The sequence below is a fragment of the Anas acuta genome, chromosome 9, assembly GCF_963932015.1.
Source record: "Anas acuta chromosome 9, bAnaAcu1.1, whole genome shotgun sequence".
In the NCBI taxonomy this organism is placed as follows: domain Eukaryota; kingdom Metazoa; phylum Chordata; class Aves; order Anseriformes; family Anatidae; genus Anas; species Anas acuta.
The window spans coordinates 21391083-21458966 of record NC_088987.1 but is presented as its reverse complement, the minus strand read 5'-3'; the positions used below and the strand labels follow the sequence as shown (position 1 = coordinate 21458966).

The 67884-nt window shown below is 41.9% G+C and overlaps 1 protein-coding gene across 4 annotated transcripts; it reads right to left on the bottom strand.

Annotated features, from left to right (window-relative positions):
- Positions 1-22630: 22630 nt before the first annotated feature.
- Positions 22631-67641, bottom strand: ACSL3 (acyl-CoA synthetase long chain family member 3). 4 transcript variants are annotated; one of them, XM_068692435.1, is made up of 16 exons: positions 67499-67639; positions 56806-56907; positions 52839-53260; positions 46650-46827; positions 40897-41006; positions 39028-39166; positions 37171-37321; positions 36458-36581; positions 36122-36193; positions 35155-35294; positions 34351-34523; positions 33251-33325; positions 32011-32202; positions 30642-30756; positions 26039-26196; positions 22631-24196 (listed from the first exon to the last, which is right to left on the bottom strand). In XM_068692435.1, exons 3-16 carry the CDS (start codon positions 53187-53189, stop codon positions 24033-24035), a joined length of 2142 nt encoding a protein of 713 aa, XP_068548536.1. In that variant the 5' UTR covers positions 53190-53260; positions 56806-56907; positions 67499-67639; the 3' UTR covers positions 22631-24032. The 4 variants fall into 4 exon arrangements, 3 of the variants coding, with proteins under 3 accessions (XP_068548536.1, XP_068548537.1, XP_068548538.1); XR_011099495.1 differs by lacking the exon at positions 22631-24196 and adding an exon at positions 26395-26588 and having other exon boundaries at positions 26059-26196; positions 67499-67641; XM_068692436.1 differs by lacking the exon at positions 56806-56907 and having other exon boundaries at positions 67499-67522.
- Positions 67642-67884: the final 243 nt, after the last annotated feature.

Sequence of the window (67884 nt, the reverse complement as noted above, 5' to 3'; positions counted from 1 at the left end):
TCTTCCTTTCAGATTATTTTTTTTCGACCAAACCTCACACAACTTCTGAAATTTCATTTTCAGGTCTCTTACACTTTCAGTAATTGCTTCTCACGTGTTCCTCTTCACCATCTTTGAGTCGCTCCTAACCTAGGCTCTAACTTTTGAGGATAAGCCTCACGCTTTTGCTCCCACCTTCCCAGATACCTTTGAAAATCAATAATACTAATAAAGACAAGGAACAGATGGGCACTCCAACGATGAAAAGGTCACAATATTGTTGCTCAAGCCAAATCTTTTTTCTCAAGGTCCCTGTCTCCTAGAGAGCCTTTTGTGGCAGCAACCTCCGTCACCAAAGGACGCAAAAGTTGAAGCTCAAAGCATCCCATGGGGCAGAAATTCTTCACAACATGGCTTAAGGGACAGCATAATGTGAATCCTTTCTCCAAATAAAAAATTGAGGATGGACAGAAAATGGAACAAAGACAGAATCCATTATCAAGACAAGATGAAGTGTCCTTAGAGATTTGGATAACTCTCTGCAGGCTACCATGGAAAATACGAGCCTAACCCTTCATTACGGTCATAATCCATGGTCTGATGCTGCATTTATATTTCTTTTTCCACTTACTGACTTAATAGGAGTAAAGATACAAGATACAACCATTAAAGGGCTCGTTCCTACGGGAAGCTGAGCCCATTTGGTAAGTATATGCCAAGAGTGTGACTCTGAAGAGGTTTTGAGCACGTGCATTCTTGGAAATAATCAAAGTTCAATAGGATGGAAAGAAATTATACATGGGAAAGTCAGAGGGATTGGGTTTTTCTTCCTGAATGTGGACTTTTACTGGAAGTAATGGTTGGGAATTTACCACTAGGGAGAAAAAGGGGGAAGAGCTCTGTCCTGCAAATATTGACCAAGTTATAGGTTAGACCTTTCAGGCACTGTAGGGGAGGGAAAGACAGGAAAGATGATCAATATTTTCCACTCTCATATATGATTTCAGTTAAAGTAAAATTAGAGATCAAGAGCTGGGTTTGACACGATAAAGGAAGACACAAGAAGGGATGTTTGTGCCCCTGATTTTGTTTTGCATTTGAAGACCTGCCATGCTGTGATTTGTGTGCTGCCTTCTGGCCCTGCTGCGAAACACATGCCTCACTCAAGATCTGATCCAAAGTTTCTTGAAGTCAAAGCCCATTAAAGTTAACAGTAGTACCCCACGAAAAGCAAACGTTGAATCAGGAATAGAATCTGCTTCTTTCAAATTCTGTGCAACTCAATTTTCTGTGAACCTCATGAGTGTGTTGGAATAAAAGAACTCATTCAAAACCAGCAAGTAAGTCATACACTTATTCCCAGCGTAGGACACAGCAGCCTGACACGAGCCACGTGTGTCCTCTATAACAAGCCCACTTACAGCATGAAGTTTATAAGTTTGTTATATGCTCTTAACACTCCTATGCCTCCGTTCACCCACTTGTGAAATGGACCTAATGATACCTACAAATTACACGTGCTGTGAGGGTACAGCGCTGTGATGCATTTGCAGATCACTACCTGGAAAGGTAATAACTGTTGTGTGCGTAAGTGCAACAGCATTACCCCATGGCTGGCTTGGCATCTGAGCAATTCTCACGCAGCTCTAGGTTCATTGTCATTTTCCATGACTCTTCCCTGTATTTCATGCTGCAGAAATAGATGACACTTTGATATACTTCGTGCAAGCAATTTCTGGAGAAAGGTGGCAATTTTCTTAGTATCATCCACAATACACTGTGTTACCACCTGGGTAGCAAATGGAAGCAACACTACCCAGCTATTAACTGTGTAAAACTTAGCAAAATGCTACAGCTCTGCCTTGGTACTGCGCAGTCTTCGCTGATGGCAACGTGCAGGTATAAGTCCAAAAGATGCATGAATCAGCCTTCTTGTAAACTTCATTGTTTATTTGGCTTTAATTCAGGTTTTATCCACATTTCAGAGCAGACCCCCATATCATAAAACTTAAGTTTCTCAGGCATTCCCTGTACCCAGAGCAGCAGAAGCTCTCAGTTTTTAATCAATAACCACAAATATGTCTTTAGACACACCCCGCAGCCAAGGTGGCCATTTGCCCTAGTGCTCACAACCCTACCAGAGGCAAGAGATTACCCCTCTAATGCCTGGAGTATTGCAATTGCCTTCCAAGCACACAACAGAGATCTCTACAGCAAAATTGGCTTCTGATCCTGAGAGATGACAAGCAACAGAAAATTGCAGTGATGTCTGGAATAACAGCGTGCACTAAGTTTAACGCTGACTATAAGGCATCAGTTATGGGAGCTGCAGTGTTTGGGGACAGACATTTCTTTTCAACCCATAAACTGAATTTAGAAAGCTGTGAGTGACTGGAAACAGACAGAGCAGAGACAGGTAACTCTCATGATAGCAATAACAAAAAAGTTACACTAAAAAAAATACAGACTTTTCAGTGTCTTGATACAAGAGTCTGAGTCCACAGCCATCACAACCTCAATTTTCTTTCCTGTAGCTGACATATTTTACAAAGTTATTTTATCAGTATGTATTTCTATACAATAAAATGAAATATATGCTTCATGTTACCTTACATTTTACCTTTGATGTGACACACAAGAAGCAGGTACGTTTGACTTGAAAATGCTTTCTCTTTTCTTTCTCCTTTTTATTTTTAAACACCATTATTGTTTGGATGCACTGCAATGAAGAACAAAATAAATGAAAAGCTTTCTTTGCTTGGGATTTCAAATGCTAGATTCAGTTGCACCGTATATGATTAATTGCATTGGATGCATTTGCTTCTATTTGGATTTAAAGCAGTTAGCAGCATTCCAAATTTTGGATGCCATTAAAAATAATTCAAGCTAATCTACATTTGATTAGCGGTATTTAGAAGAAATCCACTTGACAAATCCAAACACATTTCTGTTTCATCCATGAATAGGCAGTGCTTACTCTTCCAGCTGTGGAAAGGTGCTTCATGAACGACCGTTCACCCTTTCTGAATTGTTTCTGACTCTAGGCAGCTCAGAGTTTGTGCCTTCACTGACATTAAAGGCTTCTAAAAAAAAAAAAAAATAGATGAAGGGGATGAAGGCGTAAGAATAAAATAAATAAATAAATATTTATGTTCTGGGCTCACAACATGAAGATCTCTCCTCAATTCTATATTTTTGGTTGTTGTTGTTCATTTTAAGTTTCTTCACGTTCTGAAAAATTCAGCCTATGTCATTAACTGAGAAGCATAAAAAATAGAGGCGAGAAAAACACTGGAAACTTTCACGTGCTTGCCTTGAGCAGTCACCTGCCCACAGAAATTAAAGAAAGGAATTTGGGAAAAGCTGGGATGATGAACAGGGAACACTTGTAGAGACACTGACAAACATCTAGGTTCCTAGCTGTACATCACCGAAGTTCAAGGAGGAAAGCATGCATTCCCTCATGCTGGGAACAGTTTTAAGTAGCACTCACTTCAGCAGGGAGCTCGCTGTCTTCTTCCCTGGTAGCAGCCACCTGCTATCTATTGCCTTTCTCCCTGGCCTCATCCAGCCACTCCTGCTCTTGCTCTTTCCCAGTTCTGCTGGCCACACAGAGCCCAGCGTGGCTCCGACACTTTGCTTTGGGCCTTTTTGACAAGCATAGGCAGAAACCAAGAAGGAAGGGGAGTGGAAGGCCCCCTCGTGAAATGAGCAGGGCAAGGTTCACATACCAGTAACTTTCACGTGCACTGGCACGGAGATGTAATGTGTAACTGTAATGTGTAACAGCTCTCAACACCCACCACATGTGGAAGGAATGGAGAAGAAAACAGCAGACAAAAAATTAATCATTGGGGAAATCACTGACTCTGAAGCCAAAAAGACCAGTTCCTCCTTAGTCTGACCAAAACACGACATTTCACTTTTAATTGTCATATGTCAAGAAATAGTAAAGACTATTACTATCCTAAATAGTATTTAGGTAAATGAGCCCTGCCTAAGATAAGTACCCACATCTCCCACTGAATCCACCGGGATTTGGTGAGTGTGACAAGCAACTGCTAAGAGAGTGCAAGGCAGCACTCTGGCCTCCTGCACAGACTCTGTCTCATTTTCTACCTAGAGATTGACGTACCTGCCAGTATATACGAGAAATTTCGTATTAATGTCTATTAATACTGCTCTTGAGGGCAGGTTTGAATTCAGTGTATTCAAAAAAAGGTTGAAAAAAGTGAGGGAGAGCATCATGACATTTACGACAAAAGCAATCCTGCACCTTTAGGAACTCACAACCACACACAGTAAAGAATAAAGCACAAGTGTCACAGTGATCTTCCATCTCTCCTGAAGAGGAAAAAAGCCCGCAGAGGTAAGTTCACTCTCTCCTCCCATAAATAAGCACAGAGCAGAAATGAAAGGGATGGTTAGTGACTTCTCAGTAGCACGCACCCGGTCCAGCTGATGTGAAAGTGCTTGTAAGGTCTTAGAGGAACAAGGCACATTTCTATTCAGTATTATTTTTTCCAGTCCTGGAAAATTTGTTCACAAAGTAAGACTTCACAGCCATGTCAGCGTAGCATCCCAGGTCACCGTGACCTTCAGCACGCACCGGATTTTTCACTTTCACATGGATACCAGATGTTGAGCACTCTCCCTCTCATGTCCCAGGCCCCCAGGCTTTTGTACAACATCAGGCACCGACCATCATCAGTGTTTCTAATGCTGCCTTCGAGTTTTTGTTGTGAAACCTCCGCGTTTGCTGTAGCTGCTGAGGCAAATGTCACACCCCATTAATTTTTGCTCTCCACCCTGTTGATCTGAATCTTCATGGGACTGCAAATGCAGTTCAGATTTCATCACTGCCGTTTTCTGCAGCAGCCCCTTTCAAGCTGAAGCAACTAAGACAGCACTTCAGTTTGATTTATTACATCTTGGCATCTGTTGACTGTACTTACTTTTAGAGCATAAAGTACTCAGAACAGTTATTTGCATTATTATTCCAAAAGTCTGCTTTGGAAACCACAACAAAAGGCACCAAATAGCAATGCGGGATGCAAATAGCAGCAGCTGGATGAAACTCAGGTGTATAGCAAAGAGGAAAGAAAGCGAACAAAGGAGGCAGCAATAACACACGTGTCTTCTCAAATAGGAGGAATTCTTCATGGCAAGGGAGGGATGGCACAAAACTGCAAGTTCTGAAGCCCACCGCTGAACTCTCAGCCCCTAATAGCGAACCCATCTGGAGCCTGCCTTTGGTCCTGTAAGGGTTGGTTTTCCCCTTTAGTGTCCAGATAAAACACAGTAACAAAAGATGATTGCTGAAAGCGGGCTGAGGTCTGTTCTGAAGGATGACCTTGCAAAGCCCCACGAAGCCTTGGAGTCAGTGTGGTTTCACAGCATTAGTCACTGGGGCCACAGATGTGAGTGCAGACAGCTCGTCTCTAAACGCATAATGCAAAGAACTGTGTGCAGTGCAGGGTCGTGCCAGCTCTAACAGAACGGGATTTCTTCCTCCCTCGCTGGTAGAAAAGACTCATTTCTTTCTGTTAACACCAGCAGAGGTAATCCAGCCTCATGGGGACAACTGATGGAGCTCCAGTGATGTAATCTTCCATTAGACCCTGACTGATGCAAACCCCCAAGTCCAGCACTACCACCACCACCTTACTTTGCCTCCTGCATGAAAGAAGTTTCAAAAGAGCTCCAAGGCACAAGGAAAGCCCAAGGAAAAGCCCATCAGAAGTCCTCTCCTGATATGTCCATCATCAGCACAGTGGGTTCATACCGTGCAGATTAGGTACACCCTATGGGCAAAAAATGGACATCAAAACTGGACAGAAAATGAGCAGCCCCCTGGGAAACACTGCTGTGCTCCCCATGAGGCACAGCCACACCATCCACGGAAAGCTGTCCCCACGTCATACGCTGAACAGAGAAAGAAGAGCGACTTTGACAATGCAACAAAGAGATTGATTAAAGGAATCAAAATGAAGTCCCCAAATTTATTTTTAAAAAATGACACCAAAGAAAAGAAATTTAATAACGCATAGCTGCCTACTGTTACCAGGGGCAGCTTACTTGCAGTGACAGAAGAAACCAGAGGAGATATATTTTGCATGTGCCGGCATTTATATCTCAGTGGGGAGATATCACCCCGTCCTGATTCTATTTGCTTTGCTAAAGCAAAGACAGCCATTAGTTTGATGGAATTATGCTTTTAGAGCTAGGGGAAAACAGTCTCCTTTCTTGGCTGCTTGTAACATGTGAATAATCAGCCCAAAGTAAACAATGTGTGGTCTTGTGTGGTCTTTTTGCTCTTCATATTGAGCTGGTATTTCACTCAAATCTAGGAAGCGACAGGAAGTTGAGAATTCTGCACAGATACTGATGATCCTGCATTTTCCTAGCAAGCTCTAGAAAAGCAACATGTTTTGGAAAAAAAAAAAAAAAAAAAACTGCTATTCCAGAGGGGAAACACAATAAAAACATCTCTAGACACACAGAGTTAATTAATACTCCTCTGAGTTACATAACTAAAGAATCCTGCTGTGGCCATAGTCACAGAATTTCCTGACTTTCACGAACACACACTTGAATATTCACCTATCAGTGGAATACTAATCAATCCTGAAACTGAAACGTTAGAAGAGTTCCTGAAGGCACCGTAACTGTGTATGGTGTGTAGTAAACCCAGTTCGTGGCATGCAGTGGTTGCTCAGGCTGGGAAGCAGCAGCAGCATGCAGCAGAAGGGCGCAGCACAGTGCGCTTTGTTCCTTTTGCTGCTGTGCTGCAGACAAGGGGTCTGTTTGCAGCAAGGATCCTGAATGATGACAACTTTTTGATATGCTGCTACCCATTCCCAGATGAATACAGAGAGGGAAAAGGCCACGTTGCTTGTCTTGCCCATCATGTGCTCGCTCAGCCCCCACGTTCCCTGCCAGCCTCCCCCATGGTTGGGGATGCGCACAAGCCATGTACTTTGCAGGCTCCTTCTGCCCCATGGGCTCACCCTCAGGCTCCGTGCATTGTACAGGCAAGGGGACACAGCCCATTCTCATCCCAAGTCCTTTAACCACCAACTGAAATTGCAAACTAGATGCCACTGCTTTGAAAACCAGCACTCATGCAGTCTGTACGTACGTGGTGGGGTCACAGCTACTCCTGCGTCTCACCACCTTCTGCATCTGCACCTCTGGTCCCTCTCCTTTGATTTCTCCCACGTTATCCCATTTTCAACATTGATGTCCTTCACAAACCAGCCTGCCAAAGTTACTTCTTCAAAGCCCTCTAAAAACCACCTGCTTGCCTGTAGTTGTAGGGAGAAGGGATGTGGGAAAGATTTTAAGGACAGTCTAAATAACACCACAAGACAATAAATACCCAGCCACACGCAGATACGTTCCTCAGCACCACGCATTCGCATTGCTTGCCCATGTCCCCTGTAGCTTTTCTGTGGCATTTCTGCTCATCAGCATACTTACTGCGCCACATCCGATCACAGTGAAGCTGCTGTGGGATGGGGCTGGCTCTGCCGTGAGCGAGACACCTCGCGTCCTCTGAGCCCCAGAACAGCACCGAGCATCTGCCAAGCGCATTCAGCTGGGGCAGCCTAGCAAAGCTCTGAGCGCTCTCTGAATATCGCCCTCTATGAGAAAACTGCCAGAAAAGGCTCCCTCCTGCTCCCAAAAGATAAACTTTGGTTGCCACATGTCCCTGGGGGGCCAGCCCCACTCCTTACCCCCGCCGGCAGCGGCGCTGGCGCAAGGTACATTCCAGGAATGCTTCCAGCTGGAGTGCCCACGTCTTGCTCTCCCCTGTCTCTCCCAAAGGCTGGGACATGGTTTGGCCAGGCCTTTTTAAAAAAAATTCTTTAAATGGTTGCTCATTCTTGAGCAGAAATGGGTATATCTATCTGGAAGGTTCCAGTCCTTGCTGCCTGGTACATGGTACTGGGACTGGAAACCAGACATAGAGAACATGCAACCCAAATCAATTGTTTGTAAGCAACAGCTTCAAATGAAAAAAATGTCTGCAGATTTAGTTGCTGTGGACATATCTTGGCATTAGGACTAGCTACCAGCATAAGCGAGGAAAGAAGAAAACAAGAAAAACATCAGCTTTCTGGGATTAAGGAGCCTTGGTGATTAAGCTTTTTGATTTTCTGCTGAACCAACCAATGCATCTCAAATAAAAATGGCCCTTTGTTATTTTCCAAAACCCAAGAATTAACAAGATAAGCCCAAATTCCCATCAAAGTTTTGGTCTATCAGAAAGTCTTCTTTTAAATACCAAGCTAGCTCTCTGGGAAGAACATGCAAAAGTGAACAAAAGAGCAGAAAGCATACGGTCACTGAGGCACTGGATGATGAGCTGTGCTAGGATGCAGGCTGGAGGCAGCGAGGGGAGAAAAACCTTATTCTCCTCTCCTGGGGGACACAGTCGCAAAGAACCAGACCAGAATAAAACAAAACTCTTATCTTTCAACTATGAGAAGGATAAAAAGCAACGGCAAAATCATTCACAACCAGGAGCCCCGTCCCTGTGGCACTCAGCAGACTGCGTATCATGGGATGCTGAGCCCCTGTAGGAAGCCCACGGCCCCAGGAGTGCTCTCTCTCCAGCTCCCACTGAGCTCCATTTCTAGGGACAGAAAATATCTGCTATATTACAGGCGGTCAAGAAGCACAGGCTTAGCCTGTGAACTTCTCATTTCCGTTAGATACGGCAAATCCTCCCAGGGGTCGTTTCCACTGAAGTTGCTGGGTTTGTTTGTTTGTTTTATAAGGTGAATCATATTCTGCCCTTTAGGCTTAATACCTAAATCCCTTCGTAGATAAAATTCCTACCAACCCTACTAGCTCTGCAAGTTGCCAGCCTAATAACATCATATCCCATTGATGTCTATAGGCATGACGATCGATCAGCTCTACATAGCGCTCCAAAACAACACGCCTGTCTGACTACAAATCTGTCATCTATCTCACTGCAAACGCTGTAGCACCTCCAGGTCTCAGGGTGTACTGCTACTGCCCGTTTCTGGTATAGCCCTGTCGTTCCCTCCATCTCACGCACAGCCCACCTTCTGTCTGCAATACCTCCTACAGGTAGTAGAGCCTCCTTGGGGGCTGCCCCCTGGGGGAAGCCTAGGTCATTACCAAAATACCAAATTGTCCATGTAGTTTTGGGGTAACTTTTTTCTAATGAATGGTTTCAGGGTATGATGAATCTCAAAAGGGAAAAAAATAAAATAAGATAGAGGCATTGACTCAGTTATCCAGCTCTCAGAAACATCAAATAAATTGCCTAGCTCCTCTCAATAATCATCTGCTTTCCTGAGCCAAATTAACTAAATTAAATTTCCAGAAGTCTTGTTAGTACAGTGAACCGAGGCTTTTCCCCCTGATTTATTAGGACGTTCATTTCATTTCCGTTATCTGACTCAGCCCTTCATTTCAGAACTGGTCAATTTTAAAGCAAGTAGGTTCAGTAGCACATGGAAAAAGCCATGTGCTGGACTGCAACGGAGCCCGAAAAGCAGCAATTGCTGCGGGAGCAGCCACCCTGTCCCCGGGCTGCCTGGCATGGTGTCACCCATCCCGGTGTGGTGTCACCCATCCATGAATGTTGCCGTGGCTACGAGTGAGGCTCGGCAGCAAAGGCTGCTGCGGAAATGACATTGCCATGGCACTGAGGCAAGCGGGATGCCGTGCTGGGCAGGTAACGCGCTCCGAATGCTGGACAGCATTTTAATTAATCAGGGAACCAATCAAGGTCTCTTACAGGCAGGCGATGCGCCACTTTGGTAGCATCCGCTAACATCGTTAAACTGGGGGGGATTCATCTGTCTTTAAAAAATGAACAGCAAAATGAAAGATCTTGTTAACAAACCAAAGTACGGACAACTAGAGTAGATTTGCATTTTTATAACAGTAAAATGAAAACAAATCGTATGCACTAATTACAAGTGAAAACCAAATGAGAACCTCTTGCATCCATATTAACTACCTATCACTGCCTTTCTAGAGATGAAGGGCTTCTTGGGGGGCAATTGTGGTGCACAGGGCACCAAGCAACAAGCCAAGTGCCATCCAAACCCCAGGGACCCATCCGTGGCCATTTCAGGAGGAGCAGGGCGCTGTGGCGATACTCCTGCTCCTTGTGCTGCTCAGACACTGTCAGGGCACCATTCCCACTTCCCCGTTAGCTGTGGCTAATGACCGTCTGCTGGCTGCTTTCCAGAGGGCTCCAGAAGGAGTCAGGCTGCTGAGAGAACCAGGCGGAGGAGAGGAGCGACTTGCTCTGCACTCAGAGTTCAGCCTATGGCTCTGGGAGTCCCGGATAACCAAAAAATGCAACCCCAAAGCCCTTAATTCCTTAACCCTAATCGTCCGGGAATCTGAGTTGTGAGTGCTTGGAGTTCGCGTGAGCAATGCGGACACAACCACGAGTTTCCACCCCGCTCTCCCTCAAGGAGCAGCAGGTCTGTCCCCGCTCACACCCGTGCCTGGCTCCCCAGGGGCCTGCAGCAGAGCCCTGCATTTCTCAGCCACCTTCCCCGGCTACGCTGAGCTTTGACCAAGGCTCACGGGGAGCACAGAAATGGCTCACCCTGGGCAGCCGGGCTCCTTACACGGCTTGGTGTGGAGGAACAGAAACGTCCTGGCCAGCCTCACCCTCATCTGTGCGGTGCGGCCTGCCCAGGCCCGGCGCCGCTCAGGCTGCAGGCAGGGCACGAGCTCGCCCTCGGTTTGGCAGCGTGGGCAGCCTGGTGGGGACGTGCACCAAGGCCAACAGGATGCGGGGACAGAGAACGGAGGCCCAACAAGGCTATCCTCACCCTCAGGTAACCTGATGTAGCCTTCAAAGCAGTGCTCTGTTACGTTTTTTTAAAAATAATTTATATCGACAAAAGCAGTATCACACACAAAATGGAAGAGGTGTGAAGCCTCCCTACATCCAAAGCAAAAAGGATTCATGTCAGAACCACTGCTCTCTGACCTTCAAGCTTCTCAAATTAATGGGAAAATGGACGTCGTTGCTGTTCACCAAGTCACCTGTTGCACATGACTGCAATTATAACTGATTCACTGGCAAATTACAAACACTTGTCACAACTTGTTAGCCCCATAAATTTGTTTTTCCCCTTTACAGGCAGAAATGCTCCTGTAGTTCAAAGAAAGAGCAAAAATATCAGGTGGCTGAGATAGAAGAAACCTTGAAAAAGCAAACCACAGATGATTATCTGGAAGGGTATTTATTACAAACATCTTATCAGAAGAAATTAGCCCAGCTTTTCTCAGACAATGGCCAAGCCCTGGAGGCTCTGCCTCACGAGCAGCTTGCAGGTATTGGGACATTAAAGCTACAGAAGCTTTACAATGCTGTGGAATACAAAGCCCATTCACGTATGCATAAGCCCTCCTCAGCCTCAAGACACAGAATAGTTGTTCAGGATCCTAAGCAGTGTGTGCTTATGTATTAGTAAATGAACAGATCATTTGCAAAAGCCCTACCCCAAAGTGACATTAGCAAACAGATCCTCAGAAGAAGAAATGCAAATACTGGTTGAGCGTGTCAACAACAAGAGTAGAAATCTATGTGCTCAGCAGTAGGGCTGGAAAGCGCAGCCTGTGCCTCGGCTCTGTCTGCAAGTGGCTGCAGCCCAGCTTCACTAATGTCCAAGACGAGCTAAGGGTAAATATGTCAGACTGCAGCACTCACAGTACCAGGACCTCTAAAGCTCTTCCGATAGGTTATTCAGCTGGAAGAGGAGGCACATGTCGAGGGGGGAGCAGCACTGCTGCTGGGCAATGGCTGGCTGTGCACGCACAAGAAACCCTAAACATATATTTAAAATACCTCCCCCGCACACACATGCACACACACATACACAGAACAAGCCAACCAGAAGATAAACACCGAGTGTGGTGCACAGGAGCAGATTGAACTGAGCCCGTGCATCACCACCAGCAGCTCCTCAGGGCTGCCAACCTGTGTCAGCCCCACGCAGGGACACCGCAGGACCGTGCTACCCATGCACACACTGCTGCTCGCACGGCCGAAGCTGGAAGAGGCCAAGCTGTGAGGAAAGCAGCATGAAAATTATCCCTGAGTGACATGTTAAGTATTGCTTAGATGGTATTTAAATTGTATAAATACTTGTTGCCATCCATCATACTTACCGTCATCCATATTTTCTTAAACTTTGTTTTCAGGGTATGAACACGCCCAGATTGTGCCTTTGGATGGCCATACAACTCCCTTTTAAGATCATCACACAGACCAGTGGAAGAAATCGGTAGAGGTGGCACGCTTTGAAATTACCAACACTTCAGTTTATTAACCTAGGAAGTAAAAAAAGCACAAGTTAATTATCCTAGCCTCGGATGGACTGCGTTATTGATTCCCTGCACTGCTGAAGCAGTGACCAGCTGCCAGAGGAGCTGCACAGGCCACACAAGATGCGTTCCCTAAGCCGGTGAGCACCGCACACACACCAGGAACCCTGTCGGTGGAGGTGGGCAGCACTCGCAGGGCAGGGGGTGTGGGACCACCACCGGGAGCAATGCCTGACCCCATTGCACAGCTCCCCAAGTAGGCTCTGGGAGCCAGCACTGGAACAAAACGGGCCCACAAATGAAGAGAGGAGGGAAGAGAATTCATCCAGAAGAGTTGATGTGGAAAGAGGCCTTGTACAATTAGATTCCTTAAAGGACTGCTCTAATTACTCCTAGATGTTTTCCTCTGCAGTTTCTCACCCCATCTGTTCCCCATATCCTCAGCCACTTGAGGAGTGTGACGTAGTTACGCTTCTTTCACATGAATGCAGAAAAATATTTTTATTTAGTAAGTAACAGACAGCCTATCATTGCTTAATGATACCTGGTGGCTCAACGTGTGTCCTTAGGAGAGGAAGCTGTGCGGGAATTGTGGGCTGCAGCAGACAGCTCTCCCTGCAGGGACCCATGGACAGGAACTTGGCCGAGCAGCTCCATGCCAGGGCAGAGAGAACCCATAATATCATACTGAAGGGCAGGAGGAAAAAGTAAAATATGAAGGAAGAGCTTGAATAAAGCAAAGGAGGGATATGGAGGCTCTGGCACTGCCAAGAGGAAGTGCTGTGATGGCCACTGAACTTGGAGCATCTTCTACCCTTGGTCTACCTTTTCATGGAGTCACAGAACATCCCGAGTTGGAAGGGATCCACAAGGACCCCGGAACCCACATCCAGAGGGAGCTGAGCAGAAGCAGGGTGCTGAGCAGCACCACTGTAGGCCAGCACTTACTAAATTTGTGGAAAACATTGAAAAGAGTTCTGACTCCTCGGTTAGTACAGGTCAGTTGCACTTCACTCCACATGTGCTTCCTAATTTCAAAAGACGTAAATTGCAAGTAATTAATCAGAGATAGAGATTCTACAAGTGTTTGCACTCTCCAGAGATTTTTTTTTTTCTCTGAAAACTATGGCAAAGGTCTTGGCAACAAAGGCAAAAAAATAATCACATTAAAAAAATAGGGCAAACAAGACAGTAACAATAATAATTATGGGTTTCTTAAATGAGACTGTGATGAAAATCCAAGTGGGAACATTTAACAGGGGAAGCTGGGTATAATTTTCTGAAGTCTCTTCTAAGGATTACAAGCCAAAACAGTGTCCTTCACTGAATAAAGTCATTGTTTATGCATAACAGGCCGTTACGGAGCTCCATCCGAAGTCTCCTGATGTCAGGAGACAACGTCCCCTTTGCCTTAATGGGCTCTGGCTCAAGTCCTTGCTCAGCAGCTGGCTGCATGTGGTGATGAGCACTGTGGCACTTCTTATGGGAAAGCACGCGGCAGCCCCGTGCTCCCAGCCCAGAGATCAGCGTCACCGCGTGCGGCCGGTCTGCTCAGTGACGGAGAAGCTGAAGTGTGTGGCCAGATTTCCTAAAACGAGATCATCTGAAGAGTTTGCTCAGCGCTGGCGTCTCAGTGGGGTTGTCATCAAAACCTCGGGTCGGACCTGAAGCGCACGGGGAATACGACGTGGAACCTGGAGACGCAGCCAGACGCAAAAGCAAAAATAAGAGCATGGGAGAGAAGCAGCCAAGCACTTAAAGAGAAGTCTTAATTACACAAAAATTCAAAGCCCGGGAGCGCTCTGCAGCCTCAGCCGGAGCTGGGAAAGGAAACGTTCGGCGGTGTCAGCCGGGGCTCTCCAGAGGCTCGCTGAGCCTTTGCTGCGCCTCGTCCGCACGGCAATCCACAAATCGCAGGGGGCTAGGAGCTTCCAGCACTATAAAGCTGTTCTAAGCACTACTAGAGCTTTCCAGAAAAAGTAAATAAACAAATCAAGGCGGATGGAAATAATTAGAATATGAATGATTGAAATCGTAGGATTGCAGTTTTCAATTACCCCAGATTGGCTTGAGCTTTAAAAGCTGCTCCAAACATCTAAAGCTACAAAAGGGGAGGAAAATCCCAGCTGGCGCAGGCAGGTGCGGGTCCCCGGAGCCGCAGGGGCACCAGCTGCGTCCCTGCTCCAGAGCAGCAGGACCCATCCCCTGCACCGAGGTGTTTTTGGTAGGAGCACGGCAGCTGGGATGTGCTTGGGGCTGGGGACAGGCAGGTGACAGGGGTGCGGGTGGCGGTGGGGGAAACCCAGCCCCAGCACGCCCCAGGGACAGGGAGCTGTGGCACAGACACGAGGCAAGGGCAGGCAGCGGTGCCAGGGCTGTGAGAGCTCACAACAGCTGCCTGGGGCAGGACCACCAAGTTATCCCACCACGATTCTGCTCGTGGGTCTTTCCCCACCAAGCCAGCCAGGTCCCCAGCCCTGCAGCTCCCCGCACCAGCTTTGAGCAGCACAAAGCCTGTGTGCGAGCCCTGGCAAAGCTCAGTCAGGGGCCGAATCACCCCTGCACACTGAATACTTGCTGCAATTTCATCATATAAAGTTTTTTGCCTGCCTGACGTACTCCAATTCTCCCACATCACTCTTGTGATGCAGCCTGGCACGCTACAGCTATTCCAACCAACTCCATGTCCTGACCACAGGACCAGAAGCTTGTACCGCAGCATTTCCCTGAATTAGCATGGGCATGGAAGGTGTATACATTCTCTGTATACACCACTAGTAGAGGTAGCGGAAGAAGGAAGATCTTTATGGAGAGGTGGTAGCAGCAGCTCATCGGGCATATCTCAGCAATTCTTGCTTCCCCGTGCACGTGCCCGATGGAGGAGGATTGACTCGCTGCCCTCTGCACCGGCCATCACAAGCGCAATGGCAAGGTGACAAGGAAGGAGGTGGAACAGAGGGTGTCCATGGGCTCAAAGGAGCAACAATGCCAGCACTGCTCGTCACACACCCCATGTAGAAGGCTGTAAGAGCACAAGGCAGGCTGAACTTAATTGAACTGAAGAATTAAATCCAGCTGTATGATGTGCTGGGGGGATGGTCCAGGAACTGCAGGGCTGGAGGCAAGTGCTGGGGAGCCGGGAACACCTCTGCACATCAGGAGCAGTGCTGTCCCTTCGCAGCCTGCCGCTCAGGATTCTGCTCATTGCCCGACTTCAGCAGACAAAGTGATAAAGTTAGACTGCCCTCTGCTTGCTGTACCCCTACTTGCATATTCCACAGCAAAATGCAGTGGGAAAGTTTGAGCAGGGAACAGCGACTGCAACAGATTTGCTGCAGCAGCAGCCACCCGCCTGGATCCTGCAACCAGAAAGCCATTGCTTTCTGCAAAAGAAATTTTGCAAAAAATACATCTAAAGAAAGCAGCCTGGGGAAATTTAAAAGTAAGTATCCCTATGCAACACTGGGAAAAATCCCAGAGAAAGTCCTGAATCACATCTATTTATGAAAACATTGGGAAAACTATTGCCAAACATTATCCACGAGCCATGGATAAAACCAAGAAAATACACAACAAGCAGATCTGGGCAACTGGAGAGCACGCAAAGGCACAGGAACGTGCCTGCATACTCAGTAGAAATGCCATAATTGTCATTAGAAGGATAATTAAATTTGAACAAACCCAGCTCAAACCCGCGAGATGCGGAGCAGAGGAGGAATGGGCAGGCCACAGGCGGCCTCTCAACCCCCGTCCCCCAGCAGCCCCACACTGGTTTGCACCATGCAGAGACAGAAATCTTCTGGCCCTAAACGCAGTCAGTACCTGCCCCCCTTCCAGCCCTGCTGTGCATCACCCGCATGGCGTAAGCTTGGATGTCTCTGGGTGTGTGCATGCACAAGCAGATATCCTAGTGGAGTCACGATACATCCCAAATTCAATCAGTCCCTTTTGATGTGGAAATCACTTATGAAAACTGACCTTTTTCTATTGTCGTATGACTCTTGCTCAACTTCAGCCAGTGGGGGAAGAACGAGGAGGCGGCTGCTGAACAGGCCAGGTTGCTCGCTGGCCTTCCCATCGGCGTTCAGCCTTCCCGATAGCTTTGTTACACAACTTCAGCCCAAACAGACTAAGTCGTGGCTTGCAACAAATCGAGCAAAACCATTTCATTTCCAAGAACACTGGCAGTAGTGCTGCCAGTAAACGTGGGTGAGATTCCAGAGCAGTGAACTGATGAGACAGAAAGTTCTTAATCTTTAACAATTTGCTTTCTTACAGCCTGTAAGGCATCCACAGCATACCTTCTGACTACAACAAATAATGGAAAATATGCCGGATGACTCTCTCCCAGTCATTCTTAACTCTAATGCATTACACAATTAAGTTTTATAGCCTACAACAGATACATACGGTACTGGGAATAGTAATGAAATAGTGTCTCGGCAGCAAAATCTGATACAAATCTAATTTAGAAAAGACTGAACCGTACCTATCAGTGCCACTAAGGGAAATCTTAAAACAATGTCTGAGTTAACTAGGTAACCATCCAGAACTTTCTCCCAGATTGGGATAGAGTGAGTTGTATGGTTGCTTGATACAATAGTCACTCTTTTTTGTTACTAGTATTTTCATACTTCAGGATGACGCCACTTTTTCCTCCACCCTCTCTAGGTGCCTTCAGTAGCAGGAACTCTACATATCTGTAAGGATATCTGTAAGGATCCACACCAAGATTTTTCTGTTCCAGAGGTTATTAAAGACAGTATCTGCCAGGCCTGTGCAAAACAGTCACTGCCATCACGTATTGAAGGAAAATTACAAATTTTTCCATTGAAACCATTTACGTTAGTAAAGTTGTACCTCAATTACCTGGAAATAATTACCAACCCTTACCACCCACTGCTAATAGAAAATGTTATAGAGAAAAACTAAAGCAGGTTGTTCAAATAAAGTGAGAAAGAAAGATTGTATGAGAAACATTTGGGAAAAAAAAATAAACTTTTTTTTTTTTATCCCTGTTCCTTTCTATTCATTGTGTCTTTTTGCACCTTAAATGGTTGTCCATATCTTGTGTCATTTTGTTTTGTTTTTCCACTTTTTTTTTTTTTTAAAGGGTAGAGCCATTTTAATTCATTCAGTTGAGTTTATATTTGGAGACTATATTCACGGGCTAGAGATTGAAACATGGCAAATGGCTATTTTCCTGCTCTTGTACTTGGCAGCACTGCATAACCCCAAAGTCTGAAATAAAGGCTGTGGGTTTTTTGTTTTGTTTTTCGTGTTCCTTGCATTAAATATTTCATTGTGGGTGGCTGTGTCACTCCTGAAGGTACGTACAGTCACAGCAAACACAGCCTACATATACTCATAGGGAAATGGTGCTTTCTTTTCTGCCAGCCACTTCTCACCGGTGGCCACGTGCCCGAAGCAGCACAGTGCTGGGGTGCCACCGCCGCAGGCACAGGCAAGGGGGTGTTCGCAGCTGTCCCAGCCTGATGTCATTTGAACTATTCAAAGGCAAGAGGTATTTTCCTGGTAGCATTTGACATTTTCCCCATTCTCCTTTGTACCCCAGAAAGCATATGAGAACTACTCAGTGTGGAGGAATGGTTAAGTGAAGTAGGACATGTGGATGTTGAGCAGTTAAGAGGCAATGGGCTAGTGAAGTACCATACTCGGCTCACATGAGCCTGGGTACCCACGCAGCTGGCTGAGAGCCAGTCAGGCTCAAGGACACGATGCCCTTGGGCGATCGGGAAAGTCCCTAAGGCGGGACAGGGAGCTAAAAGAAGGAGGACCAGACTGAAAAGCCCAGGAAGTGTTAGCCAATCCTGAGCTTAGTTTCTGCAATATGGATGAGTTGATTATGTTCGAACTAGATAAAAGGCGACCGAGCTATCCATTAAAGTTGAAGTTCACTGTTCACTCATATTGAGCGTCTGGGTCTTCCTTCCGTCGACAACAACTCAGCCCTTTTCTCCTAGGCAAGAAATATTTCTACTAATTAATCCCCCAGCACAAAGCAAAGGCGCACACATCCTCTGCTCCCCTAGCTTGCAGAGTGCAGGCAAATCCACTTTGCGTGTGAGATAAGGGAAAACGCAGTGGCAATTTCCCACACCATTTGCCTTTCATCTGCTCTTGGCCGCAGGAGACTCGGGCAGCAGGAAGACCTCGTCCACCTGGTGAGCACCGCCAGATGCCCGGCTGCACGCAGCGAGGTGATGCCTCGGCTGTCCAGAGGCCATGCTACACCAGCACGGCCACAGGTATGCACAGAGCCCTGGTGGTGTTCTTGGGTTAACTTTTATGCCCCAAACAGAAAATGAATACGCACAGGAATAACATATACAGAAGTATTTCTAAGTGTTCAAAGAGGATTCTATTGCATTCACACACCAGGACAGTTGATTCAGTTTTTCAACCATGCTGGTATTCCCTTTCCCTGCTACCTCCCCTAGACTTTTCTGGTGTGGACAACAACAGCAACTCAGAGCTTCAGGATACTTTAGCTATAATTTTATTGTATTTGGTATTTTGAATCTATACTTTCTCAATGGTTTCCTTAACAGAATTATTTTTTTTCCTGAGAAGTAAGACTCCTAACATGGTTACATATTTATCCTTGCTGAAATTATTTGCTACAATAAATTGCCTACCATAAGAGTTTAGAACTATGTATGTTATTAAAGAGCCTCCTAAAATCATTTTAGCAGCTACAGGTGTCCAGGGGGAAGGGGGGGGAGGAGGGGAAATCAATCAAGTCACATTATCTTAAATTATTTTTAAATAAAAAAAATGTCAGTCCTTTGAAGGAAAAAAAAAAAAAAAAAAAAAACTACTTTGAATATTGCTTAAAACCAGAAGGAAACTGGAGATTCTCATGGCTGACTTTATCAAGGGATAAAGATCTATTCAGCAGGGAAGGCTTCACATTCAGCCAGCACTAGGACCTTGTGCATCTAAGGAACCTGTAAGTAAAAAACAGAAGAAAAAAAAAATCTCATCAACAGTTTGTGAGCTTGTGATCACAATCTAGCTGCCCAAGATCTCAAGAACTGTGAGCACTAGCATCACTTTGGGACCTGACCCTTCAGCCCACAAACTTAAAAATCTAGCAGCAGCTGTAAGCTATGCACCAGCACAGCAAGAGCTACCAGTACCTTACAGCTTCACAGGAGGTATTACCACAGCTGGTGCTCAGAAAGCAGAAGAGGCAGGATCATTTTCTTTCCACGCGAGTTGGCAAGCCCTACACATCAAGGGTGTGCTGTTACCTTGTGCAGATACATAAGGTTATCAACAACATCGAGATAAATAAATCAACAATGTGTGTACAGCACTAACGGCCAAGCAGTCGAGCTGAATATTCACCTGCAAAGCGCAGGAGCGTGGTTATTAACCAACAATTGTGGAGGTATTAAACAGGAGTACCAGCACTGGGAGGCAGGAAGCAAAACACAGGACATCACCACCCAACAGGCCTCCTCGGTAACACAACATTTTGATCCATTCCCAAACAGCCACATTCCCAACTAATTTGTTAGTCAATTCACTCATTTACAGCTGTACGTTATCTAGGCTCAGCCTGATAAAAATGAGACACCACTTTAAAAAAATGGACATATGGGGCCTAATTTGTGAAATTAATTTTATTTTTGAAACACGATATCCAATTACAAATAAATAATTCATACAATATAACTCAATTAGGATATACAATGTTCAGGCAGGTCATAGTAACAACCAAGATCACACTGAAAATGAGTTTACATTAAATAACCAATTACAGTAATATACAACTGGTCATTCCATTCGTTTCTCCGCCTGGCCCAAGGTGTATGCAAGCTGACAATTGTTCCTCTCACCGGTAAAGAAACAGATGGACACACGCTGATAGAAAGCCTGAAGTAGTTAATGCACCACATTAAAGACATGAAAAATGCTGCGTTGCATGGCCTAGACGTAGTTTTAGTATAGAATAAAAGCTTGTGAATTCTAGCAGGAAAAAGGTAATTGCAAAGGAGTCGGATGTCCTAGAGCAATCTCTGCATGAATTTACAAGCTTTACAGGATGTTATGTATGGTTTCAATCCCACAACATTTTTCACATCCTATCTAAAGGAACAACAGCATGAGGATAGGCATTATGTTCTCAGCTCCAGTTGCACATTGTTCTTTGCTTTCATTCCAGCAAAATATTTTACTGCTAAGCTACAAGGACCACAGCTCAGTGGGAAGCTGTGTGTAATCTGCAGTAACAGCAGCATCAGTTAATTTGCAAGGTCTTTTTCTGATACGTAATTTTTTAATTCTCCAACCTACCCCACAAATACTGTTCTCTGCAAAGAACATTTATGACACCTAGATTGAATTTAGTCTAAAGGCCTGAAACATTTTTTTTTTTTTTAAATAACTGTAGGAATTCAAAGGAGATCCTTGGAATTCACAGCATCCTTGGAATTTCTTGGTTGGTCGTTACAATGAAATGTGTTTTTATACTACATAAATTTTCAAAACAGGAAAAGTAGTTACAGTTCCCAATTCAGAATCCTGCAAGTCCTATATTTACAAAAGCTTTAGTAGAAATCCCCCCACCCCCTTTGGGGGCCCCTCAGATGAGGTATATAACCCTTGTTCTTATTTTGAGCTCAAAAAGATTGTTCGAAAGTTACAGCTCTTCTCACTACAAAATCCCCCGTGTGATGGAGACCGCTACTTCTAACCATGCACTTCTCAGAATTACTCTACAGCTGTCTACGTGTGCAAGGGGACACGTGCAACACGTTCCATCAGGTGGCTTTGACCTTGTTCTTGTTACACTGGGCATGGGAAGACAAAAACAACGAGAAAAAGGAAAGATGACCAGGCAAACTGCTGGCTGGTGAGTAGTGGGTCTGTGCTGGTACCACCAGGGTTTCCAGTTCCCCTGAAGCTGCCTCTGTGCTCTGCAATGTAAGAGCACGGGGTAAGAATGTGGGGCCTGCTGGGGATTTAGGCTACGGGACTAAGACTGCAGGAGCAAGGAAGCCCAGCATCTGAAAATCAGCCGTGACTTACAGTCCAGTCCCACCACAGCCCTGGCCAGATAACTCTGAGAAGCACGGACACCCACAGGACAGGTGGCCTCAGTGGGACCTGGAGGAATGCAGAACATAGAAGTATTCAATTCCCTGTTTTGTTCTAACTTGAAAGGAAAACACGCTCATCACAAAGATTTTAAGCCCACGCAAGTATTTTAAAAAGTCTTTCTAATCTTCTATGCTGAAGCTAAAATGAATGAACCGCTTTATTTTCACATTCTGTAGAAGAAATAAAAGGTTCACATCAAATCTGATGTCTAAGGAACTACATATATTGACATCAATTTTAAATATAAAATAGACTGAAAGATCAAATGCACTGTTAGACTGCAACCCAATCTTGAGATTGGATTAGAAAACACAAAAACAAGCAAACAACAAAAAACTATTTCCAAACCATTTGAGTTTCGTTTACTATTTACTCAAAAGTGCATTTAGACCCTTAGCAGAATGAAATACCACTTCCTAATTCCTTCTGTATTTGCCGAAGGCAGATTTGTTTTTTCTTAAATCCGCTGCACAACGCACCAAGTGACATACACAGTACCTCAGCAATCTATTAGTTTTCACTGAAACAAAAACCATTTGATCAACATCCATCCTGCACTGAGTGCAAACAATTCACGAACCTGCTGATGGAGCACAGATCCGTATTAGAACCTAATACACGATGTGACGCTTCCCTACACACCTGGCAATTTCCACATTCTGATGCTTCCTTTTCCAACATTTCCAGCTGAAGGCATTAATGCTCTAAATACAAAAATAAATTATACATGTAACTGTATTTCCATTTGACCCGTTACACCAGAATTTACCAAATGTAACAATTTTATGAAAAATTGTTACATTTGCAGTCTATTACATAGACTGCAGCAGAGGAAATCCATGACTGGCTGGAGTGATGACGACATAACATGAAATACAGCACAAGCCTCATCATTTTACCAGAACTGGAGTAACTACTTAGTAACATTGACCTGCTATGAAAGTGTTTTCTATAACCAATGGAAAGTGTTACTTTAAATAATGTATTTCAGAATGCTTTTCAGTAAGAATTTGCAAATCAAACATTTTCCACAATTGCTACATCAAAACTTCACAAATGCTAGCAGCAGGAACTCCCTCTGCCAGATAAAGCTTGTGCTGTTCAGAATTGCTGTATGCTACCACATAGCAGCAGTAAGCATCAAGACCTTTAAGTAAAGATGATAAACATGAGAATTAACTATTACTGAACTGTTTTAATATTTGCCCCATCACAAAGTTGATAGATATATGCTTTATCACATTCTCATGTAACCCTGACTAAAAAATTCTTTCTAGAAGTATTTTGAAAATAAAATTCAGATCTGAAACAAATCTAAAACGTTCTCACTTAAGACAGAAAGATCCCCTATAACTCTTCAAACAATATTCACGTATCTGCAGTAAAACAGAATTGTGACCTTCCCAGAGTAAGAAGTTGGGTGTAATGATCAAACAAGTAACAAACACGACTCTGGCTGACAAATACTTCAAATGTTTGTTTTTTAAAAGGAAAACAGAAACGCTAAATAAAAACACAAAATGAGAAGGGAGATTTTTAATGGCACAAAGGGCAGCTAGGCACTGTGTGAGCTGAGGACGTAACTGTCATTATGACTTTAAAAATCCCCCCCAGTAAGATTGGGTTGCAGCTAGCACAGAAGAGGGGTCTTAGAGTTTCACAAACGGAAGAGCAAACCCAGTGCGTCGCCCAAATCTAACAAGATCACAGAACAGAATTTGTTACAGTCCCTCTGCTAAAAAGTCAAAAGTTACAAAGCGCTAAGTGAAATTAACTCTGAATTCTTACTAGCTCTACGCAATTCAGCTACTGGATGGAATGGTCATGCGCCAGTTCAAAAAGGAGTTTCTGTACTTGAGAAATTCTTCGGTGTAATTCCTGCTGTGTTAATATCATCTTTTGTATTAATAGAGATTTAGCTAACACCTGCAGGAGTACCCGCCTTTATACAGAGCTGTGCCATGACCATCTTCTCATTTACAGGTAAAAATAAAAGTAACCATTAGGCACGTGTTAAAGGTGTATTACACAAGCTATAGTGTCAAACATTTTCTCCCTCAGATTTACACAGAAAAATAGCACAGCAGCAAAGAACCTGGTCCCCTGTTCAACAGTGATCTCATTATAAGCATTTTTAATTTACATAATGTCACAACATGAATACCTCCTTATCTTTAAATAATTAGGTAAAAAAGGCCCCCAGTATTACCATTTCTTATATAGCCAAGTTCTCTCTATATACATCCAAATGTTAAAGATACAAATACAACATTATACAGGATTTATAAATGTTTAAAAACTTGAGGCTTCAGAATCATGGTTTCCCAAAAAGAGTCAGGAAAATCCACAGACTGACAAGGTAGCAGAGAAAACTGGGAAAAAAAAGGAGACAGACACAAGTTTGCTGCCGTAACATTTTACTAAACTTGCCAGTCATCAGGGTGATGTTATCAGAAATAGCAGTTTATGCTGCAAATGAGGAATGGTGGTTTTGTGTGTTGATCTCAAGTGCTGAGACAGGCAATTCAAGTATTTCCTATTTGATCCAAGCTCACCGTAGCAAAGTGGTGCAGAAAAAAGAATTATTTTACATTTTTTCCATACATTCGATCAATGTCCTGTTGATAGTACGCCGTAAGCTCTTTGCGTTTTAGTTTGAACGCGTCTGTCACTAGGCCAGTCTCAGGTGTCCAAGGATCAGGGCTCAAGCGGATTTTTACTGGGATTTCAAACTTCTCCAGATTGGCTGCAAAAAATTAAAAAAAAAAAAATAAAAAATCACACAACCATTTCTAATGCAAAATGTAAACATAACCGTTTCTCTACAATTAACCAAAAAAAAAAAAAAAAGAACCACCATATTCTCACCCACAAAAGCATATGATATGATATGACTGAAGAAATGCTCCACAAATTCCCCATGGCCAGGCTCTAAAAACCCCAGTGTGGTCACAAGCAGAGTTACAGGATCTAGCACTGATTGTTCTCCAGTTCCCCAGAAACACTGAAATAACCCCCAATGTTTGAGTATCTGTGCTGCTCCCTAACTTCAGAAAAGCCTCAGTGCTTACTTTAAAGCCTGATACTAAAGGGAAAGACAAAAATCTAAATCGACACAATATATGTAGAAATGCCTCAGGATTAGATCAAATATTCAATTTCATTGATTTTACCAATCTATTTGCAACAATACAATTCTCTTTAAAATACTTAGTGTTGCACAACAAAGAAAAATAAGGGGATGTTGTACACGAGCTCCACCACAGCAGCTTCTTAGGAAGATTTTGCCTGTACGTTCTATGCCTTGAACGAAAATCTGTCAGAGACACGGGGCAAGAAAAAAGGCCTGTTGCAGTACTGAGACTGCATTCTTTGTAAGATGATGTTCCAGTAACAGAACTCTGCAAATATACTATTCAGGGGTTTAAAATATTCACAAGCAATATGGAGGAGAGGTGAAGATTAACAGGACAAAGACTGTTGGAGGTATGAAGTTATCGAGGATAGAAAAGATAAAGGCAAATTGCAAAGAGCTGCAGAAGGACATCATGATACCAAGTGACTGCAAAACAAAACAGCAGAAAACACTCACTGCAGAAAGATATAAAAGAGAATGCAGATGAAAAACAAATTTAAACTCCGTGACCATTTTAAGAACCATTCTGTCATTGTAACTGACAGCTATTTGTAAAAAGCTCAGTTCTGGGTAATAGGCAAGTGCAAAAAAAACAAGGCAGAATTATTACGTAAGAAAAAGCATCACAGTGTCACTGAATAATTCTGCTCCAGAATAGCTAAATAGACCACAGCCAATTAGCATGAAAAAGATACAGCTGAGGGGAAGTATAATAGACAGAGAAAAGCCCTGACTGCGTTTGTGACTGTTCACTGGCTCTTCCAAGCCAAGAGCTCAGCCGAATCAAATTAAACTAGCAGATGGCTGGGCTAAAATACACAAAAGGCATTTCTTCACCTTTAACATAGCTGAGCTGTGCAACTCTGCCACGAGATAGCACAGATACGGACGTAACTTTAAAATAGGGCTGAGGAGTTAATGAAGAGAAGCCTACTGAAAGCCATTAGCTACAAGGACTCTGCTTTCTGTTTAGGAAATCCCTCAGACAAATCACTGGAGGCTAGGGGAGCCCACTTCACTGTGGGCTTTTTTCCCCTATCACCTACCCAGAGGTCTGTAGCATGTAAGGCTGCCCGATACCCACCACAGACGTTATCGAGAAGATACTACAGGAAATCCTGAGCAGCATCAGACACACACAGAGAGGGAACAGAGCTATGCTTGATGTATTTGCCCAGTACTTATATTCTTTGCTCAGGTATTGGCCACAGTAAGAGAGAGAAGTTACAAGACTACACCAACCGAAAGAACTGACCCCGTTCTGTGACCTACCCACATCTCTTCTTTTTGTTGTTGCTGTTGTTGGGTTTTGTATGAGAACTTCACTTCATTTATGTTCTCATGCAACATAGTAAGATACACATGCACCAGGACGTATTTTCAGGGCATATGCTTATCCATTTCACAGACATCACTGTCCACAAGGCTAATATTTACCACCCAGCCACTCACCTGCCATGGCAGCCTCCGCTAGCACCTTCAGTACCTCCTTCTCCATCTCAGGACTGTTACAGATCTCTTCCCAGGTTCCTTTAAATCCTTTCTTTCGAGCCAGTTCTACAAGCTCCTTTTGATTTGGCACAACAAATCCAATGACATAAGAATGGAAACTGAGAAGTACACGTATTTTAGTATGAATTTTGTAACATTAACAACTCTTTATAAACAACATTTCATGTTGAGGGGGGGTGCAGTTCATACAGTTGTTACTCTAAAGAGCTGATTTTTGTTCCCCTGGTAATCTTTCTGAAGTAGTACACAAATTACCTTTGCCTGCTTCAAAATAAGTAGAAAGAGAAGCTACTTACCTTACAGCAACTGGATTGCTTCAAGGTGTGCTGTCTATATGCATATTCCACTGTGCCTCATGCTCAAGGCTTTGGGGAAGCAGTACCCACACGATGTCAATGTGCCCTGCCTCTCCTCATGTTTTGCATCCCGGTATGAAGACTGGAGTGCGGCTTCCCTACCTCAGTTTCCTCTCAACTGCAGAATCCAGTTACTGTAGAGGAGTAGAGGACTGCAGTGAAGAGGGGTTGGAGAGCAGGTTGTGGAATAAGCATATGCACAACACATCTCAAAGAACGCCTGCGTCTGTAAGGGAAGTGACTTCTCTTTCTCTTTCAAGTGGTTGTCCATACGCTCACGCTACTGCTGGCACTCTTTGCCTACTTCTGATATACCTGGAACGGATGAAGCTGTGACCTCTAAGTATTTGGAACACACAGATTTGAAGCACAATCTGCCCTGAAATGAGTAACCAAGGTTTTTGAGATGGAGTAAAGTAGATCTAATTCATTCACCTGCTTTGAAACAAGATCAGCCCCATCTAAAAGATGTTTAACCCATTCTTGAGCATTACAAACACATCACTGCTCTCACCATTGGAAAGCTGCTTCTCATGGCTATCCTGGCTTTTCCTTCCTGCAGTTTACATCAGTTGTATTGCCATACAGCCAGCACTCAGATGTTCTTCTCCTTTCCACAGAAGCTAGGTATTCTTTCACATACTGTTACTAATTTTTCCCCCTTCTTAGCCTTCTAGTCTTCCTGCCTTTCTTAATTTTCTTTAGGATTTTAAGTAATGCCCCTTCCTTGCTAGTCATGCCTCACAGAACTGGGACCAGATGTTTCCGTCTCCTCTGGGACTCTTTTCAAGAGGTTCACCTTTTCTGAAGCGTTGTGCATGGAACCGAAACCCTTTAATGTTTATTAGAGAAAAAAGATCATTGTGCATCTGATTATGCCATATTATCCTATTTATCTGCGTAAAACAGCACAGCACTTGCAGACTCGTATCAGTTCCTACTCAACTGCTACCATCTGGTGGTTCTTTATCCTGTACATTTAGGTGTACAATTTACATATCCTCTCCCTTAAACTGACTTTTTTTTAAGCAGTATCTCCATCCAGTCAAGCTCACTCTGAATTCTAATTCTGTCCTCCACAGTACCTGCCTTACCCATCTACAGACTTACAAAATCATTTCAGCTCTCTCTTCCACCACACAGACAGTTCACGCAAAAAATACCAAACCATACCCCTGGTATGGAGATTCCTTTAGTTTATCTTTCAAGGACTGTAAGATAATTTTAATATACTAATTCTAAAGACCTTTTTGGTCAATATAAGCTGTTTTTTTTTCTTTTGTCACTGATATGAATTACATGTGACAGCAGTTGTGAAGACTGCATTAAAGTCCATCACAAACGTAGGCTCCTCTGGCATCACCTGCTGACAAGCTTTGTCTGTTGGCTGGCTCCAAACCCATCTTAGTTTTCTAACATATTTACAGAAAGACTTCACATTCGCCTCAGTATCACTTACTACTTACATCTCCCCTTCTGTCTTTGCCTCTCTCCCATATGCTGCACCAAACCCTTTGTGACTCCACTTGGCATCTGCTCTGTAATGTGTGTATATTGTATATCCAAACACATCCAGATCCTGCTCCCTTCTTGTGTTTGGATACTTCTGCCTAGGATGTCTTTCCATCGCTTACTCTGCAGCCATGTATTTACCTCAGGCACGGCTGTTCCTGACTAACCTCTATGCAGAACACACAGGACTCTGGCACTTCCATCCCTGGCTCCTATGCTCTTCTGACACGTTTAAGGCCATGTTCAGCAATACTTCAGCATCTCCAGGGAAAAACAGCAAACAGAAGTAATCACCTGGCTGGGTAAGCCTCAAACTTTCAGTTCATCTGAAAATTCCTATGGACAAATGAGTTCATCCAACTACTTTTTTTTTCTGGAAAAAGCCACTTGGAGCTCACAGCCTCTCTGTAGTTCTTCACTTTATTTTTTTCATTTTATAAAAGAGATTTTTGCCAAAGTCTCTCCTACACTAGACATCTTTCCCACCTTTCTGTACTTAAGATCCTATTTGAATACAGCCCTCAGACTTCCCCAAAAGACATCTGCAGTGGCACTGCTTGTCTGTACCACCAATTCTGTAAAGTCTGGTCCTTGTATCCTAGAGCTTCCTGCTGAGAACTCATTTTTTCCACCAAGTTTGCCTGTTCCTTAGGTGACTGAACTACTCTGTTTCTTGATATGATGCTTAAGATTCACCAAACGTGCTATCTGTCCTAATTTCTAATGGAAGGTTGATCAGCTCTCCTGTCCCAATTCATTTCTTTACAGTCAGCATACCAAACACGGTGGAAACTGGTGAAATTTAAAAAAAAAAAAAGTTTGCAGCAACACGTAACCAGATTTGGCCACAAATTCCTTATCTTGGTAATTCACAAATAACTTTGCAACTAGTAGAGGTAGCTAACATTTTATTTTTTCAAACTCCAGTCAGGTGTATATTCCAAATATATGGAGTTGACTGTACAAACACTGTAATATTTAAAAAAAATAAAATCTCAAAACTTTCATAAATGTTAAAGGCAAACGTAACATCATTAAAGAACAAGTATATCTAGAAAGCTGATCTGTTAAAGTTGAACTCTCTTGTTTACTCTATCTACATTCCTATACAGCTCTTCTAGAGCCAAATTCTCTCTCTAAATTATGCTGAACAAAAGCATACAAAAAAATAACAGTATGCTTTTGCGACAATGATCTTCTGACACAATAAAAAGTGCATCAATTAAGAAGCTATTATTAGGAAAAGCAATATAATTATATATATGTTTTGCAAGATTGCTCAGTAAAATTGATGGCTCCCCTACTGAAGTTATGCTACAGACTGACCACAGAAGTCTGTTTCAGATATTCCAGTCTTAGTAATTTTAAAACTTCATTGCTATCATTTTGCAAAATATCCATCAATGCCCATCAAGTATTTGAATTATAGTATATAAAAGGTATCAATTGTATAAGATAGTAGAATTACTGAAATTTACAGGTCCTTTAAGTATTCTAGTACACTGTAAAAGCTACATTGACCTGGCAAAATTAACAAAAAATTTGACAGTACAGTTCTAGAATGTATTTCAATCATAGCATGGCAGCAATCAGCATCTGTAGGGGCTTCTTTCTCCATTGATTACAGGCAGTGTTCAGAACATGCATGTAACCTCAGGCAGAGTAAGCAAATATGAGAGACTTGCTCGTTAGGTGAAAACCATAATAAAAGCCTAATACCATGAAAGCTTTTCAGCAGCAGTATGTCCAACATGTCTTAGCCTATTTTTATGAAACTATCAAAACTAAAGTTGTGATGAATACTGTTAGTTAAGAAAAACACAAAGAACCAGGTGAATAAACCGAAAGTTAATTTACTATTACTAATGAGCAATTCTCTGGTCTGTTTGTTCTGGCTTCCTTCAAAGTTAAGTGGGACTTATTTTGAATGTATATTACACTGAATAGAGTATTTCTGATCACGCAGATGCTCCAAAATGACCTTCCAAACTTCAAAATGACAAAAGGAAACCAAAAGCATCTGAAGGATATTTGTACATTTAAGTCTATATTCTGTACAGATAGGAAATTCTACAAATAGAAACTTCAGACATGTTTGAGCCCTTATATGCCTAACTTGGTAGTACACTTAGGAAACAGAAAGGATGTTTCATCACTTTTTATCAATTGTGGTTCTGCATAGGATTTACTGTGTTTTCTCTCCAGCTTCAAGGCTTCTGCTGGTGTTCTGCATGGACACAAAGCAGCTTCTGGGCTGTTGGGGGTTTTGTTTTCAACCCCCCTCCTTCCTCTGAAGAACAGCTCACAGCTGAATACAGCGAGGAGCAAGGTCCACTAGGGCTTCTATAGGTAATATCTCTAAAGTGCTTGAGTGATGTCTGTTATGAATGCAGTTAGCCTTCAAAGCTCAGCTGCTTTTCAGGTTGGGAAAAAGGGAGTGAAAGACTCATTCCTGGCATTTCCAAGAAACAGTGGAAAAATTTGGGAAAAGAAAAATAAAGACATATAGTTCAGATGTTTAGTTTTGATAAAGAAAGCTATTCCTTTGTATATTAAATAAAATCCTTTTCCAATGAGTTTAAAAAATCCATGCTTTGAAGAAAAAACATTTTGCATGTGACTTCAGTAGGACAGACAAAGAATATAGCAACATCAAAACATCAGCTGCCTCTTACCTGCTTGCATATGCACAAATATTATCAACCAGTGGAAGATTCTTTAGAGCTGCTTCTACTTTGCCAAGAGAGACGTATTCTCCTGCCTGAAGTTTTACAAGGTCTTTTTTACGATCTATTGAGAAAAGAAAAATAAATGTTAATTATGCAACACAAAGGGTTAGGCATTGAATTTATACTTTTCTGAAATGTATAAATGTCAAAAGGAATGCTGACTCATGTTTGGTAAATGTACCAGAAACAGTTAATAGCAGATTTCCAGACTTCAACCTCATCAACCTGTCCTTCGCTTAAACATGAGCCACACTTCAATTCTATGCATTTCCTGCCTTTAAACAGTATCTCCTATATTGTAGCACTAGCAAGTGAACGGAAGACAACTAGGGTTATGTAAAACACAGAGTTTGGCTAGAAGCACGCGTTTTGTGCTGTCTGGTCCAGATGCCTGAGGCAGCAGATGCAGCATTTGGTGACATTTTGCTATTTATTCCTAGGCTAAATCCATATTTGAAGTGCAACTGTCCATCTGTTATTTGAAACACAACAATTGAAACTGAAAATTCAGCCCAAATTACTTGAGCTTATTGTATGTAGACACAAAGTCAAGGTGACTACAGCACTGTACCACTCAGCTGTGACAACAGCCAGGAATACCTCTCCTTTGCTACATGCCTGTGTAAGTGTTCAAACACACAAAGTCGTTTTTTGGATTTTACCTGTTTGACCAGGGAAAGGCAGCTGCAATGGGACCTAAGATTTTACTCATTTAATAAAACAAGTAAGCTTAGTTTTCAGAATTAAAGAGCATGCTGAATCATCCACTGACTTCAAGAGAGACACTTGGCAGTCTATAAAGCACCTATTTTTGTGCCTACAGATGCCAAAGCATTAGGAGACTATCACAGTCTTATGAGTAACATCTTTACCTTAGAATATCCTTCCCTTAGCTACTTTATAACGAAGGAATACTTGTATTGTAAAAAACAGTAAGATTTTAAAAAAATAACACTTCCTGAGAACACATTACAAGAGCCCTTTCACTCTATCAAACTTCACACTTACAAAGTTATTAAATCTAAGACCACTTATCTAGCTCAAGTTAGCCTACATTTAACTACTTACTACTCACTAGCAGACTGGAGTCAATGTTCAGACTGTTTTGAAAGGAATCAAATGTTTAAAAAATAGCTTTAAAGAGCACATGATTATGTTTATATGTTAAGATATCAGAATTTTCTTAGGATAAATCATAGGATTTTGGACTGCATAGCAAGATATGTAGATTTATTTATTTTTTTTGTTAACTACAGTATTTAGCAGCCCTGAAAATAATCTGTTTTTGTGTGTTTACCTGAATCTGTGAACTCACCAATTATTTTTAGACATCCATCTTGATGAAACTCTCCAATGTCTCCAGTATGAAGCCACCTCTGCCCATTCTCATCAATAGTGAAATCTTTTTTGGTTCGTCCTTCATTTTTATAGTAGCCCACAGTCACATTTTGACCCCCAATAAGAATCTCACCTCTAGGATATGGTTTATCAGTGTTGTAATATCCACCTGAAAATAGTTTTTCTTAAGTTAGAAGGAATTAAAAATACATTCCAAAGCAAGAATTCCTATCACTGTTACTATTTAAATACAAAAAAATTAATAAGCCCTTAGCCATCACTTGAAAAAACACTTAGTCACCACTTGAAAATACTGCCTGAATAATAAAGTAAGAGAAGAGCTGGTTCCATTTCTTTTCAGCATATAAACAGCTGCTTAAGATATGTGCTTGCAAACAATGAAATTCACAAGCATGTGGAGGGCAGATGCCACACCTATGCATTGTTTATTTATTTATTTTTGTCAGGAGTAACATGCTTTATAAGCTCCACACAGGCTCAAAAAAAAAAATTCATCTTGTATTTTAGAAAGAAAAACTACCAAAATCTAGGGTCTCATATTAGCCCCAGAACTCCCTCAAGTATTATGTAGTTCTACTCTGCAATACATAAAAGCCTACCTTAGAAGAAATAGTCTAAACACACTTCACATTTCATTAGATGTATTTTATACAGCATCCATTAAGCTACCTTTCCATATGTCAGTCTTATTTTATTAATATTATGAAGTCTATTAAAAAATTTCTTAATGACAACAGAAGGTATTGTGCATAGATTTCAGTTAAAGTCTACTGAAACCAACTCCAAGATGCATCACACAAGACTTACAACCTCTCCTGCAAGACTACTACTCCAAACTTGAAAAAGGTGCAATGCTGTATTATATATAAACACTTAAACAATAGGCATTTAAGGTGACTGAAATAAACAAAAAAGTATTGGCAAAAAAAGCAATAATATAACCTAATCAAAACACTATTGATGTGTTGATAGCTTCTGTCTAGATATGTTCACATTTAAAAATCATAGGAATTTATTTTACTTTTTCACCCTCCAAGATCAAATGTATATAGGCTCAAATGTATATAGGTAAAAGTAGGATTTAAAAAAATAAAAAGGCAAGAAAGTCTTCTAATTAGTACTACTAAGCAAAACCCTACATAAAACTAGCCATATGTCTTGCAAATGCACTATAATTTAATCATCTAAATTCTTACCTTCTTCCCAGTTCATTAATTTGATTTCACAGCAGACCAAAGGTGCTCCCACTCTTCCTGTAGTGTAATCCCAAACTAAAATAATAAAAAAAAAGCATTTAAAAAAAAAAAACAAAACTGACAAGAAAAATCTTTGTCATCACGCACTTCATTTAGTGAAAATTAACTACTTATTTCTGAAGTTTAATGTTAATGTACACAATAGAACTTCCAAAAATACCAGTGGATATATCAATGTAATACAGATAAATTCTTCATCCTGCACTAGAGTAGACGGCTATATTTACAGATAGCTCCAGCCACATCAACACAGCTCTGACTCTGTGTCTACATGGATCACACTGTAGAAACAGCACAACTTTTAATAGTGCTTGCTCGACTTTGAAATAAGCAACAGTATTTCATAGCAATCCAGAGATTCAGCATTTTGATTCACTTTCCTGGTTTCAATCCCCAGTGCTTCTGCATCCAGGCACCTTCCCAAATTACTCGAGTGATTTTTTTTCTGCCTCCAAAACTACTGAAGAAGCCGTTACCAAAGACCTCCTGGAATAAAAGCCACATCCCAATAGTCTGCAGATGACTAAGGAACGATCCATGTTCTACAATCTAGCATAATCGCAATGAACATCAGATACTTTTCAGATGACTCCTAGCTGTATTGCACCACTGACAAAAAACAGCAGCTCTGTTTTTGCCACTGAATACGAGTGGAATTTTAGGATTAAAAAGCAACTGTAACCATGAAGTTCCATGTTATATAAAGCTAAAATTCAGCACAGGTTTTTGTATTCATTCTTTTTTTTCCTAACGTCTCAATATGCTCACCAAAATTATTGCTTTATTCAGTTCAACTAGTAAGCACGATACTGCCAAGATCTCATTCACGCTCTCAATAGTTTCTCAATTACAAATGAGAACATTGATTTTATATGTACCCCATGAGCTTCAGCACAACAAGTGAAACCTAGTACTCCTACTGTTTCATAAATTTTTTGATTAACAGCATTTCCTAATTATGTTTTAAGGCAAAAACCAAATGAAGGGACTCTCACAGATTATCCCCACAGAGCACTCAGCAAGGATGCAGCTACACCAACCTTCAGTGATGGTTCCAGCTCCAGCTGATTCAGTTAGTCCATACCCCTGTCCTACAGGGCAACAGAAACAAATGTTCATAAATCGCTGGGTTGCTGCAGAGAGTGGAGCTCCTCCACAAAGCAGGATGCGAATTTTTCCACCTAGCAGCATTCGTACTTTCCGGAAAATAAGGCTAAAATACAAAGATGAGAATATGAATTTGTTGCTTAAAAACAAAAGAGAGCACCTGCTTTTGTATTTAAGCTTTAAGTGTTATCCATCTTCATATAAACTTCAGAAAACCTTGCAGGAGCACATTTAAAGATTTTCCATAAAAAACAACACTTCAAAAAAATATTTCTACATTCTGACTTGAAGATGGATTAAATATTTTGAAAGCACAGTCTCAGTAAGATGGTAAAATTGTGATTTTTTTCTTCAAAAATATTTTACATAAACTATAGATTTTGTAATTACCCTTTAGTCTGGCTTCTATGAAAATGTAAAGACTGCAAATATCTATAGATTTCCTATCTTACCCAAGAACTTTGTAAATTCATCACTAAAGCCCTGATGAACATAATGCAATGAATGTAAATCAGCTTCAAGTTACACAAGTCTTTTAAATTATATCAGTAAATATTTAAAGCCATCTCACAAACTACAGATTTGTAGTTTCAATTTACAATTCATTACACGCCTGTTCATGTTTTATTCCAAGGATGAACGTTAAAACAAAGAAAAGCATAAAAATTAGATACTGGTCATGTAGTAAGATTTTGGTAAGTATTTTCTGATACCATTAAGAAAAAAGTTAAAATTACCTATCACAAAGCGGGGTAGTGTAACCTTTGGAAATCTGCTCCATTTTGTAATTGTAGGCCAATATAAATAGATTCCGCTGGAAACTTGTCATTTCATTCACTTTATTCATGACATTTTTGTAGATCCGATCCATAATTTCCTGGTTATAAAAAGAAGATCTTCAACTCAAAGCAAGAGAAATCTTAAATTCAGTACCATAAAAAGGAAACAATCTAGAAAACCTAATGTAGGTCAGATGACCGACCACTCCCAGTTGCATTCGCTTCCATTACTAAAAAATAGCAAGATGCTCATATAAAGGAGGAAAGCAGAAATCTGAGCAGAAGCACTATTCAACCCCAAGCTCCCTACTGCTAACTATCCTTGTTCAATGAAGTATTACATGGGTATGAGTCCATTTCTCTTCACTACCACCTTATGCTCACTTCAAAAATTAGTGTGAAAGCCAGCACATTGCTTGCTAAACAGGCAAACACGATCTTTAACATGTTACAAGGTGGAAACCTATTTTCTCTTCCCAAATAAGGTCTAATAAGGTAAACAGAAGCCTGTGTCAAGGACTGTTTTTATTACATTGTGGCTGTTTTCAAATCATGTATGTATTATTCCATAAGGTTTATATCTTTTTGCATATATGTGATTTAAAAACAGCCATCAGGAAGAGAGTACATATCATAAACAAATACATACACAGCATGTATGTATATATCCACACACACTTCTTATTATGATGAACAGATTACTGAAGTGCCAGTCTAATCCTCTATCCTATTTAAATCCTAATTAAATTTCTTCCAAGTTTGACACTCATGTGATGTATGTTTATCTTCAACATATAAATAAGTACCAAATATATTATTTTAAGCCAGCTTAAAAAATATTTTAAATGATCTTTGCATTTATTTTACTGATAAAATTTGAATGATGAGTTTTATTTTTAACAGGTTATAATCTTTAGTTACTTACAGGAACAGCTGCCATTAGTGTTGGTTTAAGTGTAGTAACATCACCTTTGCTTCCTTTCTTTATTTTAGAGGACTAAAATGAAGAACAAGTTTACTAGAAGACATATTCAAGACTTTTGACATAAGAAACAACATAGCACATCTTCCAATCATTGTTGTTTGAATTCTAATTTAAACAAATAACTGATACTCTGTTTCACTAGTTGTAGAAATGGAAATGTATTGCAATATCAAACAAACACACCGTACATATATACATATATATATATATACACACACACAAATAAGATCTGACACAAGTAATTTTCTAATACATGGGCTTATACCAACACTGTACCTGGTCAGCTAATGTCTGTGGTGAAGAGTAACCGATGCGGCATCCATGAGACAGACACACAAGCTCAGCACTCAGTTCCAGAACATGGGCAAGAGGCAAATAGCCAATATAGATGTCTTTTTCTCTGTAAAAAAAATTTAAGAAATAGGCTTATACCACACCATTAGAGTCACTAAGCTAAATTTATACAAAGCTTACTGAAGAACTAGAAAAGTGGAAGAATGCATTTGAGCTTATGAACGTATTTCAAATACGATGGACTTTGTTTCAAAGCTCTTTCATTACATACTGTAGGTTTATGGCATGAATGAAGTGTGATGTTTTCTCATCCCAAGACAATTAACTGTGTGTTATGGTTGCAAAGGCAGCTCTGTGGACAAGATTAAAAACTGCACCAAACAGAAAGAAACCACAGAATTTCACACTAACCAAAGGAAGTACTGCTTAAGGTAGCTTTCAACCACTCTACTGCAAGGCGGCCTCACAGGCTTTTGTGTCCCGGTCTTGCCCACATACAGAAGATGAGAGAGACAGCACATGGAGCAATCATGTCATTTAATGCAGTACTGGAAGATGCTCAGACATCAGTGCACAGTGTGATGCGTCAAAGACAAAGCAACATAAAACTGTTAATATTTTATACAATAATTCATCTAAAATTATATGCAGCTACCCAACTTCTTTATTTTTGTTAAGTAATTGTTGGTACGTACCCCAGATTTGGGATCCTTTCAGCCATTCCAGTTATACCAGCAATTATGTTGCAATGGGAGATCATAACTCCTTTGGGAATTCCTGTGGACCCACTTGTGTACATGATCACTGCAATATCTGAGGGTACAGGCCTGGCCTGCTGTTTGTTCCCTGTAATTGTCATTAAAAACAGAGAATATATGACATGCAGAAAGCCTATCAGATTGAGAGATCTTACACGCTAACGTATTATAGCAATTGTTCTAATATAACACGACTATTGACATTACATTTTACTTTCATCTGAATAGTCTGCGGGCAAGCTTAAGTGCCTTCATAAAGAGCAGGACTTCTTTGTGTGAGCTGAGCAATACTTCCAGCGATTGCCCTAGCCTAGGAAACAACTTGGTTCCTGTTACGTTTCCTGTATTCCTGCCGAAGACAGAAAAATGGGCAGATCCTCAACTTCTCCAAAACGCCAGAGCTCCATATGCTTATGAAGCTATGCTGCAGTGCAAGCTGGCACAAGGCAAATCCGTATTTGCAAAGCTACTTTGTCATGCACTTGCAGCACAGAAGTCACACGCTGCCTCAAAGCGCTCCCAGCAAGGCTCTGCTAGGCCAACATGACCTCCAATTTCTATAAATATTCAAGTTCAATAGCTTTAATAGGATTAAAGCATTTTTAAATACTTTCACCGAAAGCAAGAAAATATGAAAACAATTGTGTATACTCAGAGGAAAAACTGCATAATGTACAATACATGTGGCAAAGCACAGTGAAAGCATATTTCCCACTCACTGAACCCTGTCCATCCTGTGCAATGACCGGCAGAGAGGAAACGACTTAACAAGAACCTCATTGATTCAATGTAACAAGCAGAACATGCTTGACCATAAAAAATTTCTTGTAGTATTCCATAATTTATGAGTGGTTAACAGAGGTAACGTTCCTTTATTGTATGCAATGCTTGAAAGACTGGAGGAAGAAGGATTAGACACCTTGTTACACAGCAAATGCATTAAAAAGCCTCAAGGAGCTAATGAGTTGTAGCCATAATTTATTCTATTGGTGTTGATTCTATGATTCAATGCTTTCTTAAACAATTTTAATAGTAAACAAAATCGGTACATCAAAAAGGAAAATCAATCTTTTTTAAAAAAAACTGAGAGGTTATCATGTTGGCAGCACAATAGCTATTCCCCTAAACTTCAACAGCAGGCAGATTAAACTCCCATCCTACTCCTAAAACAAAATTCACTGCAACATTCACGTGCCTTCAATGATTAGAAGACTGAAAACACAAAGAACAAGAACAAAAGCAACTACTGAATATAATGAAACCTTAAGATACTAGATTTAGCAGCCCTTCAGCGCTAGGAGTAAAAAACTTTGTTATGACAAGTTAGTTAGAACACCTTCTGAAATTCTTTATTTCTAATTCTAAGAATGTTACATCGTTTGGAAATAAATTTCAAGAAAATTACATAGTAGATTGAGACTATTAGACTTACAATAGCTGTGACCAAGTTCTACCCAGTTTAAATAGCTATTTTACATTTTGTTATTTGTGGATTTAATGGTATCGTATTACTGATGCCTTTTGCCATAAAATGCAGAAGTATTTCTTCTGTGTATTCCAAATAACTTGTTTTCAATTCATCATTCATAAGAATGCATGCTAGATTTCTATCCTGGTCTAAATAGATATGCTAAAAATTATTCTTTGACACTTGCTTGTGGAGAAGATGGCTTTTATTAAAAGCGTTTTATCCACTGCATAATTTTCTGACGTGCAATTTTCCCAAATTTACTCAACAGGGTCAAAGTAGGACAATAATTTACATGATCCAAATGGAAAGAAAAGATAACCTACCAGTATCTGCCTTGGCACCCATGGCTTGCACAGAAGCCATGGTGTGAACAATGACACCCTTGGGAAACTCTGACCATGTTGTTGGTTTGCCATCCACTGTAATAATATGTCGCAGCAGTGGAACTTGAGAAACAATTTCCTGTGGAAATTCAGACATCAATCATGACATTTGTGCCAACAAGAAAAAAAGAAGTTTATCTATTACACACATTAAAAAAGCCAAAATATTCGAACATTTACAATATCAGAGGATAAACCTATCTAGCTCAAACAGCTGCAAAACTTGAAACTTTCCACATTTAGATATGTAGGATTAATTGAACTTTCCGCTTAGAAGTCCAAATTATTTTCCATCCATTTACTAATCTGTGTCTTATTTCAAGAAAAGCCCACAAATAAGACTATGAAGATCAGAAGAGATAACTGACTTTCCGCTCATAGAATACTGAGAGGAAAAGGTGCTGGGCAGCTGCCGACACCGAGATCACGACAATACTTTGGTTACTCCTTGTTTACTATGCTGTTTAAAATAACCAACAGCAAGCAAATATACATAAAATGATTACATAAGCAATAGTTAAGTATTTCAAACAAAACCCAAGTTTTAAGACAAGTTATCAAATATGTTGTTATCATCTCTAGCAGATGCAGTTCATTCTCTTACAATGCACACTTCTTTCAGCTTGCAGTACATATGCTCTAGTAACTTGAGAGAAAAACTTAAGGCTTGCAAAATTCCCTCTCAACATGCATCAATATTGCAGAGCTTTTAATTAAACAGCTCCTCTATGTGAAAGGTCTAGTTCCTCCAAAACACACTAGGACCAGCCTCATGCAGGTTTGTTTTTCCACCTCCGTATTCCATCTGGGTCAGTAAGGTCTTGGAAACCAGTGGGCATCCTGCACTCCCAGCTTTGCCAAATGAACAGACCACCACAAAGTTACCACACATCACTTGTTTCAGAGACCTCTTAGACTGGCAGTGACAACACAGGGGTAAGTTACATAAATTGTAAGAATCGTAATTACTGCAGGACTGTGGATGCCCTAGACAGTTAACCATGGAATAATTAATACACAATAATCAGCAGCTGGCACTAACTCACTCATACTCTTAAAGACCTAAACCTCTGGAGAAAGGAGCAACTGGGTCTGAGAAGTTCTCCTTATGAAAGCAGTTAAGGAACTTCACTGGTCATTTACAGCACTTTGGAGTTTGAAGCAAGGCATCTAAGTTTCTGCAGTCTCCCAATTGCCCAGAATCACAAGTGTTTAAGGCATGAAATTAAAACCCTTAATTACTCCTACCATGTTGCTGGGATTTATTTAACAGAAAATATTCTATTAAATACAAAATACATTTGGGTGGGATTTTTTTTTTTGGACTATACTAATGTTTGTTAAGCTTTCTCTGCACTAGAAAAGAGTTCTGACTTTCCGAGCATTCATCTTTAGATTTAAGAGCCATTCTCTCCTGGGAAAACATCCAAGGAGTATGATCACTTTTAGCTATTCATATATAGTTCATACATTTTTCTGTTCTTTGTATTTCCTTCAAACCGTTGATTTTACAAGCACTAAATCCACCCAGAAACCACAGAATTTCCTGGTAAAGGTGTTGTTCCAGGCAGGATTACAGATCTTCAGCAGTGCGAATAGCTCATTGTGTTCTCGGAAGTCATTTGGAAGCTTAAATCCCAAAGTTAACTTTTTTTTCTGTATATGAAGATAGATACAAAATTCATGTTCTACAAGAACTGTCTGCACTACAGAAAGGCAATAAATCACTGTTCCATACAGCTACCAGGCCTTTTACCAGTGATGAGATACCCTGGAGAAAGGCACACAAATAACAATAAGTTTTCTGACCTTCAATTTTGTTTGCATCAGTTCTTTACTAGTAATGATGGTGGTCACCTCCGTTTCATTGAGCCCATGTACTATTGCTGCGCCTCCTAGAGTAGCGTACAGAGTAACAACTGAAACAAAGAAAAAGAAAAGGTGAATCTTTGTTTTACACTTTCACGTACAGCTTTATACCAAAGGGCTGAGATTAACCTGTTCTAAGTTAAGCAAAACAGTAAAACTATTTGTCAACTAATAGGAAGGTGGTGTAGTCTTGTACTTTAAAAATACACATTATGAGGATTTAAATACAGCATAATTTTCAGTTACTCACAGGGGGAACAAAAAACAAATATTGTATGCGTGACTGTTTGCTACTTTTCATGCTCTAGTTTGTAGTATAAAACCGTATTACCCTTTGTAATTCTCTTCTAGATCTACTCTCTCATCTTCATGGTTTTTACCATTTTAAAAGTACACATCTGTTCTCAATTTAATAAATACACTTTTATAGTCCTTCTGTACACAGGCAAGAAACAGTACTCATTTGACTTCTCAGAATTCCTATACTCTTGTCACTAGCCTCGTACAACAGACTGCTAAGAAGAAATGATTAGACTATTGTTGCACGTCTTACCAGCAGATTAGTTCCCTTACTTGGCAATTAATCCTTGACTATCATACTCTCCCATCTATTTAAAACAACAAAATTAAGGTTTAATCACCACAACCACAGCGTTGAACTGACACCATGAGAATACAGAACAGTAAGGTAAGAAAATGTTGAGATGGACTATTAGAAAAGTGACATTTCTGGTATTTAAGGGCAGCTCATTAGTGACAGCGTTAAACCACAGTTATTTCAGATTAACGATTTTAAAACCAGATCCCATCTCCTGACATTTTTACGGAATCTGCGTGAGAAAAGAAAGGCAGAGGCTGGGGGGAAAGAAAGGCAGCTCAGAAAGGAAAAGAGATATTACTCTCTCAAAAAAAAAAAAAAAAAAATAGTGATTTCCTGTTTTCCAAGCAAAATGCTAAATAGAGGAATAGCACTGTACTACAGCTCACCTCCTGAAAAATGCTAAAGATCTGATATCACAATTACTGAGAATCACAACATCAGTGCTGGAGGTCCTATCACATTAAGTATCTGAATTTAACTAAATTTAGCCAAAAACTTCAACACAGCAATATTTATTAGTACAAGACACCCCGTTACAAATGAGGGCTGTACTGCAGCAGCAGATCAAACTCCATTGTATCCTGAGGATTTGAAATCCATGGGGTTAGTAACTCAGTTTAGCAGAGTCAAGAAGAACTCAGAAGCAGACATTTCTTACACAGAGAAGTAAGAAGCTGACCTCTACTTATTTTTTCCTCCTTAAACAGTCTATCATAGTTCAGAACTGTTGCAGGGCAAACGCACATGCACTGTGTTTTCTTTAATTTGGTGGGAGCAAAGTCCAGAAGAGTGCCTCTACTAGTTCCCACGAGCTCTCCCTACTTACTTCGGTGACCCCTGCTATATAAACATCTAGCAGAAATTCAGTTTCGCCAAGCCAACAAGCACAACCGAAACGCCACACCGCTTCTAAAGAAAAGTAGAATCTCCAAACTAACCATTTATGTAGTTAATTACTCATCAACAAAATAAATACATCAAAAACAACCTCGAGTTGTGCGATAGAGGAAAGAAATAGACAGATATACCATTTATAAAATGGTGTCTGTCCACGAATGATGTCATGGAGAGGAAGAAACTGAGCAGTGACTGACCTGTGAAACTCTCACTTCTCCGTAATGGCACCTAAAATTTCTTCCAGCACATCTGAAAATTGTTTAGGCATTAGCCCTCCCTTCCTTTTTGTCTTGAAGATATACCAAACCCCTAAGGGATTATCTTCTGTGCTTATCTTTACATATGCAATAGTAAAAGCAAGTCTTAAATTCAAAACAAATTTCAATTTCTGCTACAGATACTTTCTTTTTTCTGTTTTTCTCTGTTTTTCAGCTAACAATCCCGTTCTACCTCTGGCAAATGCAAGACTTACATAGTTTCAAATGATGCAAAAACAACAAACAAGACCATAGAGTATTTCTCATCATCAAACCACTTTTTCTGTGTGAGTAACACACAACATAAGAATTACTTTCTCCATTTTAACTCTCAAATACAAAAGACGCTCTCTCCAGCACCAGGTACAAAGCACGTGAACCTGTTCTGTTAGCAAGAATTCTGTGCACGTACTATCAGGTTTAAAACATTTCATATTCAGAAAGTGGCACAACACTACCATGGCAGGTGCAGTTAGCTGTTGTGATATTTAAAAACTAAGAAGTGTTAATACAGGCAATTTCGCAATGCCTTGCCACACGACTACTTCAACAAAAGCTGAGTTTTGTCATTCATTCAGCAAAACGACCACATGAATGCTGCAGGGTAATGTTATCACCTGCCAACACAGAAGTCACAACCCCACATAAGATGACATACAGCTCACATGCTAAATGCCACGTCAGACAGCGTGCTGAAGCACATCTCAACACGGGAATTTAAAACATTAGCACAACAAAACCAAGAGCATATGCATGCTATTCTACACACATGACATCCAGCCACTCATTATCTTAACTTTTTTCCCCAAAATTATGAAATCTTCCTAGTATTCATAAACTTACTTCACTTCCAATGTTAGAACAACTGATGCAAGCCTTTTTATTTTATTCCCAGGACAGTCACTGAGAATCAAATATCCCAAAAGTGCTAAAAGGGAACTGACACAGTGTACTAGAAGTGTAGTTACAAAGCAACACATTTGAGAACAGCCTGTGCAGATAAATCTCTGCTCTGGAAGGAAAATTAGCAGCAGTCACTCAATGAAGAGAGGATCAAAAATATTGAATGTAGGTAGGAGGGCACCTGGGAAGATCACAGAGTCACTTGCACAAAAGAGGTGCTCAGGCCTGTATCCACTCCAGTTTTGAGCTTCTCTAGGAATGGAGATTTCACAATGCTGCTCAGCTCCTGTTCTGGTATTTAAGCACCCTGACAGGGAACAAGTTTTCTCTATTATCTAATCAAACATTTCTGTGTTTTAGCTCATGTCTGTTGCCTCCTGTCTTCTCAGGACACACCTTTGAGCAGAGTCTGGCTTTGCCCCCTGCACGTTCCCATTACGTAGATTTATTTAGTCAGCACTGAGATCTCAACTCACTTGCCTTAATGCTGAGCAGACCCTTTCCCTCAGGCTCTCCTCATACGTCATGTTTTCCAACCCCTTCATCACCCCAGCAGCCCTCCACTGGACTCATTCCAGCACATCACTGTCCTTCTTCTACAGGGAAGCCCCAAACTGGACACAGCACTGTGGATCTGGTCTCAGCAGTGTTCAAACAGAAGGGAAGGATCATTTCCCTGAACCTACTTGCTGCCCTTGTGCTACCACTGCCCAGGATGCCAATGGCCTTCACTGCAACAACTCACAACGTGCTCGTGTTTAACTCACTGTTCCCAGGGACCTGTAGGCCCTTTTCTGCAAGCTGCTGTCCTCCCAGCTTTGTCCCAGCCTGTACTGGTGCATGCTGCTATTTTCGTACAGGTGCAGGAATTTGTAGCTGCCTGTGTTGAACTTGACAAAGTTCCTGTCAGCCCACTTCTCCAGCCAGCAAGATACCTCCTCAGAAAAGGCATTAAACAACAGCGGTCTCACCATCAATCCCAAAAGGCCGGCAGCTAACTCTGTGCTGCTGATCACAGGTTTTCCAGCTAACGGCCCAAGGAATTTTCCATCCATCGTATCATCTACTCAGCCAGTCTTTATCTCACTAGTTAACTGAGCAGACGCTACGGGAGACCCTACCAAAGACCTTGCTGAAGTCACAGTATAAAACACCCACTCTTCCCCCTCGCCCAGAGAGACAGTCATCTCATCAGGAAAGGCAAAGAGGCAGATGTGGAAAAGGTACGGGCTACAGTAGCTTATCCTGTAAATACCCTGACCCTTAAAGCTGAGGGGATAATACAGCATGAGGGAATACACAAAATAACCATACAGAACTGCGTGAAAACTGCTTTATAGTCATAACTCTATGGCTTAGCAAGCAAATGGTTAGAGCAGAGAGGGATCATTTTAGATACAATTCTGCTAGGCTTGCTTCCAAAATCTGCGTGACACACATCTTCAGTGTAGGTCAGTGGTAAACCACAAATTTCTGCACATCTGGCTTTTCTGACCTGGTTCTTAGTAAAGAGGATTAAACGTGGTATGGGATAGGAGAGGCCAAAGCCCACAAGGAACAGCAGCTTTTAGGGTGTCCTTTGTGAAAATAAGGGATGCTTCCTGGAGAATGCCCCCACCACAGGCCTGCATGTGGGTGGCATATGAAGGCACAGCAATGAAATGGACATCAGAAAATAATGCCTATACCAAGCCGAGATCAGCACTCGATGGGTTTCTTCGCAAGACACTTAGGCCTAGAGCTCCTGCACACATCCTTGTGCCTGTGCTCAGGCTAGAACAGGGCACACAGCAGGCTTTCTGCCTTGGCTGGGATTCATCTCCGACACCTCGTGGCCCCTTTATGAGGAGAGGGGAGCAGCCTGGCCTCACATCTGTCTCTGTGCGGCGCTGCAAAGTGAAGCTGTGTGAGGACAGCTCCAGCCTGGTCTGCTGCCCTTCAGAAGGCCCTTCCAGCACAGCCCGCAGCCAGCCCGTGTACACAGCCAGCACCAAACTGCCAGGAAAGCACCTTCTCCTTGAACTGAATCTGCACTGCCCCGCTCGTAGTGGTGTCAGCAATGAAATCCCAGAGGACTAAAGGATCGGTAACCAGAAGTTAGACCGTCACCAGACAGAAGAGCCCAGAAGACATCTCTCTTACAGTCACTGCGTGAGAAAATAAGGGGCGTCATCCAGCTCAGAGCTGAGTCTCAGACCCCTGCCAGGGTTAAGGATCCAGTTACTGTACGATTAAACCAGTTTCTATCAATGAGAGTGAGACTGACTTTAAATAGCTCACCAAAACTAAACATAGGACAGCAGTTTCTGAAGTAGCAAGTAGGACTCAGGGCCATTCTCAAACAAAGTCTCAGATTAGCATTCAAGTAATACTAGAATTCGGTAAATGACAAAATGGACTATGAGAAAGCCAAGAGGCAGAAAGAAGAGATGGCAAAATGAAAAAAAAAAAAAGTATCAGTCTCTGCTTAAGGCATGAATTAAGGAGTGTTTTACAGCTCGGTAGATGAGTTACTAAGCAAATTTTAATCAGAAAGAGCTCTCTAAAGTAAGTTCATGACATATTCATTCCTTTTCACTTTTTAATGTGATTAACTAAAATCAAAATTGAAGAACTGACAAAATGCCCAGTTAAAATAAAACTTAGGCACAGATGAAGGTTTGACGTCAACTCCTTAAATTGAGTCAACGCATTCATGTGCGATTTTTGTTTGTTTGTCTTTAGGAACTTGGGAATGTGTACTGATTTGAGATTAGAAGAAAACAAACCTCTCTCAGAAATTCATTGAGCACCATGTATTTACTGAAACCATACTCCAGCAGCAAACACATACAGGTTCCCCCATTTAGTAAAGCAACTACCAAGTACACAGTTTCTACCTTATGCAGTTTTGTGGGTTTGTTTTTAATTTTTAAGTGTTTTATATAAACATCACATAAACTTTTATTAGTGTGTAAAGTGAAGAAAAAGGTTTATTTTCAGATTGCACTGTTAGGTTAAAAGACATTAAAATCCTATGAAAGCCTCATACTTACGCTGGTAGTTGCACATGAAGCAGGCTTGTGCTGCAATCATCCACTCAGCTCTAGTCTCACAGAAGATAGCAATGTTGGTCTTTGGTTGCTGACCCAACACTGCTAAGCCATTTCCAAAATTAACAGCTTTAACATATACATCTTCATACGAAAGCCAGGTGTACTTGCCAAGGATGACCTAATAAGGACAATAAATTCAATTTAGAAAACAAAAAGCCTTAGCATATGCCCTACTTCATCTTTAGCCACATGAATAAACCACAGATGTTTGAAGTAAAAACTGTTTGAATTATAATACCACTTCATTCAATGTAACGAATGATGTTCTTCCCCAAGATTACAGGGGCTGTGGAAGCTCCAACACAAACACTGTGACATCTCTGCGCATGTTACCACCTCTGTGGCTGTTCTCACAACAGGAGAACACACCATTCCCACTGTGTCCTACGCAGATACGATACTTAGGTGTTAATCTGATGAAAAACACCAAGAAAACTGGAATTCAGAAAGCACTCTATCAATGGGTTCTCAGTCAGAAATTGTGAAATTCTCTTCCCTTTGTTTGTTCTGAAACTAATGTCGGGGGAAGAGTAATCTCCTTGCCATTTTTTACTGCTAAAACAAAAGTGGGACAGCAGACTGGACAGGAAATTACTGGCATATATCAGCACTGAAAAGCCATGTGGAAAAAGTTAAGCAATCTCATTTTTCTTCATCATGGGAAAGCTGTTGCACAGGAAAATTGAATCTGAATTTACAGTTCACTACCTAACAGGTTTCTGTGCGTACACTTGCACTTGCACTTTGTGGTACCATTTTCTCAAAAGCAACAGGTTATTCTGAGGATATCCTAGAAATTTTCACATACAGATGCACTACCAAATGTTTTGCACTGAAAATTCAGATTCTAAATGGTTATACCTTACCTGGCTAGTTATACAAGCACCCTGACAGTTTTGGAACATAGCATTTTCATTGGTCAATTATTTCAGACCTTTCCTTTCACTACAATGCATTAACAAAAAAAAGATTAAAAAAAAACAAACGTCTCCCTCATCACCCCATTCTGTTTTCCAGACTTAATTCTTCAAATTTAACTAAATTTTGATGTTGTAGGCTGTAATATCTAACTTTTCTGACATCTCTAAGGCTGTATTGCCAAACTTCCTAACCAAATCGATTTGAAAATCTCTTTCAAATTTTAATAGAACAGAAAAATAAATTCTAATAGAATTCTTTTATCAAAACACTTCCTCACAATAACTGCTGATGTTAACCTCTGAAGGACTGAGTTGTACTCCCTACAGCCTCGTTGCATACTGTTCGTTAACGTACACGTTCGGCAAGGCAATGCTTTCTTACCTCAGGATAGACACAGAAGAAGATGCTTGGAAATTTCACAAGTGTTTTCATTAGAAAATATCATTTATCAAAACAGGAAAACAATATTTGCCATCAACAGCAATACTCAGCGATTCCACGAAAAATAAACACATCTCACACGAATTATCTGCTCAGGATTTCCTGTCTTATTTACAGTTTGCTTCAGCAGCAAGCAGGCTGTTCAAGAGCCCAAAACCTTAAGATGACTGCCAATTCCTCTGCTGGACCTGGCAGAGAACCACAGCAGTGATGCCACCTGGTCACACGCAACGCCACGGGCAGTGCCTGGGTACCAGCTAGTACGATGCCAAGGAGGACTTAAGACTTCATCTGGTTGACACACTACGGTAGTTCTGGTGTGGAAATATTTTCATCTTTCCAAATAAAGTACTGCACATTTTCCAGTCCATTTAAACGTCAGTCACTCCAAATTCTAATTTCAGTTTGGGGTGTTCTTCCCCCAGACTCAGTATTTTTGACAGACTTGCAAATTCTTGGTAAAACTCAGTTTCCACCACCTTACGCTTCTTCAGAACGGTATCAGAAGGCCTCACTGCTGCTTTCCCTTCTTCAGACATTAAACAACCCACAGACAGGGCAGGGCCTAACACACTGGAAGCCACATTTCTGAAGACCTCTGACGTATGGCCTCTTCCAATCAGGCTATGGTGACGTCTGCCTTTGCTGCTGCTTTCCATGTATTGAAATTTTCATGTCCTCTATACCCTCCCTATAACGTATTCATATACTGCCTCTGTCCACATGCCTCCTTCTTCTGGGCATCCCTGTACGCTTCCTTTGGGGAACATAGAGCAGGTTTTGGTTTCTCTCACCCTTACGTTTGAGTCCTGGTCTCCAAACGCATCTCTCTTCTTGGCCCTTCCCTCAGCAGCTTTTCACAAATATTTTTTCGATGTACAGTTTGTACTGTAAACAGTTGTTAAGACTGATGGTAAGCACCATCATCTTCTGAGTGTTCACACACATGCTTTATTTTACAGCTTTCGGAACTTCTTCCTGCTTGGTAACTACTTACACATGTAAGGAACGTAACGGTCCAAGAGTTTGCAGGAGAAGGGCCCAAGCAGCCAAGATTATTCATAAGCAATTAAACAGACATATAAAACCAAGCATTAAATCAGAAGAAACAGACCTCTGAATGTTTCCTTAGAAATAGCATATTAATAGAAAAATGCTGCCCTCTAGTGCATTCAGTTTTTAAATACACTTAGCTGCAAGTTACTACAATATTTAAATTATGTACTTCAGTGCACTGGACAATATTATTAAATATCAGTACTGTGTTAATATTTGGAAAGCTGTCAAGCTTTTAAAGAATAAATATTTGCTATTTGACTAACTTTTTTTTAACCTGGGATTTAGGGCAACTGTATTCACATCCTTAGTGTGACGGTGGCATAAAACGATCTCAAAGAAACAGCAGGTGCACGGAGAGCCACAAAGCTACCTGACCTCAGTCACCACCCACAATCTTCTGAAAAGTAGCTTATAAGGTGCAATGAATCTCAGCTACAATTTGAAAACCACTATCATGAGATAAATATATTTCATGGTAGAAAAACGTATTAAAAATGCAGAAGAGGTTGTTTGAAATGTCTACTTTGGGCCTTATTTTACGTGAAAACATGGACTGTTACTCAACACTTCTGGGGGGAAAAAAACACCCTAAGGTATTACTTACATAAGAGCACCCTATGTTTTTCATCATCATCAACTACCCTTGTACTGCTCAACGACTTGCCATGGCAAGATCCTTCTTGCAGCCCCACAGCAGGTTTCAGTACCAGCTAACCTGAGCATCATTTCTGACAAGGAACAGGTTGCTACCTTGCTGCTCATCTCCCTCTTTCCAGAGTGTTTTATGGCAGTGTTAGAGAGCACAAAATTCACATTATGAAACCCCTGCCACCATAACCACCAGATAACTACCTGCATGCTTCATTTCCTGCCTCTGTTTGCACTTAGCAGACCAGGACAAGGCTATGAAATAGCAGGCTCTTTAGCCTCTTTGATGACATTCTGTGCAAGCATTTTGTGGCCATCAAAGTACACCACCTCAGCTGGACCACTCCTGCTCACATGCTTACTGGTTCAAAAGAGCCTGACAGGTTTTAGAAGCATCCCTTTCCCCTACCAAAATCATGTCGTCTTTTCAACGCTGTGTCTTATTCACTATGCTTCCACTAATGCGGCTCTTGATTACCAATTCTTTATCTTTTTTTTTTAAAAAAAAAAGCAACAAACAAAAGCAAACAAATGAAAAAAGACACCTCTAGAAAACTATGAAAATAGAGCAGAAATCTACAAGCCAACAAAATCCACATACCAACATATACAATATCAAGCACATGACAACGAAACCTATAGCTAAGGTTATGCAAAATAATCAACCAGCAGAATAAAGCGCACCTTATGGGCACCAAATAAAGTTTAAAAACTTATAAACTCTGCACTTCTTCCTCAAAATCTTAACTAAAGGATTTTATCCTGACTTGAATACATACTTTATGAAATTAATAGTAGGTTATTTCATCCCAACATTAAAACAATTTTTATGAGATTTATATTAGGTATGCTGTCAAATCTTTGTATTAAAGGACACCATAGAAGGAAACAGGAACATTGACTACATAGGAAAATTTACAGAATGCAAAGCAAGCAGAATAATATATTTTGGTTGTTTTTAATTAATGTTTATGAATTTCTGATTTTTTGGCCAGTAAAAAGGAATAACTCTTACAAACAGTATCACAAAAATTGAAGAAATTACAGATTATCACAGATACCCTTGCTTTCAGAAGATATTACAGTGGTACATGATCTTAAAGATGTTAAATATCTAGCTTTAAATAATTTTGCTAGTGCGAGTTATTAAGTGTGAATACACTTAGTTCTTCTAAGAATCAGACGCTCACTTTCAGGGGATATTTATTTACCCAAATAATTTCTCATTAATTAGGCTAATCTAACTCTGTGCAATTTGCACATCAGAAAGACACCTTCTAACAGATGATGCAATTCAGTACACAGATCCACAATTTGCATTGAGATCTGCCACTGATTTGCAGAAGACCTCAGAAAAATGTATCAATCATTCCCACCACTCCATTCGATTTCTGGAATGGAAAAAAAATAAGTTTTGCAACTCCTGTAAGATATACAAATTATACGCATTACACATAAGAATTAAGAACTGTCATGTACCTTTTCAAAACGTTGCACCAAATAAACCTTAGTCTTTGCCTTCACTAAAGGGAACCAAGCAACAAGAAAGATATACGGTATGGAAGACAAAATTCAAAGGAAGAGAACCCTACCATTCAGAAACAAAGGCACCTTGTGAAATTTTCATGTTTACTCACTTGCTAAAACATGCTATGAGATATTAAGAAAGACTGTATTCCTAATGGAAAAAATAAAATAATAAAAAAGTAAAGTTACGTGATAATGCCACAACCTGGAACAGAGTACTGCTAGGGCAAGCATGGTAACCGACCAGAATGAACTGCTGTGTCAAGCTTAGATAGAATTACCTAGCTTAAGTAATTTCTGAGCCTAAAACCAAGTAATTTAAGTAGGTCAACATTAACATTCTTCAACTTTCCACTATTCGGAATGAATTGCTTGCATAATGGGAAAGGCTAAAACTCCTAAGTTCTTAAGTCTTATGCTACTAATTATATTTGAAGAACAGAGCACAGATCATCCGCAGCCAAAACTCTGATCTGTGCTCAGAAGCCCAGTTTGCACAGCATGAACTTCTTTCTGTTTCTTTACAGGACAATGAAGTAAGAAAACATGCATCAAACCAGACTGTAGGTTAAACAGCATTTACCTCAGTTAAAATTAACTCTAATGACCGAGAGGAAGCTTCACTAACAAAGCTTCTGTAAAGATTTTAACATAACTAAATTTTGCCAGGCACTGACATATAAACCAAATTCGACTTTAAGCATTAAGCTCCTATATCAGGATTAAAGGATTCTTTAAACAATATAATTTTATTATATAAAGATTTTTTTTTCTTATATAGGACAACTGATCTTAACCAAGAATTGTCTTAAGAGCATGTAGTTAACTTCTAATACAGAAGCAAAGAACTTGAACACTTATTTGTGCATATACGTATATCCTCTTTAGGGTACCTTGGCTCGCTTCTTGAGGCAAAACTACATTTTTAAATGCCTCTGAACAAACATGAATCAGCAACCAACAACACAGGCTTGAACTAAAAAGGCTACAAAAAACTCAGTCCCTCCAAACGAAGTTTTATACTGAAATTGCATCTCCCTCCCCACACTATGATTACAGATTAGCAGAGGAGTAGTTGGGTAAAATTGTTAATCCTTAATTTCTAATTAAGTTCATTGAAAAGGCACATCTGAGTATAAAGCATCTACAAATTTTCTCTATTACATCTAACATAGTTCAGAATAATACAAAGGGAAACCTTTTTTATTCACCTAAAATAAAAACTTTAAAGCCTCTTACGTCATCTGCTAAATCTTTGGTTTTTTTTGTTTGTTTGTTTGTTTGTTTTTAAATGAACACAATTGTGCTTTTTTTTTTTTGGCTGAAACTCTAACAAAGGATATCTACTCAAGAATGCAAAAAGCAGTTTTAGATTTCTTTTATGGGAATTAGACAACTTAATTCTTTCCACAACTACATAATCTAAGTAGAGAAACTTTCTTTTTTCACACAATTTGCTTTGCTGGGCTAGAACTGTTGCAACAGAAAGCAAACACTGAAAAAAGATCTTGAAGGCAGACAGCAAAAACTTACCTTTTTAAAAACCTTTCCTGATGGTTGGATTTCATCTTCCTCTTTCAGGATTTCACGTGTTCCCAAGAGCTTTTTGTCCTTAAATTTCGTTTTAGCATACTTAAAAACTTTGTCAAGTGTGTCACACCCAGGATATAAAACTGAAGCTAGGCAATGTAGACTGTTAACAGACCTGTACGCACCCCCAGGTTTGTTATTCACAGGTTTAGCTTTCACCTGCTTGGCTTTTGCTATAGCCTGCCTTGATCCTGAAAATATGTACCATGGAATGTACGTTACAACTGTGTACACCAAGATTATAAAGTTTATAAACTGCAGAAGAATGGGGTTGATGTTATGCTTCAACTTCATTTTGGCGGCCTCTGAAGGTTACAAGGGAGAGTCTGACAACATGGATCAATCAGACAGGGATCCAAAAAGACCTGGGAGAAAAAAAAAATAAAAAAAATAATCAGTAAACTCTACGTACACTGGGGGAAAAGGGGGTATTTTCAGACATGTTATTACAATCCACTTCAGAAGTAGGCCTTTTTAGTGCAGAAATTAGGCTAAAAGTCTTAATCCTTAACACAAACGTCACAAGGCACTGATACATGAGGAAACATTTCCATTCCCATCTAACAGACTGCAGTACTGATTAGTATTTTTTATTTTGCTTTTGATACTGTACAACACAAATACAGAATTGTTAAGGAAGTTGGGACTTGGGGTTTTAGTTAAATTACACATAACATTTTGAGATAAATATAGACCATTCACATACTCAAAAGATTCTCTCCAATCACACCAGAGGTCCTCTATGCCTATTCTACCTAGTGATCTGCATGTCCTTCAACTGGAAACAATCAACCTCCATAAAAAATAATAAAAATAATAAAAAAATAATGCTACTATTCTAAAAATGGGAACCCTACTCACTAAGTATGTTCAAATGCTTTCCAAGCATCATACAGACTGGGACACCTACCTAAGAATCTTCTAATCCTAGAGACTTGCAACACTTTCTTTTTTTGAAACATAAACAAACATGATAATAAATTAAATAATAGTTCATAAATTCTGGAGAAAGGCTTTAAAAATTTCCCCCACCCAGTACCACTTTTCCTTTTTTTTTTTTTTTTTTTTTTTTAAAAGTATCATTTACCACATCTAACAAACACGATTCAATTTCCTATTGTGTTCTACTGTGGAGGAAATAAATTATCTAAACAAAAGATCCACAAAATCAAAAAAAAAAATTAAAATCATTATGGGAAATCAGGGGCAATTGTCTTAATGGCTGAAGATGAATTTCTGCAATAGTGAATGAGCTACCAGTTACAAAAATCATTGTTTTACACATAAAAGCAAAACAAACAGTCTGACTATAAATACATTTCATTTAGTTAACCGTTCAAAGGTATTGATACAACTACATTAAGAGCAATAACATAAATCAAAAGACCAATACTGATGTATATGTAAGATGCACAAATTTGAGTGTTTTTTTCTTCCTAAGTGAAGTTTTCATTCATAAAATACAATGCCAATACTGTATCATTTTTGGTGATGTCTTACAACATTCACTGAGTTTGAAAATGCTAAAAAAAAAATGCTAAAAAAAATAATGCTTACACATGATTCTTCCACAGTAATGGAAAGAAAACTTGCTTCATTATGAATCTTAGATGTATAGGTCCTTTTTTAAAGGAATCAATCCAATATCCTCCATTCGTAGAATGGGATTAATTCTACCTTTCTCTAAATTAATTTCTTAGAATGCCAGCAAAAATACTTCAGTATCAACTTCTTCCCTAACAAGCTACTGTAACCTCATCACTGACACTTCCTGACTGTAGGCAGTACGGCCCCAAATGATATATACTTAAACAAAACATGGGAGCTCTTCATAGCAGAGACTTAAGGGATCAAGCAGCAGCAGGGCAAAGGGATTTAAAACCAAAAATGGAACAATGCATACATTTTAATTTTCAGATCAAAGACGAAACAAGTGATGACATAAACAAAACACTTAAGTAGGCTAAAGGGTAAATTCAGTAATCGTTTGAAGAGACTTATGTTCTTAGGCTGTCACTGAAGGATACTTAATGGAAATAATCATGTGCCAGCCAATAAGCTACTGCAGTCCAGAAAAATTATGTTGCTGTTGATGGCAGCACAGAATGTGATGTTTTAAAGCAGGATCCAGAGTTCACCAAACGTTCACCCGTTTTATGTAAAGGTATGCATTGTACTATAAACTTGACTGGCCCAGCTCAGGGAAAGGAAGAGAAGACGTGTTTTTTCTTTTCTCCTTATAAAGCTGGAGAAGTTCTTTGTGTCTACGAAGTAGAAAAAGAGTTTAACCACCATGACGAGCAAAGATGAGAACAACTGACTTAATACCTTTTGGACAATTCTTCTTCAAAAAAATTCCCTGACAAATAAACAGGCCTGTCCCAAAAACACTCCCAGTGGGTTTCATAACTTTCAGGGAAGCACCGAGACCTTCTAGAATAACAGCTTTCCATTTCATTTTGCACACCTTCCAACAGCTTTATTCCTGCCTCAGAATGAGAAAGGTAGCTTCTCCACTCTTTCTGGGGAAAAAATAAATAAATACACCAAGGTTTGATCTTAAGATCTCTCCTCTGACTTAACTGAAGCCTTGCACAACAAACAAACTTGGAAATTAGTTCTTTAAATTGCAAGTCATAAATTGTGCTAACCTGTTATTTCATAATGGCTACACTGCAACCAAAGGTCTAAGGAATGCTCCAACAGGGCAGGTGAAGATGAACTAGCTGGGAATGTCACTCTGGTTCAGAAAAATCAAGCATACAGCACAGAAACCAGCTCTAGAACTCAATTCTGATAAACCTTCATTGCCCTTAAGTTGCTAATTATTGCAGTTTCTCCTTAGTTAAGTTGAGGCTATTAAAGTAACTTATTTCAGATTACTTTAAAAATTAACCCTTACGAAAAAGTATTTTTCCACTTCAAATACTTTTTTTTTTTTTTAAGATCGGGAGTATCTTTTGCAAATATGATTTCTTGCCTTATGGGCCAAGTAAGACTCAATTTTCCTATCTTTATAATATTCTAAGATTTGTTTGAAGATATCCTTGAAGTTACAACTTGCAGTCAATCTATTAATACACATATTTCTGATCATAAAGAGAGGGAGGATAAGTAAACCCAACATTTGGGGGCAGGGAATAAAAGACAGAGAAGAATGGAATTCTAATTAGTTTTAGTAAGTATTGGCTAGTTTATTCCATTGCAACAAAGCCCACTGCCTTTATAATACCTGAGCTTTGATCTTGGGTAACTCCCATTTAGTCACTGACAAATAAAAATACAAGATGCACGTGAAAACATCTTGAAGTTAGTGGTCCGCTCTGCAGAGTAGCTGTAAACATTCAGGTTCTTAAATAACATGCATGTATTCTGGTTCCATGCAACAGTGCTGGGCGGTTTGAGGAATCGGTTTTCAAGCCCTGACCAGTGATGCAAGAAAGACTGGCTGATTAAATCCTGGAGGAAAGAGCTGCTAATTTATGCAAAAGCACTTTTACAGAAAAGGTGTGGAAGCAAATGTTTCTGCACAGAACAGCTGTTCTGGTTTTATGTAATTCTATTGCACAAAGCCGTCACCAAAGAGCCATGCTTTGCTTTGTTTTTCTCCTGTTGTTGTTGTGGTTTTTTGTGTGTTTTTTTCTCCCAACAGCAAGGAGAAAAGGCAACCTGCACACTCATTGAAGAGTCTGGGGCAGTAAACCGGCAGTGCTCAGGACTGATCCTGCTTAATGCATAATCAGTGATTTGGCCTGATATACTTCTTACACTAATACTGTTACACCCTTTAGTTTTAGAAGCAAACTTTTGTTAAATGAAAGATAAAATCCTTACAGGAATGTGTTTACTAATTGACCCGCTTACAGTAATTACACTACAATAAAATCACGAAGTAACAAGAAAAGAAAACCTTCTGCAACTTCTCATTGTGGCAGGTACTGGTACAACAGCTGATACAAGGTGCTCCCGTCTCAGTTTACTCAACAGGTGCTGTCACAGGCAACTGCAAAATCTAAAAATGGAAAATCCCAATTAAACATGGCAATTGCAAAACACATCCTCTGCTCTTTCACTTGGCTTTTGTAATAAATAAATAAGTAAATCTCAGCTATATCCAAGCTAAAATCTGCTACAACACCCATCAGATTTGGCAGCCTGTGCCACTTGTCTCCCTGACAAACTCCAGCTCTCTGGTGTCTCTCACTGTAATGCTGATTCCACCATTCTGGGTGGAAAAAAAATATACCTATCCTTGCATAAAATACATTTCAGCATTAGTAATAAATACTCCTGGAAGATTACATAAAACGGTAATCATCACACGCATTGACTTTGCTCTACTATACATCAAGGCTTTATTATTTATCACCCCTTGTGGAAACAAGTCACACTTAAAAACCTGTGCCAGCAATTCACATTTAAATACACAGCAAATGTAAACACTTCCCATTACTTATTATTTACAAAGCTATTTATTTCTTAGGCAGATAATCTTTTCTGGGAGCCAGTTTGCTGGACGGACACGTTGGTCCTTGAGGTGAGCTCCCAAGGTGCTCCCACCCAACTCCTGCAAGTTCCCATGACCAAACTTAAGCCATCTCCCACAACCAAACTCACACGCCAGGACTCCAACATCCCCACTCATGAACACTTCAGTCAATGTCTTCATGTCGCAGGAGCACACCCAAAATTTCTCACATCAGTGAATCTCACAGACAGGAACTGATTTGTTAACATTCACAGAAAGGATAAAAAAGGGTTTGCGACAGGGTTTGGCTTTACTGGACGAAATATCGGAGCATCTGCATGTATTGTCTGACACCTTGGCTAAAAAACTAGCTCACGACAATGTAACAAAGCACGTAATACAGCACTTAAGCTGCATTAGAAGTTAACCTCTGCTAGTTTCCATCTGGACTTTAAACATTTCATTGCTAGCATTCAGCAAGTGCACTTTTTATTTTTACAAAGATCTCTAAAAGAAATTACCATTACTCATTTATAAATATTAATGTACTTGTCTGTACAGAAGAAAATGAAATACGCAGAAGTAGCTAGCAGCCTCTGTTTCACCAGGAAATTCCCTTCGATATGAAGCGAGATGTATCCTGAGGTAATGAATGTTGTCAGGAGAAAAAATTGTAACCTACACCAATGTGCGTGGAATATCCATTCTGCAAGATGAGTTTCAGACAGTGATATCTGAAACAGATGTTCCTCGCAGCTCCAGCAAGAGTGTTTTTGCGTATTTCATAAGAGGAAACGGAGAGGATGGAAATCCCTGAGAGCCCCAGAGCAGGGTGGAAGGGAAGGGCTGGGGCCTCGCACTCCTGCCCCTTCCTGAGCAGCCCCACCTGGCCCCACAGGGCTTGCCAAGCCCAAGCCCTTTCATTGAACCATTAGGGTTGGAAAAGCCCTCCAAGATCATCCGGTCCAACCATTACCCTACCACCAATGTCACCCACTAACCCATGTCCCCAAGCACCAGGTCCAACCTTCCCTTGAACACCCCCAAGGACGGTGACTCCACCACCTCCTTGGGCAACCCGTCCCTGTGCCCGACTGCTCTTTCTGAGCAGAAACATCTCCTCATTTCCAACATAAACCTCATTGACACAACTTGAGGCCACTGCCTCTAGTCCTATCACTAGCTACCCGTGAGAAGAGGCCGACCCCCAGCTCCCCACAGCTTCCTTTCAGGTAACTGTAGAGAGCTCCCCATGAGGTCTCCCCTGAGCCTCCTCTTCCCCAGATTAAACACCCTACAAACACAAGCAGACTCCCCAAGCCACCTAGACACCCCCAGGAAGGCGTGCTGGCAGCACAGGCAGGACATAGGACTCATTTGGGCCCAAACAGTGGCCGCAGACACAGCAGCCATGGCCTGGGATGAAGCATCTCCCAGGAAAAGCATCCAACAGGCCGCCGGGGCAGCCGGGGTTGCTCATGAGGGCAGGGTTTTGATGCGGCTCAAGCAGATTTAACGCTGGGCCGCTAACGAAAACAGACCTTTTGTTGACAAAATCCAGCTCTCTGCCCCCATTGTACCGACACACTAGCGCCTGTGTGGCCAGCAAGGAGTCAGATTAGCTTGCTGATCCAGTTTAAACCTTCCCGTCAATGCAGAAGAGTGGATTTTCCTTTCTGTCAACTTTGACGCTTACTGGAGCCTAGGGTGAGACACTGCAGGAACCTAAGTCACCAGAAAATTAATACTGCAGAAAAAGGTAATTCAGGAGCAATACGTGAACAGGCACTCCCAAAGCTACTGTTAGCTAACAGAGGCATTAATAACCTTTGAAGATATTAAAATCAGCTAATAAAAACAACTACACTGCAGTTGTGCATCTTAGGAATGGTCCTATTCAGAACATTTTAAAGCCAAGGATTTTATGGATTGACAAACACATCTTCTACTAAGAAGAGAAAATAATAACAGGTAGCAACTGTTGTCAGCAAACACAAAAGTACTTCCCAGAAAGTTGCCGACACTGCTACCCCTAGCACAGAGAAAAAAGCAGAGGAATAAACACAGCTACTCAAAGCCATTCAACCAAGTAATGGCTAGCCCAGGAACACAACCACTGCTGCACCTACATCCTTGACTTGTTTTCCTCCCACTACATAGTATTGCTTCATAGGAAAAAGTGTCTTATTTCAGACACTTTTAATTCATCGGCTATTGTCAGTATATTGGTTTTATCCCTTCTCATAAGCAGTTAATACAGCATTTAAGAGGTGTATTTAATGCCACACAAAGCTAATGCTTTCACTTCTGTGTCAAAGAAAAATTTAATGGGCAATGAACCTTACTACTGCTGAAGATCTCAAAGTAACTTTGATATCTGCACGTTAGCTGCCAGAAAGAGACACAAATTCCCATTTCCCAAGTCCACTATTAGATTTTTAAAACACTATGAATTATACACGGAAGAGCAGTTAAACAAGGACACCAACATCACTACACATATAGTAAGGAAAAATTCTGTCTAAAAATAAAATGGAAGCTTAATTATTATCCCCAAACTTTGGCTACTGCAGAAGTAGCCAGTCAGTTATCACTGCTGATTTATCATTCTCCAAATTTCCATCATTTTGCAGTCACTTAAAGCAATCGCCCTAAGTACTTCCACTGGGAGGCAGACTGCACTTCTTCTGAATGGAAGGAACAACCAAAATGCTGTGATGTGCCATTTGCTACTACAAAATACAGCCTCAGATCAGTCCTCTTATTTATGGGAAATCTGAAACCTCAAGGTATGAAACAGACTCGGTTCTTTAAAAAAATCAAAATAGAAACAGAAGTTCTGTTGCTGTATATAAAATCTGGCTGCATGCTGCATTCTAGTCATATTTGTCAGATCAGAACAAAAATCTAACCTAACAATACCAGAAATTTTTAGCCATTTTTGGCATGCACAAAAACATTTTCACTTACTTTTAGATTAATTACTATTTACTATAGTGTGACAGTAAAAATTATTACCCATTATCCTATATTCCTTTTAAAAAATATCAGTGGCCAGCTCCAAAATCTGGTAAGAACATGTATTTATGTTAGATTTTTGCTTTCTCTCTCTAAAACTTCTTTTCTTTGATGGGCTTCTGTTAGGGATAACCTTAATGCAGAATCTCTTCAGAGAGCAAGCAGTAGATGAATACCCTTAATTCAAGTAACAAAGCAATACAGAGACACCAAATTGACATTACAGGCTTCTGAGGAAAAAGTGAAGGATTTACTCCAAGCCTTTAAAGGAGCTCCTCACAAGAAAAATATCAGCCAGTGGAACAACACTTACAAGAGGAATTCCACAGCACTAAGCAATAAGGATATCCGCAGCACGATTAAAGCCATCCAACTGATAAAGGGGCATGTTTCACCACTTCATTCAAAAGGTTGAGCTGCTGACTTTTCCATATACTTCCTCTCCTATGGAAGGCTCCGATTGCTTGCTGGATTTTCTTGTTTGTAACACCATGGGGTCCATTCATCTCCAAGGACTTGCTACCAAATATGTAATGGATTTGTTCCCACCAACAGCTGCTTTCCTTCCCCCCACTGCGGTGTCTGCATCTCCCGGGCAGGAGGAACCCCTCTCCCTGGCCGGCAGGCCTCGCTGGGAGGCCCAGGTCCCCAGAGGGGTCCACCACCTTCTCACCTTCAGGTTCCAGACTACATTTTGTAGCAGTCCCTCTCAACACAGAGAACCCCGAGCCACTAGGCAGACAGGCAAACGGCACGTTTTTGAGCTGTCATTTGGAAAATGACAGCCACAGGTCAACACTTGCACAAGACTCTGTGGGGACTCGATGCCCCATGAAGGGAACCTCTCCGCAAGGGCCAGGCAAGGTGTACCAGAAGCAGCATCCATAACAGAAAGTGTATAAATGCAGAGCATAAGCCACGGAGCTTTCTCTGAGCATGAACAGGAAGGGCAAAAATGAAATTCACTCATCCTAAATTCTGTGAACGTGAAAAGTTGAAGCACACTTTTTGCAGACTTCTATCCCAAGTTACAAAAGTCAAAAAAGTCCCAACACCAGCCTTCTGTTTACTAGACTGCTCACGTTTCTATCTGTGAAATCCCATCTCCAAAACACGCTTACAGACGATTACCCTTGGCTCCCAAGCTGTGTTTTTAGAGAAATACTTCAGGATCATATTTGAACATATACTCCAGTCGTGCTGCAATGTACAGAAAACACTTTTCCCCCAATAACCTCATCTTCAAAAATTACTTGGCTTATTTAACTCCAGATTTCCAAGAGGCTAAAACTCAACCAAGCCATGGCTTATGAGACACCAGGAGGCTGCAGACGCATTTCAGCGATGGCATCTCGTTTGAGATACCATCCTATTTTCTAACCCTAGAAGTAAGAGGACATCAGAACAACCCTTCTCGGCTGCATCAGAATGAATATAATTTCCTCTCTTTTTATAATCCCCTCTTGCTTTTTTGTGAGCAAAACCAGGCAGGATCCGGGATGAACATGCTTGACAATTCCTCAACATGAAACAAATGCACAACAGGGACTCATTACACTATAGGGAGTCTTATTCCAGACAAAGGAACACGAAGAGTGTGATCCTCAGCTCCAGCTCCTCATGTGTCACTCTTAAAATCAAAACTTAAAAACCCAGGTGCTGAAAACAAGGGTAACATTAGCACCCTGTGATGTGGACTGGAGGGGATAAAGAGGGGCAGGAGGTAATTACCTGCCCACAGGAGATAATTTAAGTCATTAGTTCAGAATTGGTATACAAATGCTATGTAGGTAAACAGTTTTTGGCAGAAAGGAATCCTGTTTTTCTATTCAGGGAAAAACAAACACACCCTCAGACTCTGGTTACACAAACAAGACCAAAATATTCTTGTACCTGGCTGTGCGGAGTCTTCACCACTATTTTTAAAACAAGAACATTGACCTTGTTAAGAAGAAAAGTGCCAGTGTACCAACAGCACTTGTAGGAACTTTGTGAATATGCTCAGCCAAAATCATTTTGCCTGCATTATGCAGATGGTCAAATTAGATCAACAGAAGTTGACAATTGGAAGTCCAGAGCAAACTATTAAACATTTCTAGAATATAAGAACAGAAATAAAGTTTGGGGCTCATGAAACAGCTAAAATACATCTCAAACACAGACATAATTACATCTTTCACTAAAAAAAAAAAAAAAAAAATCCCCAAAAGAATCATGAAAGATGAAGCTAATTATGTAATTAAAATATATACAAATTCAACCGTCAAACTCTTATCACAGGCACATGCACAGAAGAAGACGTCCACCTGGAAAGATGTCTCCTTTCAGGAACCGGACCTGTGACTGCACAACGCAGGATGTGGGCAGAATTTTTTTCCTTTTTGAAAAAAAAAAAAAAAAAAAAAAAAAAAAAGCTTTTTTTAATTGGTAAGTGACAGATTTTTGAAAATAAAAGCTGCCACAAGTGCCTCTCTGACTGTCTGCTTTAGCTCAAAAGGCCTGCGGCCACCTTCCACCTCCCACTACCAGCCTTGGTCAGGCAACAGCTCCGTGGCCAGGAGGCTCAAAGCCTGGGTCACAATGCTGCTGCACTTGGTTGGGAAGCAGATTTGTGCTGTTTGCAAAAGTCTTGGACATTATCAGGTTAAGCTATTTATGCAGACTGTAAGAGAACTAGAAAAAAATCTCCATAAGCATCGTTCTCTACAAGGAAAAAAAAAACAAACCTACAGTTATCACCACTGCAAAACATTTTTAGATATCTCAAAGCTGCCCATTATAAAAATTGTTTCTCTAGTTGCAGCATCCCTAAAACAACACAATGGAGCAATACTTCATCAGAACAATCAAAGCTGAAGCTAGAAATAAACAACAAGCCCCGGTGACAGAGCTTCCCAAGCAGCTTGTGAACTTGGGGCTGCAGAACAGACGTAACTCGCAGCCAAGCTCCCTGCCCCAGCACTGCGGGGACTTCTGCCTCCTTCCTACGCCTGCTGCCGTACCGTCTCCTCCTCAGCACTCACCATACAAATCCTGACACAATCTGAAGACAAAAGCAGCAGGCACATTGTACATCTGGGAGTATAACCACTCAAACCCTCCCGCACAGCCCTCGCAGCCTCCAGCTTCTCCCTGTTCCCTTCTGCCTCTCTCGTGTACCGATATACTGAAAACACAGATGACAGACTTCTTCTTTACCAAATATGAATTACACACACCTAGCTTTTAAGAACTCACCAGGCATGCTCCACTTTCCAACTTTTTTGTAGGTTCTCTGAGCCCATACATTTTGATTTTAGGAACAGCTTGGTGAAACAACTGCAGACCATGCGGCGCCGCTTCACAGAATATATTCTTAAAACCAGGGTTCGTAGAAATCACACCATATGTTTGCTCCGACAAGCCTTATGCCATCAGGCACTCAGACGCATGATGCTGCGCTAACTGCTCTCAAGTCTGCTCAGGAAGCAAAGAAGCCAAGCAAAACCTCCCTCTGGACACCGAGGTTTCTTGCAGGTCTCTCAACACCCAACATGAACAAAACACAGCAGGTTCTACTCCCTGTTCTGGGAGCAGGAAGGCAGAAAACTTTTTCCTTTAAGGATGCAGAAGAGCTGTTGCTACTGCTATATTATATTCATCTCCATCAAGTCGCTTCTACTCTTTATTCTCTCTTTTCCCCTTCCAGGTCTTACCCTGGTTTCACCTATGAGATAGAAGCATTCAGGGAAAGCATGGTACTTACACCGTGTCCAGAAGAAACAAAATACTCAGTTTCCAGTTTTCAAGTGAAACAGGAAAACGCTTGCAGTTTGTTACTGCTGCTTTTGACTATAAACAGTGAAAATCAGCAATTCAATAACTTTTGACAAACCTTGCTATCTTTCCTGCTTTTTAGGAAACTGATAAAACTGCCAAGTCAGTCTGTCCCGCGTGAGATACTGTAATTAACAGCATGTCTTTGTAATTAACAACACTCCCAAACACTGAAACATGACTTCCCCACACACACGTGCTGACAAATTGCCACCTCCTGTGGGATTACAGACACCCAGGCAGTACTTGGACTTCCCGCGAGCACAGCTTCACTTAGGGAACAAGAGGACACGTGTGAGGGTGATCCCTTCCTTCCCAAGGACCAATGAAGAGCGCTGCAAAACAGTTTTGAATTTTCATCATTTTTTCCCTAACTGATTTAGAAGCTAATGCAGAACGAGATGTGAGCTTTCTTCAGAGATATCGATTTCTGTTTCCCTGTAGTTCTGGACTTAATAACAGTCACTCGGGAGGTATGACAGATATGGCCTGTCCAGGTGATTTCCGTCAACAGCCTCCAAGTTGTTAGATCCCAAAGGGTTCCCCAAAGCAGAGTACTGAAACCCTCAAGAGCCCTCCAGGCCTTCCTGCAGTGCAAACCACGATGTAGATCAGGACTTCAGGACGAAGAGCAGTTCTTTCAACTCCAACTGCAAAATTAAACAAATACAACTTTGCCATTTGAGAGCTTCTTAAGATAGCCTGGAGTGCTTGCTCTGCTCCTCCATGTACGATAAGCACACCTGCACTGCCGGACTGCACGAAGCCCTAAATAAGCTGGCTCAGAAACTTCCACAAGGATGCCCCCGCGGGCAGAAGCTACCCAGGACCACAGGGCAGCCCAGGTGGGAAGGAGCCTCTGGTCCAACCCCCAGCTGAGAGCAGGGTCACCCATGGGACCCGACCTGCTTCCTGAGGGCTCCGTCCAGCTGCATCTCGAGCATCCCCAAGGAAGAAGACAGCACCACCTCCCCGGGCAGAGAGTCAGCTGCTCCACCAGCCTCACTGAATACACACAAACCTTTCCTATTTCAGTTCATGCCGCAGCCTGCTGGGCTCCCACCACTTAACGCTGAGAAGAGCCTGGTTCTGCTCTCCCCAAAACCTCCCCACAGGTACCTGCAGCCCCCCCTCACCTCCAGGCTCAGCGGGGCCGGGTCCTGCCGCCTCTCCTCACGCCGCAGAGGGTCCCGGCACCCCTCCACCACCCCAATGTACCAACACACACCTCGTCCTGGGGGCAGCAGCGCTCTGGACATGGCCAAGGAGTTGCTGAGCAGGGGGGGCCGCTCGCTGCCCATCTCACTGACATTAACACGGGGCCATGGGGAGAATTTGCTCGGTAACCTGCCGCACACGAAATGGATGGAAATCGAAGCCAAGTCTTCTTAGTGTTAATACACCTTACTTAGTGGTACTAAGTCGCATCTTAGGGCCATATTCAGATGGCCTAAATTCCACACAAATCCTTCTGCCTTCCATTTCTTATTAGCTGGCTTTCAGGCAGTTCCCCATTCAGCATCTTACGTAAATTCTCTGAATTGCTCTCCGAAAACACCTCCATTTCTCCACTGACTGGGAAAGGGGGGCTTGAGTCACTCTTCTAAACGATTCAGGATTTAATTCTTCGCGGTTGCTCCTGGAAATTCATTCCTTATCTGGATCTCCCTGAACAAGGATGCTTTATTTCTCCACAGCCCTCACGTTTTGTCCTAAGCCACACGAGTTGCTTTGTTTCAGATGTCTTGACGACTCTTTGATAAAAATTTGGTCTTTAATATGATTACAGCCCAAATTATTCGCTGGTCTGCTGAAAGGAGGAATAAAAGCCCTAGCCCAGCACTAAGTGTGTGCACGCACAGAGCTTCCCACCGGGCAGGAAGGTGCTCCTTCAAAGACTACCGGCTTTCCAGTGAGGACCATTATGGTATTTTCTTATTTTTATTTTTTCTTAGGATTCAGGCTGAGCCAGACCCCTCGATTTGAGAAGTTACTTCTCAGGGCATCACGGCTGTATAAGTGTCGCAAGTCGAGGAGTTACCCACAGCAGCGTGCTCATCCTGCCACGCTCCTCTCAAGCGGTTTTGTGCAATTCGGACCCTCCAGACGGAGGAAGGAGACGGGAAGCGCCCAGCACCACCGCAGGGAAGAGGAACCAGGGCTGACACCGCCGTCCTGGCAGCTCGGCTCATCGGCACACGCTCAGCACGGGGGCAGTGCTTGGGCAGAGCCTCCCCCTGCCCCAACGAGGCACACGATGTCAGGCCCCCAGTGCCTGCTCCTGGCTTTGTTCTGTTGAGGGTGAGGGTTTATTCTGTTCGCAGTAACTTTGGGCAGGAGAGGATGCCTAGAGCGAGGTGACAGCTCACTGAGGCTCGTGCGGGCTGCTTTAATGCAGGTTTATTTGGTAGCTCTGCTGCTCTCGGAGGGCCAGCGCCCATCAGTGAGCAGCTGCCTAACGGGGACTGGACCCGCACGGGGTGAGGTTGTGGTGCCTCAGATACCAGCAGATCCCCCAGATCCACTCAAGCTTGCCAGCCAGCCAACACCAAGCACAAGGCACGGAGCCCGGCCACCACCATGAAACCCAGCAGGGGTGAGCCCTCCCACCACAAACCCCCCAGCCCCCAGGGCTGCCACCCTGCCCGCACCTCCCACGGCTTCGGAGCCCAGGAAACCCGACGAGGCTCCCGCAGGGGCGCACCTGCCCCCAGCCGGGCTGCACCCCGGGGGCAGGGCGAAGCTCCCAGCGCCCCCCCCGTGCCCGACCAGCACTGCTGGCCCCATGGGGCCGCGATGCGGCTCGGGGCCCCCCGCAGTGCCCGCAGGCCGCCTGCCCCCGGCTCTGCTCTGCGTCCAGGAGCCGCGGCCCCGCAGCCACGCCGGCACCCCCGGAGCTGCAGCGTTACCGCGTGTAAACACGCGGACTCCACGCTCGGTGCCAGCGAGACCATTTCACAGGCCGGGAAAGCCATACAATAAAAATACTTTTTTTTTTTTTTTTTTTTTTTCTTTTTTGCCGTACCATCGCTACCCGCCACACACACCCCGCATTTCCCGTCCCCCCCTCCTCACCCACCCACCCCCACCGCGCACACGCCGAGCTCCTCCTGGGGCTCTTGGCAGCGAGTTACGGGCACCGCCAAACGCAGCCCCAAAACCCCGTAACCCCAAAATCCCCTCTCCCTCCCGGCCACCCCCTGCCCGGGGCCGGTCCCTCGGCACGGCCCCGAGCCGCGGCCACGCTGGCAGCGCCCGGCCCGTCCCGGCCCGTCCCGGCCCGTCCCGGCCCCGCACTCACCGCGCCGCCGCCGCCGCCCCGCAGCGCGCCCCCGCGCCCCGGCCGCCGGGCGCGCTCATTCCGTATGCGGCACGGAGCCTCCCCATTGGCTGCCGCCCGGTGGCGCGCGGGGCCGGGCTGCGGGGCGGGGCGCCGCTGGGGTTACTACAGGTCAGCCGCGGCGCGGGGAGGGGAGGGGCGGGGCGGCGCCACTGCGCCTGCGCGGAGCGTTCCCGCCGCCCTGAGGCGCTGAGGGGAGAGGAGGGGGCGGCAGGGCGGGGGGAGGGGGGTGCACGAAGGGAGCCCCTGGGGTGCGTTTTGGGTGGGGGGCTCCGGGCTCCTGCTTAAAAGTAACCCAAAGGGTGCTGTCAGTGGTGGCTTCTTCAGGTCCTCCAAGGGTTCCTTCG

What these genes read in the sequence shown, in the direction of transcription:
- ACSL3 (XM_068692435.1), bottom strand. Translation starts at nt 53,189, where the DNA reads ATGAAGTTGAAGCATAACATCAACCCCATTCTTCTGCAGTTTATAAAC. An exon ending in GGGTGCCAAGGCAGATACTG is followed by an intron (nt 37,322 to 39,027) that starts GTAGGTTATCTT and finishes TGACAATTACAG; the next exon opens with GGAACAAACAGCAGGCCAGG. An exon ending in CACAGACATTAGCTGACCAG is followed by an intron (nt 36,194 to 36,457) that starts GTACAGTGTTGG and finishes TCTTCATTTTAG; the next exon opens with TCCTCTAAAATAAAGAAAGG.